The sequence below is a fragment of the Emydura macquarii genome, unplaced genomic scaffold (genome assembly GCF_026122565.2).
Source record: "Emydura macquarii macquarii isolate MOO-44397 ecotype Brisbane River unplaced genomic scaffold, CSIRO-AGI_Emac_v2 contig_295, whole genome shotgun sequence".
Lineage (NCBI taxonomy): Eukaryota > Metazoa > Chordata > Testudines > Chelidae > Emydura > Emydura macquarii.
Genome location: NW_027130432.1, coordinates 2,568,628 through 2,640,716, shown reverse-complemented (window position 1 = coordinate 2,640,716; position 72,089 = coordinate 2,568,628). Strand labels below are relative to the sequence as shown.

General features: G+C 41.5%; 1 protein-coding gene and 1 long non-coding RNA gene across 2 annotated transcripts; one reads left to right on the top strand and one right to left on the bottom strand.

The window, feature by feature from the left end:
* Nucleotides 1-38,331: 38,331 nt before the first annotated feature.
* On the bottom strand, nucleotides 38,332-66,280 carry LOC137153971 (uncharacterized). The gene is made up of 3 exons (XR_010919986.1): nucleotides 66,222-66,280; nucleotides 64,637-64,703; nucleotides 38,332-38,576 (listed from the first exon to the last, which is right to left on the bottom strand). It is a non-coding gene; the product is annotated as an uncharacterized lncRNA (long non-coding RNA).
* A 252-nt stretch (nucleotides 66,281-66,532) lies between these two features.
* CBLN1 (cerebellin 1 precursor) lies at nucleotides 66,533-70,951 on the top strand. Its single transcript, XM_067549739.1, has 3 exons — nucleotides 66,533-67,084; nucleotides 67,672-67,791; nucleotides 69,363-70,951. The coding sequence occupies exons 1-3, from the start codon at nucleotides 66,827-66,829 to the stop codon at nucleotides 69,558-69,560; spliced, it is 576 nt and encodes a 191-aa protein (XP_067405840.1). The 5' UTR covers nucleotides 66,533-66,826; the 3' UTR covers nucleotides 69,561-70,951.
* Nucleotides 70,952-72,089: the final 1,138 nt, after the last annotated feature.

The window sequence follows — 72,089 nt, the reverse complement described above, 5'->3', positions numbered from 1 at the left end:
TATGACTAAACTGCAATTGGGGTGTAGTTTGCAGTTCATGGAGACATGCTAGCTGTAATCTAGCTAGCTCGCTAAAAGCAGTGGGGACACAGCAGCATGGGTTTCAGCATAGGATAGTAACATGAATAGACGCACAGGGCCCAAGCATAATTTTTTTGGGCCCAGTACAAACTTGTAATATGGGCCCCCTCCCACACACATACCCATGGGGGTTGCAACCTGGGCCGGGCCCCCCAAGGGCCTTCGGGCTCTGGTAAAGTGTACCCTTCCCCCCCCCATGTGGGGGCCCTGTACACACATGGGAGCAGGGTGCGGTGGGCTTATACAGCTCACATGCTACATCCTTACTGTTACATTTAGTGAGCTAACTCGATTAAAGTTAGTGTGGGTTGGTCTCTGCAAGCTGAAAATAACACTGTACAGGGACTAGTGCTGTTCAACATATTCATAAATGATCTGGAAAAAGGGATAAACAGTGAGGTGGCAAAATATGCAGATGATACAAAACTACTCAAGTCCAATGCAGACAGCGAAGAGTTACAAAGGGATCTCACAAAACTGGGTGACTGGCAGATGAAATTCAATGTTGATAAATGCAAACTAATGCACATTGGAAAACATAATCCCAACTATACGTATAAAATGATGGGGTCTAAATTAGCTATTGCCAGTCAAGAAAGGGATCTGGGAGTCATTGTAGATAGTTCTCTGAAAACATCTGCTCAATGTGCAGTGACAGTCAAAAAAGCTAACAGAATGTTAGGAACCATTAGGAAAGTGACAGAAAATATATCACCGCTCTATAATTCCATGGTATGCCCACATCTTAAATACGGCATGCAGATCTTGTCGCCCTATCTCAGAAAAGATGTATTGGAATCGGAAAAGGTACAGAAAAGGACAATAAAAATGATTAGGGATATGGAATAGTTTCCATATGATGAGAGATTAATAAGAATGGGACTTTTCAACTTGGAAAAGAGACGACTAAGCCAGAACGTGATAGAGGTCTGTAAAATCATGACCAGTGTGGAGAAAGTAAATAACACAAGAACTTGGGGTCACCAAATGAAATTAATAGGCTGCAGGTATAAAACAAACAAAAGAAAGTATGTCTTCACACAATGCACAGTTAACTTGTGGAACTTGTTGCCAGAGGATATTGTGAAGGCCAAGGCTATAACAGGGTTCAAAAAAGAACTAGATAAGTGCATGGAGGATAGGTCCATCAATGGCTATTAGCCAAGATGAGCAGATATGCAAAACCATGCTCTGAAGTGTCCCTAGTCTCTGTTTGCTAGAAGCTGGGACTAGGCAACAGGGAATGGATCACTTGATGATTATCTGATCAGTTTGTTCCCTCAGAAGTACGTTGCATTAGCCACTGTCGGAAGACAGGATAATGAGCTAGATAGACCATTGGTCTGACCCAGTATGGCCATTCTTATGTTCACACCTGCAGTCTCACTGTAGATGTATCCTTAGGGTGAAAAGGAATAAAAAAAATCTTTTGGGAGAATGAAGATAGTTACTTAAGTTACTGTTAATCTTCAATGCTTTGAAAATGTGGTTGGGATATCATCAGATCAAAGTGTGGGGTATCTCAAACAAGCGGAAGTGGGAACGCTAAGTTACAAGTTGTCTCTAGTGGATAAAATGCAGCATTTATATAGCATTTTACAATATATCGTCAAAGTACCTCTGTGAGGGGTGTAAGTAAATATTATTATCCCCATAACCAAGGTGGGGAAATGGAGGCAGTGAAGTGATTTGCCCACTTGTACTGTGAATCAGTGGTGGGGCCACAGCTAGATCTCAGGACCCTGTATTTCCAAACTCAACCTACTTTACTGGTGCAATTAAAAACATGGGAAGCAAAGCACTATATATATTGTCAGTGCAGCAAGATGACTGCAAATTGAAATTAAATCAGTTTTGGGTCCCTTTTCTATAGTTACAGTGTCCCAGAGACATTGTTCTGGGATCAGCAGCAGGAAAGTTCAGCTAAGGATGTTAATTTGTGAAAACAGTCATTTTAGGAGGCAAATTCTATATAATCCAGAAATAGCAAGAAGTGGTGTAGAAAAAAGCAGGTTCAGTATGAACCTCTGTTTCTAGAAGGAGGTAAACATCTGTATGTTTGGAATAAAGAAACCAAGACATGTGATGTGAAAACATACTTCTTTCTTTCAGACAAAAGACAGTTGGTTTCACTGCGCTGGCTTCTAATGGCAGTGTCTTCACAGGATACTTCAGAAGTGATGGATTGAGGCATATGTATAATGACCTGTTCAAGTCAGAAATTGAGACAGTCTCAAAGGAAGGTGCCGACCAGATCTATAGAGTGTGAGACACGAGCGTGTTCAAGAGCTGTGCCAGTTCAATTATATATATATATCTTCCTGCCAAGCTGGGGGCGGGTGGCGGGGAGAGAAGGGAACGAGGAAGTACAAGATTGCACATTTTTTGAGGATTAATAGTTTAGGGTGTTTTTTGAATGTATTACTTTCAGGAATAATGTTGACTTTGTTTCCTTTTTAGCAGGGCACCTCCACAACCTTTAGGGTGCACAAATAAAATTAAGTCCACTTAGGTTCTGTGTTTGTGCAGTAGCTGGTTTACATGACAACGTATTTTATCTACATATATTTTCTCCTGAGAAATTGTCTCAGTCCATACAAATATTTGTAAATTGGTTCAGTTTCCAGTGCTGGAATTTGCTTTTGCTGTCACAACAAAGAGACAGGGAAGACTTTTATACCTGGTGAGGGTGGAAGAGACAAAAACGTGTTTTCTATTCCAGGTTGAATTGCTTAAAGTTCTAAGGCATTTGCCAGAATGATTGTGTGGAGCTGGTGATCTCACTTAGCAGCTGCCTTGTGCCTGGGGACAGAGGTTTCATTTCAGCAGATGGATTTATCCATGACTGTACAAGCATTCAGGATAGTAGGCAAAATAAGGAGGCAGTGTATTCCAGTGAATAGGGCATGCAACTGGGGACTTGGAAGACCTGGTTCAATTTCTGGTTCTGCCACTGACTTGATGTATGACCTCAGGCAAGTCACCTTGCCTTTCTGTGCCTTAGTTTCCTCCTCTGTAAAATGGGGATAATGACACTACCCTCTGCTGTAAAACACTTCGAGATCTGAGGATGAAAAGTGCTAATAAAACTGAACAGTCAAGTGCCAGTTCTCTGTGAATGTATCAGTGTCTAAAACGTGAGGGCTATGCTTGGCCCTTTGTGTGTATGCAAGTGTGAGAGGGAGATGGCTCCAGGTGTCTATTCCACTCCAGCATTGGACTATGTGAAGTATTCCCCATGCCGCACTAGACTCCCCAGAAGGGATGGGAAGGAGCACAAAGAGCTGGGGAGATAGTTAACAGATCTGCAACACAGGGGAAAAACACACCAAATCCTATTGGAGGACAACTCGTGGCCTCCCCCTTTGGCTCTCCTGGAGCCATTGTGCTTGCTTGAAATTTGGTTGTGTTTGTATAGTGCCTAGTACAATATGGCCCTCTGGGCACTGTTGCAACACAAATATTTAATAATACACAGTTAATAGTCTAATTGGATAGTATTATTTCTTCTGAGTCCACTGTACTGTCTCATTTGTCAATGCAATATCCATAGGTCTCCAATGTATTAAGGTTCGTTTTGCTCTGCATATAATCATAGAATCATACTGTAGAACTGCTTTAGGTAGATAGTATTTATATATCCATGTGGGCAAAACATGCATGAATGGGAGAGTAACCTCTTAGCATATGCCGTGAAGCCATAAAGTGTGGTGGAGAATGTGGGGAAAAAAGACTGTGTAGGCCCAAGCAAGCAAGTTGCTTGGATTTTTGCACGCAAAATTGGACCATTTTTGAAAATGCCCCATGTTACTGCTAATCCTGTGTTAGCGCCACATGTTAGCTGGCACACCAAGAAATGTCATTGTGCTGTGGCAAATTCATTGCAGGACTGCTAGATACACACACAGTGGAGTTGTTTTGTGGTACACTTCCCATGAGAGGTTTATACATTTGGTATGTGGCAGATGTAACACAAGGTCTCACTAAGCTTAGTAGCATTATTAGATGATATTTACATGATACTCACCTTGTTTTGGAAGCATTTTCCTGATATATTAGGTTTGTCTTTGTCATATCTTCACTTGCCCACTCTTACAGAGCTAGGCGCACTGGAGCCCAGACCTGTTAGGCAATGATACTGCTTGCATGTTGCATCTGTTGTTTTCCTGACTATCTCACTTTTCTCTTCCCAAAACAAGATATTTGTGGCCAGTGTAAGGAAAATCCTGCTTGTTTATTTTTGAATTTCCTTGTGTCCATGAGGTTATAACACAGGACCCCAGTTCTGGGTTTTGGATGTCCTTGTAGAGCTCCAAGGCAACACAACAACTAGTATTTTTTGTGCCTTGACATCGATTTCTCTCATCTTGGCCCCTGAAGACTCGGATTGTGCCAATTCTTTCATTACCTGGGGATGTCACAAGCAGGATCTCGTGAGTGCCCTAGCATTAAGAGCTCTAGAAGTGACAGTATCAGCTTGAGCAGAATAGTTTGAGGCAGTTCTGCTATGCTAGTCTGAAATCGAACCAGGTCCTGGGCAGTCAAGGCAGCTGTCCTCCCCTTAGCTAAAGAATGATAGGCAAGCATGAGACATGGTTGCCAGCACCTGTGAAATGCTTCCATGAGCAATTCTTCAAATGAACTGCAAATGGGTGATGTGCCTGGCTTGGTGTCTTGGCTTGGCAAAGTGCTGCATTTGGGGCTGCTTCAGTGAAGCATCCCTCCCCAGAAATATCCTCATCTCTTGTGGCAGAAGACTGCAGGTGTGCTTCTCTTATCTGGTGTGGTTGAGAGAGGCCATCAGGCCCACTCATTTATAGCACCTTCAGGAGGCAAGCTGGCAAGCCAGCTACTCCATTAATGTCTGTGAGGCATATCCCTGTCCTGTAGTTGCTCCCAATCTCCTTTCTCCCCCTATCTTCCCTGAGCTCCTCTCTTACTGCCCCTTTTCCCTCCTCACCCAATGAAGCCTCCCCTGGGGATTTTCTCTTCCTCATCTCCAGTTGTATACTCCTTAGGTGTCTACTCTCTTACCTTTCCCTTACTTCTGTGGATAAGGAACTTGCTAAGGCTGGTGCTGAGAACTCCTCCAATCTCCTGTCAGATGCTGCTGCTGCTTCCCTTTTTTTTGGCCTCTGCTTCAGGTGAGAGAAGGGATTGGCACCAGTAACTCTAATCAGGCAGGAGGAAAAATATCAGTGAAAACCCTGACCAGTCCCAGAACAGAGGGAAGAAAATTGGGACTGTCGTGTTCACAATGAGACTGTTAGCAAGTATGTCAGAGAACAAAAAATAAGAGCAGCAGTCTTTTGTCTATGTCTTTAACCAAATAAAGAAAGGGCCAGTGGATACTGAGAATATATATTGTTATTTTCAGAAGTGAAGGCAAGCATGTGTGCTTGAAATGCTATGTGCAGATGACTCGTCTAACAGATGATTTACACAATTACTGTGATTTCTGTGCTGCTCTAGTAACTGCATGTGCAATTGAGTTGTGCGAGTGTGAAAATCAACAGGCCCATATTCTACACTGAATGAAATATGCCACACGCTATTTGTTAGTTATAAAACTTTACATCTGCTGTATAAATAAAAAGGTCAGACTTGCAGGCTGCTGTTTTAGGACACACACACCATCTGAAGCAAAATGGAAGACTTCCATGTATGCACTGGGGCAGGGGGTTGCTGTATACGTAGCACTGTTCGTAGCTTTGCAGAAGGGTTTGCATTGCAAAAGAATCAGCAATGTTTAGGTGTGTAACCATAGGTGGGTAGGATGCGATGTTTACATGTTTGTATGAACTGCTTGTAGCATAATGTGAATTTGACTAGCAGTCCAACCCCCTGGCAGCAATGAACATCTCTGCTTTATGAAAAGGCAAACTCATTCGGTGGCTAACACCTGCAAAGTTCATGGGGCCTGATTTTTATTTACACTATGGCCCCTTCACACGGTCTGACAATATCAAGGAGCTTGTCATGTGGCTTCCCCCCCACCCCCCCCCGAGGACCTTTTACACCACCAGACTGGTGTGTGTGGCCCTTAGTGTAAATGAGAATTGGGCCACTGTCTTCAGTTTCACTGAGGGTCCCTCTTTAATTCAATGCTGCAGCTGATGCTGTTCGATTCAATGGACAGATCTCACTGTGGTCAGATAAAGCTAGATTACAAATTTCATCTCCTCAGTTGCATCGCGCTCCGGGTCTTACAGGCTTCACTCAGAGAAAGCTCACATTGCCATCCACTGGTGCTTGGCTGGTGCAGGTTCTGCAGAACGGTGCCCGACACATACAGATCATAGCACGAGGAATTAATCCACTGTAGGAAGCCAGTGTTAATTCCAGAATTCAGAACATGGAGCCATTTAATGGGTACAGAGGAATAACTATTTTCCCTATGAAAAAGTTAATACACGTCAGCTCATTGTAAACTGCTGACAAGCTGCAGTTTGTTGAAGGGTGGCTTACAGCTTTTATAAAATATATCACCAAAAATAAATACAGCTAGTTTGACAAGCAAACCACATCAGCCGCCTATGTGCAGGACATGATTTTATGTACATATTTTATGAAGTTAGATTTACATACACAAAATATACAGCTATACAAAAAATTAACAATGCCAGTTGCATATACCAACTCGTGCCAGATGAACCAACCAGCTGACAAAAGACCTACGCACCCTCCCCCGCCCATATTCAAAGATTCCTACCCCGTTGTCCCCAGCATCTCAGTTCCCTCCAAAAAGTTCCACAGCCAGATGGACTTGATAGTACGCTTTGGAGCTCAACACACTCGGGCTATTTCACACCCAGGGGTAAGATGCTTTTCAACAGCTCAGGGAGAAACACCCTGCTAGTATCGCCCCAATTTTTTACACAGAGGAGGCTCAGTTCCTCCACTAATCAGAATTACAGAGAAAGATGGGTCATTCTCGCAAAATGGCAGCTCTCAAGTCGTTTTAGTTCATGTGTGATGGGGTATATACCTCATCTGACCTTTAAAAGGGTTAATATGCATATGAGAGACCAATTAATCCACCGGCTACACCTGGGGGATGGGCCATCCCTAATTAAAGATGAGGCCCAGCCGAAAGAGGAGCTGGGTGGTTGCTCTAAAGGTAGGCAGTCTGGAGAAGAAGGGGGCTGCAGGGACAAATTCTGTAGTCACTCACTGGACTAGAGAAAGCAGACCAGGAGGGTCAGGGAGGAAGCCCTGGGATCCTCTCCCGAGTGTGTTAGGGGATTTCAGGAGGGTGTTCCTGGCCCTGCAAGAAGGGTGAACTTGGCGAGGCTGTTGGAGAGGTCTGCCAACAGGTTTGGTAGGGAGAAGTCCAAAGAGGTGCCAGCAAGGAGCCAGGTGGAGTGTACTTTGTGTCCTACAGACTCTGGACTGGAAGCCAGTGGGAGGGCTGAGTTGCCTACTAGTGACTGGTAAGGTGGTGTGAAGCCCCAAGAAGGAGATATTGACTACTGGAAGCCATGAGGAAATGGTGTAGGACCACTGGGCCCAGACTTGAGAGCAGCAGACTGGACAGTGGGACTGGACATTTTGTTTTTGTTATACTATTATCTTGTCAAGTGTGGGATTGTTTGTAGCTTTGTAGAAGTGTTTGCATTGCAAAAGAATCAGCAGTGTTTAGGTGTGTAACTGGTAACCTGACTGACTGCCCCAGGACTGAATCATGAGAAGAGATGTACCACAGCTGGACTAGATCGACAATCGGCAGGGAGTGCTAGACGGGGAGAGCTGGCCACACCATTCCCAACTATGAGGGGGTCTTCCAACGGTGAGTCCATCCTTCACCATAAATTTACCTCATCTGTTTTTATGATGTCTGTAACTGTGTGTTCACATTAATGACTTATTTTGTAGATAACCAGATCAGTTGCTGCTGCTTCTGAACTTTCTCTTTTGGAAATGCAGAGGGAGAATAACTTTTAGAGCAATTTTTATGCTGGAAAACTCCATGTAAATGTTGTTTCTACTTGAAATCAGTGGACGTACTGCCAGACTGCAGATTGCAGGAAAAACTTGGCATCAGAGGGCCTGGATAAAATCTAAGGTAAAGTTATTGAAAGCCCTGCTGCACAAAGCTACAAGGAAATATTTGCACAAAGCATTTTATTTTCCTCTTGTGGATGCTATGCCATAGTAAGACAGTAGATGGGGATAGTGCTACAAGAACTATTGAGTCTTTTCCCACTGGAACCAGAAATAACTAGTCATTTCCTAGACAGCCAGCTGACTAATTCAAACATTTGGTGCAAAGTCTTCAGTTGTTTTATTGAGCAAATACAGAAATATGTGAATTTTTAAAATACTATAAAGATTGAAAATTATATTGATTAACAAAGAGAGAGAGGCAAAAAAATTGCAAAAACAAAGGCATCTCACTTAAATGCAAAGAATGACAGCACTAGCAAGAGAAAAAGCTCTGTGGTTACTGTAAATTCATTAGCAGTTTGGAAAAGGGACATAAAATGTACAAAACACCAAGATCTATAAATATTATGATCACAAAATGTCACTTCATACAAACACAAGTACACTCCCTAACTGAAAAATATTACTGAGATTCACTTTAAGGTTTAGGATTTAATAGTAATAAAAAGTACTTTAACTCCCCTTGACCAGTTTAATATTCATTTGGATTGAGGAAGGGGTTTCCACAGCATCTAGTAGAGAAATTCCTCTGTTCTTCCTAAATTTGGTTGTCTAACATGCAGGTGATTCTAATAGCTTTATGCAATGTGCTAGAAAACCTGGCATTTATTTCAATGTCCACAAACATGTAACTTTCCTCATTGAGCAGACAAGGCAGGAGACATCTTTTATAATGTTGTTGCTGTGGCTCTGGGAGTGAGGGGAATATATGGGCTTTAAGGGCAACACTTTATTTCTAATAAAGTTCCTTGTTCAGTGTTAGAAGAAAACAACCTTCTGTGATTCCTTGTCAATCTCTTATGACACCTATATACACAATGGGCACAAGTTGCAAGAGGTGCAGATAATGAAGTCTTTCCAGACCATCAAACACACAGGGCCAAATTCTTCCAACAGTTTCAATGGATTTACATAGTGAATGACCTGGGTCCCAAATTCTTACACTTGACCATATCTATTTTGGATAGAAACAGGCTAGATTCAGTTGTTCTCCAGGAACAATCTATATAAGTTCATTGCAGCTCATTATTTATACCAGTATAGTTACTATGTATTTACACCAGTGTCACTGAGAGCAGTCCTATAGCTTTATTCTTTTGGTACCTTTTTGCTTTAAACTTTTGCTTAGGGTTTACCTCTGACCCCCTTATTAAATATGCACATTTTAACAAATTCCGTTGGATGGCTTTGGTCTTTGTGACTGTAAATATGCATGTTAGCATGTGTCATGGTTACTGGGTAAGCCATGCCTGAGACCCCTTTTGTCTCGCGTGCACTCCTCCCTCATCTGAGAGGCCTGGCTTCCTGCCCCACACTCTGGGTGGAACTACAGGGTCCAACCACGCCTAGACTGGATGTATGAGCTGTAACACCCGGTTTATCAACTGTGGTAACCTGACAGGGCCAACTGAGTTTGGCAACTGTAAGCCTTTTCCGCTGGGATCTTGTGACAGTAGCTGATTAGTGGCTCAAACTGCTTTTTCCAAACAAAGTATTATTTATTCTTTCACCCAAAGGTACAAAGCACATAGAGCAAAGGGTTAAAACAACAGAGTCCTATATGCCTAGATCTCTCTCCTAATCTTTCCTTGCAAGCTTTGGTACATTTCATCAAGCCCAGTTACCTCCCTCTCTCACTGAGAGAAGCGTACTATCCTGCTCCCAGCAGGCATCCTCTCTCTCGGTGTCTCCTTGCATGCTTGTCCGCTCTAACTCACCTTCCCTGGGTAGCCCCTTCATTCACCCAACCCATTTTCCCTTTTCTAGGCCCAGGTCCCATGATGGTTTAGCATACTCCTTGAACCTAGGCTCAGCCTTAGGAAAAGTAAACCATTTTTAGCCTGGCTGCAGCCAGGTATAGGGTGTTCCCCAATAAATAGTTTCCTTGTTGTTTTCTCAAAGCCTCTTATCTGTATCATTGTTCTGCCTTTACTGTTTGGTTCCTTTAAAAACCCTTTTGATTTAACTCTCAACCTTCAAGCAGAAAAACTTCACACAGATAATCTGAAGGACATAAGATATTTATAAAATATACTATTCATAACTCCCTCATTCTCCATAGCATGTTACTGAAATGTTTACTCCAGAAATAAAGGAAAATTTCAACTGGCCATTTTTGTAATTTCACTTTCTGGCCTGGGCAAATATTTTTCCAGTAGCCACAAATTATTTCTTTGTATTAAAGGTAGCTAACATATTAGAATGTGTAATGCACATACATATGTGTTTGTATAGCCAGTTTGCAAGATTTTAAAAACCTTTCCCTTTATCAACCTTTCCCGGATCAGTAACTGGTTAAACTATAGGAAACAAAGTGTAGGGATACCTGTTCAGTTTTCACAATGGAGAGAGGAAAATAACATGGTCCCCCCAAGGATCTTTACTGGGACCTGTGCTGTTCAAAATATTAATTAATGAGCTGGAAAAGGGGGTGAACAGTGAGGTAGCAAAATCTGCAAATTTATGCAAGATAGTTACGTCCAAAGCTGATTGAAAAGAGTTACAAAGGGATCTCACTAAACTGGCAACTGGGCAACAAAATGGCAGGTGAAATTCAGTGTTGATCAATGCAAAGTAATGAACATTGGAAAAAATAATCCACACCATATATACAATATAATGGGGTCTAAATTAACTGTTACCACTCAAGAAAGAGATCTTGGAGTCATCGTGGATAGTTCTCTGAAAACATCTGCTTGATGTGCAGCAGCAGTCAAAAAAGCTAACAGAATGCTAGGAACCACTGGGAAAGAGAGAGATAACAAAACAGAAAATATAATGCCACTATATAAATCCATGGAATGCCCATATCTTTAATGCTGTATGCAATTCTGGTCACCCCATCTCAAAAATGATATATTAGAATTGGAAAAGATGCAGAAAAGGACAACAAAAATGATTAGGGGTATGGAACAGCTTCCATATGAGGAGAGATTAAAAAGATTGGGTCTGTTCATTTTAGAAAAGAGATGATTTAGGGGCGATATGATAGAGGTCTATAAAATCGTGAATGGCATGGAGAAAGTGAATAGGGAAGTGTTATTTACCCCTTAACATAACACAAGAACTAGGCAGCAGGTTTAAAGGCACAAGACACAGTCAACCAGTGGAACTCATTGCCAGTGGATGTTATGAAGGTCAAAATTATAACTGGGTTAAAAAGAGAATTAGATAAATTCATGGAGGATAGGTGCATCAATGGCTATTAGCCAAGAAGGCCAAGGACACACCTCCATGCTCAGAGTATCCCTAAACCTCCAAGTGCAAGAACCAGATACTGGATGATGGGATGGATCACTAGAAATTGCCCTATCCTGTCCATTCCCTCTGAAGTTTATAGGACTGGCCCTTGTCAAAAGACAGGATACTGGGCTAAATAGACCATTGGTCTGACCCAGTATGGACATTATTTGCTTAAGCACTTTCCTGAATTGGGGCCTTTATCAGAAACATTTTTCACTCAGACAAATATATTGAAAACCGTGAAAGGGAATATTTATCTTTTATAAGATTTGCTGCCATCTACAGATACGGTGAATATTTACTTTTCAGCCATTGTGATAGCTAAAGTGACCTTTCAGTTGTACTTTCTATGTCTGTGTCTGTGTTTTACTTTTAGTGTTAAGGTTCTTTTCCCGTTCATCTTAGACTAATGAGCAATATTTAAATATATGCAAATTGCCCAATTTTACTGATGTTTAAGGAACATTTTTAAGGTCACTCTTTTTGATCTATCATACAGACCTAACAAATTTATGCGCCATATATTTGATCACTACTTGTTTTTATCAACATCTCTCTTCTCTGATTGTATTTGAATGTGTTTAATTTTCTATTTTAAATAAAAGATTTATGCCTTAGCTGTCAGTTTGCCTTTATTTATTGAAAATTTAATCTTGTTTCTAGAAGTCCAGATTAATATATTAGATTAAACTGTCCCTTGTGTTTCTCAGAGATGGTAGAAGTACTTTCCTTTGTGGATACAATATATAAACACAATACATTCTAAAGTTAAAACAAAGGACTTTATTAGTCTGCACAATACAACACAGGAGATGGAAATAGACACTGGCATTTTTAATCTATGACAGTGAGTAATGGAAATTCTTTGAAAAGTAAACATGGCATATATGACAATTCAGGTAGCAGACTGTACCCTGGAAAAGGTTTCATTAAAAATTTTGTATTCTCATAGTATATCCCTGATATTTAGATTTAGTAAATACAATTCCATACCATAGTGCCAGTAGGCCACATTCTGATATTTGGTACTCCTGGATTTGTATGGATGTAGCAGAAACCAGAATCTGGCCCAATGTGTCCAATAAGTCAGAACTTTATTTATTGATTCTATCTGGTATTTCACATGCTCCATGATGATGTTTCTCCAATATCACCTAACAGTGCTAACATCATAACATCAGGCTTACCCAGTACTCAGACAAATTTCTTCTGATTTAAACAGGGAAGAAAAAAAATGCCCATCCACAGTTCTAGTTGCCATGACAATTATTCACAGTTCACATGAGAATTACAGGTTATATCATTAAATTCTCTAAACACCTCTTGTATCTCAGTAAACAGAGTCTGGGACTCAGAAGTCCTAGCATTTGCTGCCCCTTCTCCAGAATCTCCCACAGCCATCACAGATTCAGACACTCCACTCCACACCTAATTGTTCTTATCTCTTACTAGGTCCCAACTGGTGAGGTAACCACCTTTGGATAGAGTCCTGCATGGAGGAGTGGACTAGGTCAAACCACAATGGAGCCGCCACTTTATTACTGTGTCGCATCTGTACTTTTGCAAAAAGCCTCATCTTAGGAATCATGCCTGAGCATTCAGGCCTCATTTACTAATACTTCAGTTTCAACCAGTCTGATATTCTGCAAATGCTTCCACCATTGTTAGTCGCTTTAACAGATTCTAGCCTCTTCTGAAGAGCCGTAACCTTCATCACACTTTTGGATGTTGACATGAGTGCTTTCCTGAATCAGAGCCTATGTGCAAGTGCTTTCCTGAACAGGGATACTTTTACAAATAGGGGCCACAGTCTCCTCAAGTTGATCTAATTCCCATTAGTGTCACCATGAAAGATTCCCACTGACTTCCACAGGTATGTGGGCAGGCCCCCAGAACGAACAGTATGTTCACCCCACCATCTTGATCTGCTACCCCCATGGGTTTGCATTTTAGGCTCATGAAAACAGCCATACTGATTAAAAGCAATGAACCATCTTGTCCAGTATCCTGCTTCTGATATTTTCCAGGACCATATTCCATAGGAAGGTACCAGAAACCCCATTGGGGAATCTAGATTTTAAAGGTCCTTATTACCTGTGTTCCTGGGCTTCAGCAGTACCCGCGTTCAACAGCTTAGTGGCAGGAAATATGAGACCAAATTCCACATTTTTAAAACACACTTGTGGTGGTGAATGATGATTATTATTTGTACCAGCAGCCACATGGAGCTCTGAAGAAAGCCACCTGAAGGCCAGCTCATGTACATGCACTACCACTCCTGACTCTGTTTTACATTCTTCCATCCTCAAGAAGACTGAGTTCAGCTCCTGCAGTCCTCACTGAAGCTGACTATCACAGTCCTATTGATTTATTTAATTGCTTAAGAGCAACAAAGCCTTAACTCGGAGAAAGCTGCCTTGGTGTCTTATTTGTGTAGCCCAGCACTTTGCAATCATGGGCTAAAGTTACTTCTGTTTCTTCATGCAGTGCAATGGTTAAAAAAATAGGAAGGACAGAATTATTGACAGAACCTTTCTCTGACAGATTGTATATGATTGCTACATTACAATTAAGAGTACAATCTGCAGCAAAAACATGCTTGCGCTGTACAAGAAAACCAAAATTAAATTGAATGAGTCGCTAAAAGTCAAGGTCACACCCATTCATGCTAGTAGGAGCTTCAATTAGTGAAGCACAGGTCTATGATACAGCTATTTTAGCAGATTCACACTATTGTGTTTTGAAACATGTGTATCCTAGTAACAAATACTACTTTGAGATGACCTTCTACTCAGTCAGGCTCATTAGGCAAAACAAAAACAAACGTGAAGCTACTTCCTTATGTCTCTCCAGTATGTTTTAAGGGCTTCTGGAATTATAAATAATTTTATCCACAGATTCAGGGCTAGTACTAAATACTTTCTTACCCCTGCTTAATGCACATGTACTATTGCATCTCTCTAATCTTTCTAATCTAAAGCAGTTAGAGGTGCTGTCCACTTGACGCCACATTTCCAGAAATATTCAGGTCCCATAATTAGGTTCACATTTTCAGAAGAGTTCAGCTCCCATTTAGGCACTTAAATGCTCCATTGAAATATTCAAAGAAGTGTTCAGCACCCAGCCCCCCTGTTTTCAATCAATGTTTCCAGTAGGAACTGCTGGTTGCCACAATGTAGTTGTGTCATTTAGTGACTAAATGGGAGCAGAGCTTTTCTGAAAATCTGGCCACAGTTTCAGATGCTTAAAAAGGTTAGTAAGAACCTAAGATCAGCCATACTGCCCATGTAGCCCAGTATCCTGTCTTCTTACAGTGTCCTATGCTGGATGCTTCAGAGGGAATGAACAGAGCAGGGCAATTTTAAGTGATCCATCCCCTGTCATCTAGTGCCAGCTTCCGGCAGTTGGAGGTTTAGGGATACCTCCAGCATGGGGCAGCCCTGCCCATCCTGGCTAATAGCTATTGATAGACGTATCCTCCATGAACTTATCTAGTTCTTTGCTGAACCCTTTATACTTTTGGCTTTCACAACATCCCCTGGCAATGAGTTACACAGGTTAACTACACATTGTGTGAAGATGTACTTCCTAATGTTTGTTTTAAACCTGCTGCCTATTAATTTCATCGGGTGCCCCCCCTAGTTTTTGTGTTATGTGAAGGGGTAAATAACACTTCCCCATTCACTTTCACCAGACCCTTCATGATTTTATAGACATTTATCAGATCACCCCTTACTCATCCCTTTTCTAAGATGAACAGTACCAATCTTTTTAATCTCTCCTCATATGGAAGCTGTTCCATACCCCTAATAATTTTTAGTAAAACAGCGAGAGTCCTGTGGCACCTTAAAGACTAACAAATTTATCTGGGCATAAGTTTTCGTGAGTAGAAACCCACTTCGTTGGATGCAACAAAAAGAAAGTGGGTTTCTGCCCACAAGAGCTTATGTCCAAATAAATTTGTTAGTCTTTAAGGTGCTACAGGACTCTCGCTGTTTTGCTAAAAACAGACTAACACGGCTACCCCTCTGGAACTAATAATTTTTGTTGACCTTCTCCATACCTTTTCCATTTCTAATATATCTTTCTTCAGATGGGGTGACAAGAACGGAATGTAGTATTCAAGGTGGTATCATTAATTTATATAGTGGCAGTATGATATTTTATGTTTTATCTATCCTTTTCCTAGTGGTTCCTAACATTCTCTAAGCTTTTTTTTTTTTTTTTTTGACTGCTACTGTACATTGAGCAGATGTTTTTAGAGAACTATCCACTATGACTCCAAGAGCTTTCTTGAGTGGTAACAGCTAAATTAGATCCCATCATTTTGTATGTGTAGTTGGGATTATGTTTTCCAATGCGCATTACGTTGCAGTTATCAACAGTGAAGTTTATGGGACTGGCCCTTGTCAGAAGACAGGATACTGGGCTAAATAGACCATTGGTCTGACCCAGTATGGACATTATTTGCTTAAGCACTTTCCTGAATTGGGGCCTTTGTCAGCAACACCTGCCATTTTGTTGTCCAGTCACCCAATTTAGTGAGATCTCTTTGTAACTCTTTTCAGTCAACTTTGGACTTGACTATTTTGAGTAATTTGAGTAATTTTGTATTGTCCGCAGAAGTTGCCACTTTACTGTTCACCCTCTTTTCCAGATATTTAATGAATATGTTGAACAGCACAGGTCCCAATACAGATCCGGGGGGGGGAGGAACCATACTATTTGCTTCTTTCATTGTGAAAATTGGACATTTATTCCTACCCATTTCCTGTCTTTTAACCAATTACTGATCTATGTGAGGACCTTCCCTATTGTCCCATGTCTACTTACTTTGCTTAAGAACCTTTGGTGAAGGACCTTGTCAAAGACTTTCTGAAAGTCCAAGTATAATATATCAACTGGATCATCCTTGTACATATGCTTGCTGATACCCTTAAAGAATTCTAATAGATTGATGAGGCATGATTTCCATTTGAATGGTATTGAAGTTAGATGTACTGGCCTATTATTGCCAGGATCTGTTCTTATCTGTACTTTACCAGCTTCTATCCTTCTATCAGCTTCTATCCTTACTTACTTATTTACTATCTTTACTAGGATATAGAATTTCCCCTTTAATAAATTCATCCTGCGGGGATATCTCTACTCAAACTGTGCCCCTCTGCACAGGTTGGCTTCCCCTAGACCTTGGCATGTCGGCTTCACCCAGCATTTTAGTTTAAAATGCTTTACTGTAAACACATGCTTAATTCCCATTAACTTTAATGGGACTGTTCATGTACTCAACATAAATAAATTATTTTATTTGGCTATCATAGTACCTAGGGACCCCAGTCATGGACCAGGTCCCCATTGTGCTCGGCATTGTATAAACACAGAACAAAAAGATGGTCCCTGCCTCAAGGAATTTATAATCTAAATATAAAGCAATATAAAAATATAGACCAACAGGGGACCATGAAGAAACAATGAGACAATATTAGTCAGTATGCTAGGGTATGATAGCAGCAGCCTAGTAATTGTGAATTTTTTGTTGGCCTTTGCTGAAGCAAAGTTAAAAGGCAAATCTGGGCTGTCTAAGTTTTGAGATAACATGTCTGGATAGGAATTGAAAGAATTTCCATTTGTTCACTAATTGATGGGGAAAACTGTGTATTTTGACAACCATAATCTGAACTGTGAAGGGCCACAAGCTTAGCTGTAGCTGGAAAGACTGCCTTCTGTTGTAGTAATTGGACCTAAAAATTTACCCTAATTATGAGCTCAACTGTGGAAAGTGAGTGAAAGTTTGTACAAATGTCACAATAACCTAAATCAAAAACTGTTTATGGGAAAAGGTTTTAACAGATGATGGACTGAATTAGTTCAAACAGAAACGCCAACTGATCTAACTCAGGATCATCCCTGATAACAAGAGAAGTGTTAATGGGTTTGAAATTAATGAACCAAAATTGGTGTGTAAGAAATTAGGCCTATTTGTTAAACGAAACAATGAGTGAATGAGTTTATTCTACCCATCACTACCTTTTGGGGCTCTTTAAAAAAAAAAAAAAAAAAAAGAGAGAGAGAGAGATGGGGGAGGGGCAATATGGCTGGGCAGAGGCAAAGCCAAGGGAACCCTTGGCTGACTAAAAGATGTAAGAAGGGGAAGAAGCAAACTTCACTATCATGGCTACCACGCGTACCGTCTCTTCGGATCCCTGACCTTTGTTCATCCTAATCCTAGGAGATGTCATGACCAGACCAAGCCAGAGAGAGAAACCCAGATGACACTGCCAGCTTTAACTAAATTCCGAATATTACCTGAGATATTAGACTTTGTCTCCCCTCTGACTCTCCAAAGTTTCCTTTTCTTCCCTGCCTTATTTCCTCTCTTTTCTAAACTTTCTCCTTTTTCCTTCTGTCTAATAAGAGTTTGGCTTAGCTGGCTAAGACTGCATATTTTGCAACACTGCTCTAAGCTTGTGACCAGAATGGCTGCTAAATGCAATGCCCTAAACAGCTCAATGCTGGCACAAATTTGCAAGGTCTCAGAGGGACTGATAAGACTGTATGTTGTGCCTGTGTTTTTTCCAGCAAAGTTGCAAATGAGAATCAACACTGAAGAAAGAAACTCTTTACTGTTCTTTTCTTTCCCCAGTTGTGTGTTTGTGTTGTTTTGTTTTTCTAGGAAATAGGATGAGACTTTAACAACCACAGCAGCCCCAGTCCATCTCAACTATCTTTTTCCTCAAAAGGACAATTACTACCATCTTTAACACCATTTAAAAGAATAGCAGACAAGGATTCCCCCCTCCCCCCTTTTAGAGTCTCTCTGCCAGTAAAGGGAAAAGGAACAAGGCATGTTGTTAAAATGAAAGCCTTACTTAAAGCCTCTGAAATGTAAAGTGTTAATCATTTTTTATTCTTCTGTATCTTTAATAAAAGGTTAAAAGATGGTTTAATGGTGCTTGCCATGATACTAAGCAAGCTGAGATCTCTGTATACTTAATCTTGTTTAATGCTGCTTAATGTAGGACAGTGACAGGGTCATGTTAACACCTCTGACTCTTTTGGCCCTTTTATTCCATCTAAATTAATACAACACCTCAAGGCTGATTATGTGGGTGATATCTAAGGACATCCATGGGTCCCAGTTATCCCCAAATTAGCTCATATTTGTTAATGGCCTTTCTAGAAGTAAAACAGATTTAGTTCAGTTATCATTGTAAAATAAAGGGCCTCTCTTCTGGTGTATCAAAGTAAATTTAAAAGGGGAGAAGGATCAGTTCTCTACAACCGATCAATCGCACTAATCACTGATGCCAGAAGACAAGATGCACTGAACGATAACAAAGTACACATTCCAGCAGCAGAGCTTTACACAGTGATAGCTTCTCACCAACATCGTCTGGCCAGTAATCTTCAGTTAAATAGGGTTCAAGGTAAGACCATGGGCTTTACACAACCAAAAAAGAGAGATTCTTGGGCTAAAAGGATACTAGTCTTTCCAGCACGCTAGGGAGATCTGTCTTATTTAGTGCTTTTGACTAACCTGGTCTGCAGACAACCCAGCTCTCCTTCCTATCAAATAGAGATGATTTTTTTTTGTTGTGTTTTGAAAGAGAATTCACTGGTTCAAATCCTTCCTGACTGAAGGCCAAATCCTGAGAGTGTCTCTAGCAACTGGGAGGTGCAGGTGCTCAGAACCTCTCAGGATGTGGCTCCAAGGCCTCAGTCAGGAGCTCTGACTCATGATAACCCCACCCATTTCCTTCCATTCAGGTGTGGCAAATGGAGAGTGCTACAAAGAATCAACTTCCTATTTGCCAGTGCCACAGTAGGGCTCCTGTTCTGTATCACAAGCATATTTACACAACATGCAACACAAAGTCTTAATGATTAATTCTTCCACGCTCTCCAGTGAGTGAAGTGCTGTTCCACCATACTCCCAGAGACAGTCTCTTTGCTGTTAATACCATGTTAAAGTGCTTTCTCTGTCAGTGCTATGGTAAGAAATGGGCACAAACTGCAAAACTCTGAACCTAGAATTCAAACAGCCCTGGTTCAGAGCTGGAGTATAATTTCAACCTATTATAGAAACACAGGGGCCAACAGTGGAATTCGGATCCAGATGTGGGGTTGGATTCTAAACAGCAACCAGAACAGAAGCTTTTGAAAGCTTAGCCCTAAAAGTGGAATGTCACTTAAGCAAAACAGGATTACCAAAATCCTATTTTAATTTCAGAATATATTACCACAAATGCACCCATCCTGTCATACGGAGGGTCTACAAGAAGGCAAATATACATATGTGCATAAATAAGTGACCTAGAGCACAAAGAGCAATCCAGCCTCTCCAAAGTAAAATGAATTGTATGGTAGGGAACTGAATTCATGGCTGTCAGGAAACACTGCTATTAAAATCTAACTTTTTTCTTTTTAGAAAAGGGGGAGGCAAATTGGCTGTATTAATTGTAGTTGAGAGCTCCTATGGCACAACAATGGAAATAAACTGTAATATAGAACTGATCAATGAGCTTTTTTGTTTTTAAAAACATTGAATTAAAAATAAGGTTCCAACCGATGCATTTGGTGCCCTCACATTTACAAAATAACTGTTTAGTGAGACCTGCCCAATCACATAGGCGTTCTATATTCAAGATCAGTTGTCCCTCTTAAGAATATAATGCTCTGCCTGTCTTTCTGATTTGCCCACCACAATCGTGATTCTACTCACTAGTGATTCTGGCCCACTAGGGATTCTACTCACACAATGCAGAGCAAATGACCAATTGCTCTTAGCATTTTGCAACTAACAATTACTATTGATTCTTTCTCTCTTATTATTTATGTTACCTCATTTTTCTTCTGTTCTTTGCTCCCCTGTTACTTTGTTAGCTACAGATTAGCCTTTCCTTGTCCTTTACAAGAGCAATGAACTTTAACAGAAAATTGTGAGTTTAGTGCTTATAGGGCCTTATAAGTGGGGGGGACAACAGTAGCATTGGCTTGAACCAAGCATACTATCGGCTTGCAGTTTTCAAGCTTCCTGACATCTCTGCCAGTTTCACTTCAGTATGCCTTGGCAAGATTCCTGTTATTCTAGTCAACGAGCCCTTCTTTTATAGCGTGCCAATGGTACCAGAATAAGAATACATAGCATTTAGCATGGGTGACGCACATTTACAGATATAATTATTATACACTAAAGCCTAACTAAAATGTGCAGTGTTTTTGCAAGCATCACCTGTGATCCAAACTATAATTTGAATTCACAGGTAAGGTCAGATATTATGGCAATGGTGGTTATATCCGTATTTTAACTATAGCAATTTCTAATAGCTATTTTCCATGTAAGCAATTGCTGTTGTTGGCCAACAGATGATACTAGACTGCAAATAGGAGAAGAAGTGGTCTTCACAGTCATAGACTATGTCTGCACTGCAGGCTGAGGTGTGACTGCAACTAAAAACAGCATATATTTAAACTAGCATTTTTCACATGCAGATAAAAATAGTAGTCAAAACATAGCAGGGCAGGCTATTCAAGCCCACCCAGAATCCTAGACATGTTTTTGCCTGCCTAGCCCAGCCCATGCTGGAGTGGGAGGGTCTCTGCCACCACAGCTTCACTGCTATTTTCAGCTATGTTAGCTACATCACAGCTAGTATGGGTATGCCTGTGAGCTGTAGTCACGGCTCTGATGGCAGTGTAGACATACCAACAGTTAAGAAGGACAGACACTGTAGCCTATGCAATCATGGATGTGTAGATAGGTGTTCACAAGCCAGTCTGTATTAAGATGTGGGCAATGATACAGAAGATTTGAGCACCCTTGGACTAATGAAATAGTTGAAATTCAAGCACGGTCGTTTCTAAATTCTACATGTAGCTACTAATCATAACCGATCTCAAAATAATTAAAAACATTAAAATTTTAAAATCATGGGTGCAGGTAAATAGAAGTCTCTGCATATTAAAGCTCTGAATAAATATTTATACAATTAATAGAAAACCCTCCTTTTAATAATAAATTTTCCCAGTGGTGGGGTTGTGTTACTATGCAGTGGATCATAGCTCAAACACTGAGTTGGTTTTTTCTTACTCCATGGGCTGGCAGCAGCTGGGTGTGCCGCACTTACAACACAAGACTAGGGCAAGGAACAGTTAATTGGTGTCTCAATCTTTGGCTTGGTTTGCAGAATGAAGCACTATTCAAGACTGATTGTTGTGTCTCTTCTTTTGGATGAAGGAGTGTGCTATGCAATTTGAATCACAGCTGGAGGACTTATATTGTCCTGTCAGGCTTCCCAGTGGGGATAGAGGAAAATATATCTTTTCAAGAAAGCATGATGTTAAATTGTTGGAAGCTCCAGCAAAAGTGTGAGACTAAAACTTGCATGGGTTTCTGGTCCCCTCTCTATAATTCTTCTTCATCCCATCCCCACACCAGTGCTTAGACCTTGGTGCTCCTTACTGTTCTTCTTGACCTTGCTTAGACTTTGTTATCCCTGAGTGGCGTCTCCTTTCACATGGCCACAAAGGAGGTGAGATCTGTTTATTCATGCTTTGAATTCTGTACAGTGATCTCTTTTCCAACTCCATAGGCAATTGTAGAGGTAGCTTTGGCATTATTTCAGGTTCAATTAATTGGCTCAGATCCAGATGGACTTTAAGAGTTTGTGACCGATTCTGGTTTTCCCAGAAAAGTATATTATAATAAGACTTCCTTGGTGCTAATACATCTGGGTTTTCTATAGATTTTCACTGTAGTTGGCTCTGCTTGTTATTAATATAGGGCAGATTTCTTATATATTTCTGTTGAGCTTGGATCAACTCCAAAACAACCAATCCAGTCACTGCACAAGATGTTTATGTGAGTTTGAAGAAAGGAAAATTATAGAGACGATGTTAAAAACATTCTGACACAAGCAAGGAAATGTACAGTTAACGAAGAAACATATCTTCCAACGTCTGGGCATAGCAGGGGGTTAAAAATATGGCTTTTTTTTTACATTCCTCAATTGGACACAGATATTGGTGGGCATATGTTTTTTTTTCCTCTTTCTAATTTCCTTCCTTTTGGGTTGTGCATGTGTGTGTATATGTACGTGAATCCACTTACGCTTTTTCTCTGGTAGTTTTGGTGCATGATTTACTCTAAAGTGGAGTAATTCTGAAAAGCCTTCTTTGTATTTGTTTCTGGGAGGGGTATAATTTGGCTGAATCACTGATTAGTAACAAACCATCTTTTTAGATGTTGTCTGTTTTGAAGGTCACTTCCAGTTTTTTTAAAGACTTGCAACTGTACATGTGCGTTATTCATGAATTTTCAGTATTGTTTCTGGCATTGTACTGCTTCTCTACTAAAAAAAGTCAACTAACAATAAAGAAAAAAATAAAAGTATGCCTGGATTTCTCCAGAAAACTACATTTTGGTCTAATATGTTGGCCTAGATCATGTCAGGTAGTTACTGATGCATCTTTTCGCATAACAAAAAACAAATCAGAATGTGATGTATGAGATGGGGCAATAAATGAACAAAATGTCATTTTGAGCATTGATTCCTTGCCACTTACGATATTTGGGTTGTACATTCACCCTTCTATAACACCTTAAAAATATAGGTTAACAACACATGCACCAGTGGAATTGTAAAAGAGCCCACAACAGTTACAATCAGTTTGTCTAAAAAGATTGAGCATTAGTCTTCCCAGGAAAATGAACATGCAATGTGGTTTCTGTGTGTGCTCTATTTCTCAGGAAGGTGGTTCTCTATGTAGCACATTGGCTGGTGCACATGGAAGATATGAGACCTACTATTGCCATCTAGTAGCATTATTCTTTCAGCTCCAGTGGTAAAAAAACTTGTGCTTTTGGTAATGAAAGTCCCACATTAAAGCCTCATTGATGGATGATCCATGGTTAGGGTTATTATATCTGTACTATCTTGCTTTAATATGGGATTGACTGCTGAAATTGAAGTGAGGGTCCTTGACTCTGTGGTATAAAACTAGACCATCTCCAAGGGATTTGGTCTAAGGCAAAGTTTTTTCTATTACATATTGTTACAAAAGCACATGCTTTGCTGACATAATTTAAAATGCCCTCTATATACAGTATAAGATAGGGACTTAAAATTGCCCTATATTTAAAATTCCTAATGCTTTTGAAAACCAAGCATCAACTTTCAGGATTGTTTGAATACCCATTCATACGTTTTGCCTTCTGTGGACTATTTTAGCTACATTGTCAATTAAATTAACTAGTTTAGGGGACTTGAGTTCATCTGCTCACAAAGGGCACGCTCAGAAAATGATGTACTGTACAGTTGTGATCCTTCCTCTGGTTTAGTCATTAATCTACCGCACATATAGGATCAAACCAAAATACATGCAGAAAATTAGCTACTATACTAGGGACTAGTTTTGTTAACATTCCCTTGATTTGACAGCTGGAGTAGACGAATGTCATTCCTGACCTTTTCAATGTTAAAGCTTCTTCACTCTCCTAATTCAGACTCCTGCAGCTGTGGTATGGAAGTGAACTTTAATAACGTTTTCCAGCCTCTCACACACATTACAAACTGTTAAATTTTGTAATGCTTTAAACAATAAGAAACTTTCATTTCACTGCTGTTTAAACTATCAAATTAATATTAGCAATTAAAAGTGGTGGGCATTTTCTGACTGCTTTGGTAGAAGAAACAGATGTTCGGTCTCCAGATTTCATTGTCACTTTACACCAGCTGAGGATCTGGCTCGCTTCTAAATGATTTAGGGTGTGTTCAGGTGCCTGCACTGTCATTGTTCTACAGAGAGGACTTAGCCCCTGCCCAGAGGGAGGGAAAGTGACAGCTGGAGGAAAAGAGGGGGACAGTTGAGGGACAGAGGCAGGCAGTGAGGAGCCTGAGGGAGACAGAGAAACAGACTATCTGAGAATAAATGGAGAGAAACAGGGTGAGGGGAGGGGGCAGCCAGAGGGAGGGAGGGAAACCAGGACTGAGAGAGACTGAGAGTGAGTGGAGAGGCTGAGATTGGGCAGGACAGACCGGCATCCAGGAGAGGGGCCCATCAGCTTAAAGCTTAAAGTCCGCGTCTGACGGCATGTTCCTGAGCATCCATTCCTCTATGTTTATGAGCATCGGATCTGAGCATCTCCTTTCATTGACACGTGTTGTCCTGGAGACTCAGAACAAGAGAACCAAAGATCTCGTGGGTTTGGTCTAATGTGCAGCCCCGCAAGCAAGCATCACTAGAGTCAAGTCCATCTCTATAGGAAGTGATTGACTTGGGCGTTAGACAGAACCCAGTGAGAGGTTTTGGAAAAGGGGAACCTTGAACTAAAAATAAATAATAATCATGATAATAACAACCTATCAGATAATAACCTGTGCATACAGAGATAGAGAGAGATTATTTTTGTTTAGAGGGTTATATTTTTTTAAATACATTTAGTGGTAACTTATAGTGTGTGTGTGCTCAAATAATTTTTTATTATATATTGTCTTCATATATTTAATGTTACTGTGGGTAGGTGGAATCCAGTTCCATTTGTTCCAGTTTAAATAACATCCCTATTCTGTTGGGTATTTTTTTTTCAGGGGGGACAACCAGTTGTCTTACCTGTTTATCATTTAAACATCCTTTTATCATGGTGTAACACCCCCACCCCTCCATTTTCACCCGCAGAGTCAATTACATCACCACGGTGACAGACCATTGCTAAATCTTGGTCAGTGGTTTTGGGACAGGGTGACCCTCTGATGTATTTCAAATTATAAAACAATAACCCTACTCTGAGAGGTCAGTCTACATAAATGTAATACATCAGCCATTTAAAACTTCATTTAGCATAATATGATCAAAAACACCAGTTCTGATCTGAGTTCAGAAAACAGCTAATTTTATTAGAGGAAAGTATAATTTATCCCCTGTACTATCAAGGCAAAGCATCTGAATATAAAACAATTACTCTTCTTTACTTGTCATGTGTATAGCTTTCGTAGGGAAAATAAAGAGCTGTCTAAGGGGAGGATATTGGAGCCTTTCCAAGAAAGTTGTAGAATGACATAGTCCTTCTTAGCTTTGTGGTCTGGAGATAAAAGTGCAGTGAGGATGGCTCACCCCAGCAAACAGTTTATCGGAAAACCATGTAAGTGACATCCTTAGATTCAGAGTGTACATGGAAAGTGCAAATCCAAAAGGTTTCAATTTACTGTTCAAATGCTGCTTCTCGCTGCATTGCTGGAACCAGTGATACCTGCGACAGATAGGGCTGATTCTGGAAATGCAGATTGCCTTCTAGTACAAGGTTAGAAGAAGGGGAGGGAAAATAATAATTTATTATTATTTGTATTACAAGAGCAGCTAGGGGGTCCCGTCCTGGACCAGGCCCCCGTTTTGCGAGGTGCTGTACAATTGTGGAGCAAAGAGGCAGTCCCTACTGCAAACTGTTTCAGTTCAGCTGGGTTTGTCCTCAGAAGCTATCAATGGGCTACTTTTATGCAACCAGTGTCTAGTTAACAGAATACAGAAGAACCTTAGTGCTAATTTTGATTGATAACTGGAAGATTGGTTGTGAATGCTGAATTTTGGGAACTAGGGAGTAGGTAGAGCTGGCAGGAAATATTCAGAAATTTTCAACGTAGATGAAAATGTTTATTGAAATTTTGACTGAAAAGAGTAGTTTAAAATTTTTAATGATTTTTTTTGCAAATGTTTTGTTCCCTTTTTACCAACTTCAGAGCGCTGAAATATTTAAAAAATTTTCACTGAAATTTTGATGAAAAAGTTGATGACATTTTTGTGAAAATGTTCACAGAAATGATGATCTCTTGTTTAATGATTCGCTCTAAGAGTAGCTGAACAAACATGAATAAGAGACCAATGATGATAATCACAAAATGTACTCTATTTTATTAAACCAGTTGTTGATTAGTTACTTTCTAATGTGCTAGGAAATGTATTGTATATTTTCTAAAAGTAACTCTGCTTACTAAGCCTCTGCTTGTAAATCAGCTGGAATTTTGATGTGAACTGAATATTAGAAAAAAGCAGGTTAGAAAAGGTCTAAAGGTAGATGAGAAGCAACATATTTTAAAAGCAGTGATAAATAATTTAGACCATGTTTGCCCCTGGAATGCTATCCATTAAAAGCATTATCTACAATGAGGAGTTCATGCTGTTTATATAATTTCTATAGTCTGTTTTGTACCAGGTCCATCATCATAGCATAGATGCTGTTCTGATGGGACAACAGTGGAAATGTCAAGTGTTTCTCTCCTACGGTTTTCTTCATGGTATTCATTCATATCAGGTGAAGTTTTTTCTGTGTGGACTTTGTCTATTCTGCTCTTCTTGTAAGTATGGCCATTGTTGTATGTTGTATGTAAGAGAAGAAAATAAGTAGGTCAGGTTGTGGCTTTTAAGTAACAGCACTGAGTAGGCAGGTGTTGTGGAGCCACGCTGCTTTAGGAGGAGGACAAGAGAGAATGTGTGCTTGCAAGATCAGACCCCTTCCACAAGTGAGGGTCAGAAACCAACAAGTAGGTGAAAAGGAGAGAGGAATGACAATGATTGGATTATGTGATTGTTCAGGATGGCATGGGCATGTTAAAAATAGCTTACCTTAATTTTCTCTCACTTGTGGGAGATATGGCAGGAGTTAATGTATGGGGGAATTTTAATGAAGAGAGAGAGGTGGCCAGGTGAACTGATTTGGGGAGGGCATAACACGAGCTGTGGGATACATAGAAGAAAGAAGGTAGGTGGAAGCAGAAGATGGCTGTTAATGGGGATTACGGATAGCATTACTGGTGTAGAGGAGGAGATGGTGGGGAGAACATGAAAAGAGACAGAGATGGAGACTCCAGATGCTAGTATTTTTTGCTCCTGGAATGAATGACTTACAAAACTAACCAACACAGCAGATAGCTAGATTGTGAATTGCAACTATTACTATCAGCATTGTCATTTAAAATTTGCAAATTGCTTTCAATTAACGTTTAAGCATTTGGGTTCAATATTTGATTTTCACAAGACTAGTGCATTTGAATGTTTGTCAGAAAGGTTGAGAACATGATCAAATGGAAATTTGCTTTAGAATTTGAATAGATATTTAAGGAAAATGTTTGCCACTGTTTATTGGCCCTGCATTATCTGATTAGGAAACAGGTGAGTGAGCTAATATTCAGCTAGATGAGATGTAATCACTGCAGCCAATAACTAACTTTGAATTGCTGTGTGGAAAGAACAGTAAGACCAAGCTTGTTAAACACAGAGATCCAAATCATCACTGATGTATCTCCACTGATACCAGGAATAATTTATGTAGCCCACTGGCTATCTCAGACTTGACTGCAGTAATTACAGAAGAGCTCAACAATAACAAAACCCCTGCCCTCCTCTCATTACTCACAACCTGATCCAGATGGGAATTCTGGTAAAGTTCAGTTTAAATTAGCTGCTTTTTAATATATTCTTATAATCATTTGAAAGGTTCATTTCAAAGATATCACATAGCTAACAGGATAGGAGCCCTTCTGAGAGTTCAAACAGCTTAGAGAGATTAACTCATTAAATAACTGCACATCACTCAGCAGCTGACTCTCTTGAAGGATGTTTATGGCATTGGGGAAGAACTCTCCCTTTGAAAATGCTCCTGTTCTTTAAACCATTTGCAGGTGAATATCTTTCTATATATTTTTGATTGTTGAATATCTTTATATTGTTACAATTTCCTCCTTAGAGGATTTTAAGGACCTTTTACAATCACAAAAATGAATTGGAATAATAAGAAAATTTCTTTTCTATCTATGCACAAATGATTCAGATACCTCTGGCCAGAGGTGGCAGGTGGTGATCTTTTTTGACTTATATCACCGCCTATGTGTCACAGGAGGGGATGGTCCTTTAAGGGAATTGGGCTTAACTCCACCTATGACTAATTAGCTGCCTCCTCTGTGATGGATTTTATTTATTTTTTTGATACTCATACAAACATTATATCACAAAGGCAATGACGACATACACAAGGTTTCCCTACAACTGGACCTGAGAAAAAGGAATCCCAGCCCAGTGCTTACAGACCAGCTGCCAAACCCAAAGTTAACAAAACATTCTGAAATATAGACAACCGTAGCCAATAACGTAGGCTCAGCACAGCTACTGCCAATGCTAAACCTGCATCATGATGTCAAGAGCAAAATAGCCCTTTAAGAAAAGTGGGGTTAGCCCTCACCTAAGCCTACTCATTTGCCTCCCAAGGGATGGGTTTGAGGCCACAGACAGCCTGCAGGTCACCTGGTCCTCAGATAAAAGGCCAGCAAGGAACTCAGGTGGGGAGAGACATCTGTAGGGAACAAATAGGGCCTCCTGCATGAACCTGACTCACGAAAAAGCACTTGGGAAGGATCCAGGCAGCATGACTATTTGTATCTGTTTGATTTATGTTGAATTGTTTTGGTTTTGAGCACTAAACCGATCCTTGAAGGAAGGGACTGAAATTCTGCCACTGTTGGGAACTTTATTTAATACACGGGCCAGTGAGTTGGTCCTCTGGCTTATGGTACCTGTAATGAGCCTTCTTTTTTCCTCCAAATACATCCTCCAAAGGCCTTCTTAAAAGAGGTACTTCCTGCAGTTCCTGAGAAGCATGAATAACTGCTGCTGTAATGCCATATGCAGGCACAAGCACTGCCTTATGGAGGCAGTCTGTCTGAAAATGACATCAGGAAGCCCCATTTTCAAACAAAGGTGTCTTAAACCCAGCACTGAGTCACTCAAATCAGCACTTAGGTCAACCCTTCAGTGTGACGCACCTGAACGGTTAAATGCAGGATCTGTACATCCACTTGTGCATCTGTACATCTATTTGCAGAAGGCACAGAATAGTGATTATTAGACACTCTGCTCTAAAATAGCTTCATCTAGGAGTGTGTCCCACTGAAAATGTTTTTTTTTTCTTATAATCTATGTTTTTCCTGTATTCTCATTCAAAGATTTCTTGAAGGTCTTGACATCTTCATGGTTGTTTTTAAAGAGCTCTTTAATGGTTGGCATTCAACTCTCCAAAAGACTTCTCTGACTTAAAGGATGCCCTGGGAAAGAACTCTTCAAACACCACAGGCCTCTCATGCTTCTCATTTTTTGTGCTGAGCAACACTGGTAAAAAAAATTTTCAAATTTCAAAATATTGATTGAAAAAGATCATCAGTTTTTAATTTTGATCGAAAAAAGTGGGGAGAAAATATTGACAAACATTTTCATCCTTCAGAAAAACATCTGAAGCTCTTTCCTCAATTAAAATATGTCGTTTCTAGATTAATATTTTTACCTATTTAAACTATCTGTAAACAAGTAATACACATGATTGGCACAGTCATATGGTTTGTTTAGTCAAATTGTTAGACATACTCCGCCTTCTATGCAACAGGTCACTAATTGCACTCCCAAATTAGGTGCAACAATTACATGTGACCCTGAACATCTGGCTTTTTAAATATTGGGGTCCAATTTGTTCTTTCTTCTATTTTCTTGTTGTTATAGCACATCTCATTGTATCAGAGAATTTTCCTCCATAGTCCTGGAATACAATAATGGCAATGCAATGGCAGAAGTCCTTAGTGGATAATTAACAAAGTATCTTTGAGATCTGGACCCATGCAAAGAAGGTCCAACATTTGGCGAGATGCAGCAGAGTAGTCAATCAAACTAGAAAGGAGAGCAGCCGTAACGGTGTGTTTCAGTGCTGATTGTTCCTGGATGTAGGTTTGCTTTTATGATACCAAAGGGAAATGGAGAATGAGAAGCGTGCCCCAGCTATGTCTAATATCCCCTATGTCAGATCTTATTTTACCCCAAGAGAAAAATAACATGAGGAGAACCTCATGGCTGCCTGCTAGCTGCTTGCTAAGCAAAAGAAATCGGGAGAAGGAGCCAGGAAGAGGAAAGGTCCCATGTATACAGGATGCCTTCCCACTGTTGACACCCACAGGTAACGTCAATGTTGTTTCATGATAGTGCGGAGTGGCTAACAGGTTGGGGTAGCTGGATGGTACTCATTGGTCAGTGATTCAGTCACATGACTAAGTCAGAGAGAACATGCTGCCTTCAGGGCAAGAGAGGGGAGTGTGGGCTGTCTGAGCCCTATGGGGCAGAGGGGCAGGAAGCGGGGGGGGGGGGGGGGGAGGAGGAGGAGTGCATCATAACACCTATACCAAGAGAGAGTTATAAAAAAGTAGTATGATGCTGGCTAGTCAGAGACGAGCGAGAGAAAGATAGTCCTGGCTGGGTCCTGGGGACAGAGTAGAGAACAAGAGTCGTTATGTCCAGATAGAGGGGGTAGGAAGAAAGTCAACCTGTCTGGTGTCTTGGCTACATCTAATGTGGGAAAGGAGAAAGGAAAAATCTTCTTATGGGGATGTCAAAGGTAATAGTGAGGGCCAGGGCTGGGATGGAATGTCGGATATCAGATATTGGCTTTTGCTGAGATCAGTGACAAGATTTATTGATTCAAATTCTCGATTAATATTTACTTTGAGGGACACTGTCTTGATGTCAGCCTAAAACAGAAGTCAATGTGCGGTGTTATCTGCACTCTGTTACAGAAATTAATGATGACAGATTTAATAATGTTCTTTTGATACTGCTAGAAAGCAAAGTATGCTATATAGGCGGTAGTGAATCTTCATCTACCAATTTGGGCACTTTCCTAGTGTGGCATATTGCATGATGGGTGCTCTAGACAATGAAAAGAGTAACATAGCTTAGGTTAATGGCATAAACCAATTGATTAATAGTGCTTTGATGTGAAGAATTGCACCAGTTATTGATCTTTGAGGTCATATTATAGTTGAAGTCTAGGACTGATTAATCAAATTATCATTTTTAGCCAAGCAACTTTTGAATCCTGGGTCTTATAATTGCTTCAGACTCCTATTATTGATCTCCCATGTCAAAATAATTGCACTTTACGGCTGACCACTGATAATTACTGAGAAACCACCTAATTACGATCAGTCAGCCCTGAGCCAATCGTAGCTGAGTATGTGCAACTCCTTGGAATATCCCGCATATAAATCTCCCTCCAAATGAACACAAGGCCTACCATGTGGCAGCCTATTTTGTAGCACACATGCACAGTCCTAAGTATAAAGGACTTTAACCCCAGAGAAATAACTTTATATCATACAATATTGAATTAATTATAGAGAGAGAGATTTTTTTTTCAGATCCTCATATAAAACATGCTCAGTTATCCTCTGAGGCACCAATCCTGCAACTTGCTGCACACAAGCAGACTGCAATGCCTTGACTTCAGTGGGGTTCTGCATAGGGGCAGCAGTAGGCAGGATTGTTTTGTAATATACATTTGTTTGACCAAGGAAGACCAATAAAGTTTCATAACGCTATAACTGCCTAGTGAAACTGACTGGTATATGTCCATTAACAATAAATAACAGCCAACGTTCTTCTCTCCTGATCTTGCTGGAAAGAAAAACGTTGCCCTGTACCATCATCTCCTCCTTTAGTATGTTTATTATCATAAATAAGAGGTTTGTCTTTTTTACACGAATAAAACAATATAGTTTCCATGGGTATGCTCATGCTTGTTCTCTCCATCTGAGTGGGTCCTGAGAGAAGCTACTCTAGTGCCAAAACGCATGGGCAATCTCTTCTTCAAAAAGCCCATGCTCATTAGCCTCACATAAAATCCCAAGCTTTTGTATTGGAGGAGGCTGAAAAATAAACAAGTCAAATTCTTGTCAACAAAGAATGTATTTCTGCTACTTCTCTTTGTTTTCTGGCAAACAAACATAAACAAGTGTTTGTTTTACAGAATGAGCTCAACAAGTCAAGCATCTTCACATTCTTTCCCCATTGTTGATAGAAAATAAGATCTCTATATATAGATGGCAGGTACTTATGTGATAAATATCCTTATTATAGGTAATGAAAACTTCATAATGCCTAATTGAATAGCTTTTGCTGTCAAATTCATATATCAAACCCACTTGAAAAAATGCATTGGTTTTACTGGATCTTGTTTGCCACACAGTTACTCTGCTGCTACTAGTGTTTTTTATTCACTGCTGCCTTTTTTCTAATACACTCTTTTAGTAATTTTTCTTTCCTTAAGGAGTAGGGAGAGTTTGAAAGAGCTGTGAAATTTGCACTTGATTTTTACAGCTACATTAATATCCAGGCAATGTAGGGATTTTAAATACATTACGCCTTTTGCAGGTTTTTCACTCTTCTTTTTGAATGTCCCCCAAACACGTTTCTGTATGACTCTTTATAAGAGAACTTCAGAAAAAGAATAGCTTCCTTTGGGACTTGGACATCAGCAAAGCTTTTCCTAAATTTAAGGTGGAAGTGGCAGAGGAAACTCACTATAATTGCTAATGCTCAGCTGTTTTTATGATCAAACCATATTTCCTAGAAGTCATATCAGACAGAACAGCACCTCCTTCCACGACTTTGTCTGCTTTTCCTTATCACCATCACCTTATCTCTTTCAAACTCGTGGTTGTCAGCCATGGCTTTTTTTAATACCTATCTCTTTTGCTCTGTTTCATTATAACTACAGGGGTTATAATGTAGCTAAAGTAATATTTACTAATTGAAAATATTATACATTTTTTAAAAATCCAAGCAGTTTTTAGAAATACTAACCTCTTCTAAAATATCCATAACACTACTTGTGCATCACAATGAGGGCTGCCATTTTTCTGATATTTCCTAGGAGAAGGTATGATCAATGAATTTACCCAGTGTCTTTAAACAGGGGCTGCAGTGAACAATGTCTTTTCCCCAAAGTTATATTGAGCTTGATCATCAAACGAAGGAAAAAAGAAGGGCTGTCTTTTTGTCCTGTCTCCATTTTTGTCACTCAGGGAGCTTCTCTAGCCTTCCTCTTGCTCCATTTTCCAGAGATCTGGCCAGTACCAGAGCCACCACCAATAGCTCTCTGTTTTTTCTACCCATTTTTAGAGGGAAGAGGCCAGCATGCCACTCCATACATGGACAGGCAGTGTATGATACCCTGTTGTTCCATGGAGGAGAGGGGTCCTCAGGTGACTGCTGGCTTTGCTTCCTGCCTCTGCTTCTCAGTGTGGTGGTTTATAGCACCAAATCAGCTGAAAGATAGCTCTTAGCAGGCTCACAGGAATCTGCTGAGCAGAAACCTATTCAAGCACATCCTTTTATTCCAGGCTTCCCCGTGGGTTTGCAGGCTGCCCAGTGACACACTCTCGCAAATCCTTAGTCAGCAGCATTCTGTGTGGCAACGGGCTGGTGACATGAATATCTCCTGCCTTGAGAATTCCTGCAGCAGGCGCAGATACTTATCCTTTGTGAGAATATTTTCAGCTTTCCAATGACTTACCTGGGTTCTAACCCCACTCTGCTGTGGAGTGCTGCTTTGCAGCATTGTCACAACCATGAAATCCAAGGTGGCGATGGATTTTGCATGATATGGTTTCCGGCCTATTTTGTAAAATTATCTGTACATTGCCATTTAATTCTATATGTTTTATGATAGTACAAATTGTTCACAGTGATCTTACTTATAAAAAGAATGTGGGAAAAGTGACAATTGTATTTACATATCATGTTTAATCTGAGGATCTCAAAGCACCTTTTCAAACACTAAATTTCACAACAGACGTCTGAAGTGTCTAAATATTATTATAATCATTCTACTAATGGGTAGATTGAAGCACAAAGAGGCTATGGATCTGATCTAAAGCCCATTGAACTCAGTGACCTACATTTTCAAATTTACCCTCAGATTTAGGGTGTCCAACCTGAGACACCTTACAGATGATTTCCTGAAAGTGCTGAGAACCGAGCTCATGAAAATCAGGTTTTTTAAAGGTAACTCACGTTGGTCATAAAAAAAATGGAAGCACCCAAATCAGTAGTGAAAATTTAGGCTATTCACTGCAGTGGACTTTGGATCACGCCGTAAGTGTCTGGCCAAAGGTCATGCACTGACCTCACCAAGCAACAGTCCCTTGATAGTAACATTTTAGGACTTGAGTTTTCAAAAGACCAGTAAAAACTCCATGAAAAGTCCATGGGAACAGTGGGTGTTCATCATTTCTTAAAACACGGCCATTACATATTAAAATTATACCATTTAATTTAGAATTTGGCCAACTCCTTGCTGCCTGCCCCCCCAAGAAACTAGATGATGGTATATCCACTTTGATTATCTAATTGATAGCTATTGGGGTGGAGATAATGCATATCTAACACAGGATTCATTTTGTGCAGCTTGAAATGGCTGAGACATTGTAACTTGAAAATCCATATGAATATGCAAAATATTGGATGCTGATGTTACTTAATAAAATACTTGTAAAAATAGCTGGTAGACATGTTCAGTATCTTTTTTTTATATGAAGATTCTGTGGCTGCTCCAAAACTTGTTTTTTTCCAAGATACTAAACGGCACCAGATTCTTTCTCTCTTTCACAGCTTCTCACAATTTTATTACTTTAATTAATATTTATGTTTAGTTGTGTTTTTCAGAATGCAGATGAAATTGCTAAAATTTTGTTGTTATTTTGATGTTCCCTTGATTATAAACAGTTTAAATAATTTGTTCTCCTTTTTTTCCATACAGATATAGACATCTGAACCACTATTTTGTTTGCCTTCTTTGAGTCTGTTGAAATGTAAAAGAGATGAGTTAGCGGCCTCTGGCAACTGAGGGCTATAATGGAGATGCTGACAGACTTATTTATAGTATGGTGATGCTACCAGGCACTGCAAATAATACATTTCACTCAAAATTACATTGACTTCTTTAAGTAATAGCTGTAGCTAAAAAGCTTTTAAAAGAATATCTTAACACAGTTCGTGTCTAGATGGGTTTATTTTAGTCCAGCCAGGATAACATGCCAGTGATTGTCCAGATATTATTCTGCTTTACTTCAAAGACACAGAATTGTTTTATCTAATCTTCTGCCTTAATCACTTTAAACATACTGACAAGCACAATTGACCAATTAATAGAGCTTATGCTCTTGTTATATCATTTGTTATCCATGATGCTCTTCCTTCTTGTAATTGCCTTTCAATTTTTCATGACTCAAAAATGGAGGATATACATAATGAATGCAAATAGCAAACTGATTAAATGTAATATAAATTGTAATGCTAGCTAGATTTGTGCTTGTTATTAATTATAGAGATCTGGCAAATTCTCATGAAAACACTTGATGTACAACAATCTGGATCTAATAGGTATAACACTATAGCTGACCTTCCTTTTCATATGTGTTGTGCAACAGAAAACTGGAAGGCTGATATTTTCAGAAGTGGCTGTGGAATTGCGGTTTCTTGGTTTTTGGGGTGCTAATCTGAGCACCAGCAGCCTGATCTTCAGAACGTAATGAACACCCACTAGTGAACTCAATCCTCAGCAGCTCTGAAAATCAGGCTCAACACTGAAAATTTTCCTGTAATTTGTCATATACAGACATAATTTTAGGCCCTCTGTGTTATCACCAGTAATGTATTTACCTGCTGAGTTGGATAGGCCAAGGCCCAGATAAACAATAAACAAGAGACAACCTCCTGCAGTTAAAACAGAAAGAAAATTTCCAGTGACTTCTGATTATACATAGATTTTTCCATAAAATAATCCCATTTATGTTAAAATTTTGATTTGTAAACACAATGTGTATTAAGTTTCTTAGAACTGTATTTTTATGCATGTTTTCATATGTTCATCATACAAACACTGTCTTACCCTTCATTCATTATGCACTTTAAAAAGAATTGGTAAGAGGCATTTTTTCTTACTCCTTGCCATTAGATGGATCAATCTGGTGAAGCAACATATTTAACCTCAACCCAGAACAATCGATAGGGTCAGTCTGACACTTGTCATCACTGCAAGAAGTTGATTTAGATTGTAACTGGTTTTTCCTCTTGGAATCAGGTCTTCCAATTACTGAGTATCAATGTGACATGGTATGTAAAATCCATAAGGATCACCATTACTGCGCTAGACATCTGACCTCCAGTAAACAGTTATTTCAAGTCTAAACAATGATTGCACTGAGGGCTTGTGTTTTGTTTTTTTTAAACGGATAACTTACAGTATCATCAAACCAAGAAAAAAAAAGGGAATACAATAAAACAGATTACACTAGGGATAGGCAGGTTCAGAAATTTTAGGAACTCTTATCCCTGCCTCTCCCACCTCATGTTCCCCAAGCCTTCCCCATTTATAACAGCCAGACATTCAGTTAAGAGCCCCCCCATCTTCCCAGAGGGAGATGAATTGATCTAATCTAATCATTCCTCAACCTTCCACCTACTTTTATTTGCTATGACAGGTTTTCTTGGTGAAAGGAAGGCGCAGAAGCTTCGTTCCCTCCTTTTGAGGCCTTCACAGGAAGCTGGGAGGTCTCTTCTGCCATCCTGGATTTTCAGCTGGATCCTCCCCTCTTGCTTTCTGATGATCAGTAGGTTTGCTCTCTCCCCAAATCCCTTGAGGTATCTTCTGGAGAAAGTCTAACCCCACATAAAAAAGGGAGATTACATTTGTAGATTCAGCAGGGATTGCAGGCCATCTGATTGCCTTTGGAATATTTTGGAGGGGGGATTCCCAGATAACCCTGAAGATACCATGAGGGTAGCAAGTGCTGTGTCCTTCCCATCACAAGAGATACCATATGGTACTGGAAGAGCTTGTGCTTGTATGGAGTAAAAGGGGGGAGTAGCTTGGATTGAGTGTGTATGGGGAACTTCCACAGTTTTGATTATTTAGCTAAGATACAATCCTTTGAACCTTTGGAGGTTCATTGTTACTGGCAAAAAACAGGGCAAAGGAGGAAAATACAATACAGCAAAAAAGTGCTGCCTCCATTAGCATGTATTTACTTCCTGTGAACAAATGTGAGATACAAAAGTGAAGCAAGCTGAGCAGTACACATTGCACCTCAGAGCACCTTAGCTGCTCAGTCTACTGCCTACTATTTACATTCAATCCTACAGATGAGGATCTATACATAGGCAAGGTGCTATGTACTCTGTGGAACAAAGGGACCAAAATTTGATGCTAAGATCACTAAGTAATTGAAATTCCACCAATGTCTGGTACAGATTCATTATAAACTGGTCATTGACTAAGTTCTGTAACTACATTAACTGTACTCTAATTGCACTCTCTATTAAACATCTCTCAAATGATTTTGGGCCAGATTCTGAAACCCTTACTCACAGCAAGCAGCACCTTAGTTCACAAGTTATTTCATTGACTACTGTGGGATGACTCATTGACATAAAACAGAGTATCAGAATCTGACTCTTTGAATTTCTTTTAAAGATGACCTGAAGGAAAATATGGATTTGTATCTATCTTTTTTCTTTTGTTTGCTGAGTTAACAAGAAAGTCTGAAAGATGGGTTTTTAAATTTATTGTTTTAAAGGTTTTCTTTTTTCTGTTTTATTTTTAACTTTAGGAATATAAATCTGGTTTTCCCTGATTTTGCTGCATGTTTTCTTGACGATAAAGAGAGCTGGAATTGGCTTTTTCTCAGCTTATCATTGTAAGAGTGAAGTGATTTATTTTAACAAAAATATTTTTCTCCTAACAGTTTTAGGCTTTTAAGTTAATACGGGTTAACAAAAACAATAGGAAACCCAAGCATTTTAAAACAGTCTAACAAACCATCTTCACTTCTCAACTGCTCAGATTGTGACTTTCCTTGGTACAGTAGTTGTGAGGTCATAATCCTATTAGTTCTGCTGTTGGTAAGAGTTTTCCATGGGAAAATAGAGTAAACAAGATCTGGACTGCTAATGTAAGAAATGAACACACACACACACAAACATGTTCAGGTCTCCTTTATACATCACAATGAAGCAAAAAGGACAAAACCAGATTTTTTTTTCTTTTGCCTCTTACATTTAGTATATACTTATGATCAGAATAATTCAATTCTATTGCGGTATGTTAAGGCATTATCACCTATCTATCCAACCATTCATCCACGTACTTCTGGGGGCCCCCTTCACGATATTATCTGAGCATCTCCCACAAAATAATCTCTCACACTCTTTTATTCCTTCCGAGCCTGTAAGAAAAATAGCTTAATTAGTTATAGGGCTTTGTTTTTGTTTTTGCTTTGTTTGTTGTGTTGTTGTGTTGGGAGGGGGGTATTGCTACAGTGTTGGGGGGGGGGGGGGGATATGTTCAGTTTTCGAGAAAGTGGGAGATTTCTTTGCAGCAACCATGTCATACCAAAATGAAAACTATTTTTAATACACACCAGTGCAGAGTCTCTTTAATGCTTTGGAATTCATGGCCTTTTTAATGGCCTGGAATTAATGACAGCTGTATGAAAAAGCCATGCACCTATACAATCATAAAAACACATTTAGACATCCCAAACAAAATGGATGCTACACATTATTTTAGTTTCTTATTCCTAGTGGAGTACAAATTGGTCTTCCTACTTTGATATTTATTTATACCAAAGAACTACAAGAACTTAAATGCTACTCTTGGGACAATTCGAATGCTGGGGATCAGATAGAAAACACATTGCATCTGCTGCAATAAAATGAAGGAGTGTTTAGGTATAATGGGAGATGACTGCCTAGGAAGGAGTACTGAGGAAAGGGATCTGGGGGTCATAGAATCATAGAATCACAGAATATTAGAGTTGGAAGGGACCTCAGGAGGTCATCTAGTCCAACCCCCCGCTCAAAGCAGGACCAGCCTCAGCTATATCATCCCAACCAGGGCTTTGTCAAGCCTCAGCTTAAAAACCTCTAAGGATGGAGATTCCACCACCTCCCTAGGTAACCCATTCCAATGCTTCACCACCCTCCTAGTAAAAAACTTTTTCCTAATGTCCAACCTAGACCTCCCGCCCTGCAACTTGAGACCGTTGCTCCTTGTTCTGTCATCTGCCACCACCAAGAACAGCCTAGCCCCATCCTCCCTGGAACCCCCTTTCAGGTAGTTAAAAGCCGCTATCAAATCCCCCCTCACTCTTCTCTTTTGCAGACTAAACAAGCCCAGTTCCCTCAGCCTCTCCTCATAAGTCCTGTGCTCCAGCCCCCTAATCATTTTGGTTGCCCTCCGCTGCACTCTCTCCAAATTGTCCACATCTTTTTTGTAGTGGGGGGCCCAAAACTGGACACAGTATTCTAAATGCGGCCTCACCAATGCCGAATAGAGGGGAATAATCACTTCCCGTGACCTGCTGGCAATGCCCCTCCTAATGCAGCCCAATATGCCATTAGCCTTCTTGACCACCAGGGCACACTGCTGACTCATATCCAGCTTTTTATCCACCGTTACCCCCAGGTCCTTTTCTGCAGAGCTGCTGCCCAGCTCGTCGGTCCCCAGTCTATAGCTGTGCATGGGATTCTTCCTTCCTAAGTGGAGGACTCTGCACTTGTCCTTGTTGAACCTCATTAGATTTCTTTTGGCCCAATCCTCCAGTTTGTTTAGGTCACTCTGTATCCTATCCCTACCCTCCAGGGTATCTACCACTCCCCCCAGCTTAGTGTCGTCCGCAAACTTGCTGAGGGTGCAATCTACCCCATCCTCCAGATCATTAATAAAGATGTTGAACAAAACCGGCCCCAGGACCGACCCCTGGGGAACTCCACTTGTGACCGGTTGCCAGCTAGACATGGAGCCATTGATCACTACACGTTGAGCCCTATGCTCTAGCCAGTTCTCTATCCATTTTATAGTCCATTCATCCAACCCATACTTCTTTAACTTGCTGATAAGAATATTGTGCGAGACAGTATCAAAAGCTTTGCTAAAGTCAAGGTATATCACATCCACCGCCTTCCCTACATCCACAGAGCCAGTCACCTCATCATAGAAAGCAATCAGGTTGGTCAGGCATGACTTTCCCTTGGTGAATCCGTGTTGACTGTTCCTGATCACCTTCCTCTCCTCCAAGTGCCTTAAAATGGATTCCTTAAGGACCTGCTCCATGATTTTTCCAGGGATTGAGGTGAGGCTGACCGGTCTGTAGTTCCCTGGATCCTCTTTCCTCCCTTTTTTGAAGATGGGCACTATATTTGCTTTTTTCCAGTCCTCAGGGACCCCCCCTGTTGCCACGAGCTTTCAAAGATAATAGCCAACGGCTCTGAAATCACCTCAGCCAACTCCCTCAGCACCCTCGGGTGCATTGCATCCGGCCCCATGGACTTGTGTATGTCCAATCCTTCTAAATAGTCTTGGACCCGTTCCTTCAGCACTGTGGGATGTTCGCCTCCTTCCCATTCTGTGCCACCCAGTACAGCAGTCTGGGAGCTGATCTTGTCTGTGAAGACAGAGGCAAAAAAGGCATTGAGTACCTCAGCTTTCTCCACATCCTCCGTCACTAGGTCGCCCCCTCATTCTCTAAGGGGCCCACACTTTCCCGAATCTTCCTCTTGTTGGCAACATGCCTGTAGAAACCCTTCTTGTTCCCCTTCACGTCCCTCGCTAGCTGCAACTCCAATTGCGCTTTGGCCTTCCTGATTTCATTCCTGCACGTTCGAGCAGTGTTTATATAATCCTCCCTAGTCATCTGACCAAGCTTCCACTTCTTGTAAGCTTCTTTTTTGCGTTTAAGTTCGCCAAGGACATCTTTGTTAAGCCAAGCTGGACGCCTACCATATTTGCTATTCTTTCCGCACATCGGGATGGTTTGCTCTTGTGCCCTCAATAAGGTCTCTTTAAAAAACAGCCAGCTCTCTTGGGTTCCTTTCCCCTTCATATTAGCCTCCCAGGGAATCCTGCCCATCAGTTCCCTGAGGGAGTCAAAGTCCGCTTTTCTGAAGTCCATGGTCCGTATCCTGCTGCTCTCCTTCCTTCCTTTCGTCAGGATCCTAAACTCGACCATCTCATGGTCACTGCTGCCTAGGTTGCCACCCACTTCTACTTCCCCTACCAAATCTTCCCTGTTTGTGAGCAGCAGGTCAAGAAAAGCACGGCCCCTAGTTGGTTGCTCCAGCACTTGCACCAGGAAATTGTCTGCAACACTCTCCAAAAACTTCCTGGATTGTTTGTGCTCTGCTGTATTACTCTCCCAGCAGATGTCAGGGTGATTGAAGTCTCCCATGAGAATCAGGCCCTGTGAACTGGAAACTTTCCCTAGTTGAGCAAAGAAAGCCTCATCCACCTCATCCTCCTGGTCTGGTGGTCTGTAACAGACACCCACCAGGACATCACGCTTACTGTTCTTGCTTCTAAGCTTAACCCAGAGACACTCAACTGACTTATCTCCAGTTTCATACTGGAGCTCAGAGCAGTCATAGTGCTCTCTTACATACAGTGCAACTCCTCCCCCCTTTCGCCCCCGCCTGTCCTTCCTGAACAGTTTATACCCATCCATGACAGTGCTCCAATCGTGAGAGTTATTCCACCAAGTCTCAGTTATTCCAATCATGTCGTAGTTTCTTGACTGTGCCAGGACTTCCAGTTCTTCCTGCTTGTTTCCCAGGCTTCTTGCATTTGTGTACAGGCACTTGAGATAAGTAGCCGAGTGGCCTACTTTCACAGTATGAATCGGGAGGCCTCCCCTGCTGCACCCTCCTCCTTCTGCTTCCTTGTGGTGTCCCTCTTCCCCACTAGCCTTCGGGCTTAGGTCCCCGTCCCCCGTCAAAACTAGTTTAAAGCCCTCCTCACTAGGTTAGCCAGCCTGTCTGCGAAGATACTCTTCCCTGTCTTCGTTAGATGAATCCCGTCCCTTCCTAGTAATCCTATTTCCTGGAACAGCATTCCATGATCGAAGAATCCAAAGCCCTCCCTTCGACACCACCTGCGTAACCACGCATTTACTTCCCCAATGCGACTGTCCCTACCTTCATAGTGGACCACAATCTAAATATGAGTCAACAGTGTAATGCTGTTGCAAAAAAAGCTAACGTGATTCTGGGACGGGATTAGCAGGAGTGTTGTAAGTAAGACACGAGTAGTAATTCTTCCGCTCTACTCCGCACTAATTAGGCCTCAATTGGAGTATTGTGTCCAGTACTGGGCACCACATTTCAGGATAGATGTGGACAAACTGGAGAAGGTCCAGAGAAGAGCAACAAAAATGATTAAAGGTCTAGAAAACATGACCTATGAGACAAGACTCAAAGAATTGGGTTTGTTTAGCCTGGAGAAGAGAAGACTGAGAGGGGACATGATAACAGCTTTCAAGTACATAAAAGGTTGTTACAAGGAGGAGGGAGAAAAATTGTTCTTCTTAACCTCTGAGAACAGGACAGGAAAAATGGGCTTAAACTGCAGCAAGGGAGGTTTAGGTTGGACATTAGGAAAAACTTCCTGACTGTCAGGGTGGTTAATCACTGGAATGAATTGCCTAAGGAGGTTGTGAAATCTCCATCATCGGAGATTTTTAAGAGCAGGTTAGACAAACACCTGTCAGGGATGGTCTAGATAATACTTAGTCCTGCCATGAGTGCAGGGGACTGGACTAGATGACCTCTCGAGGTCCTTTCCAACCCTATGATTCTATGAGAAGCCTCCTAATAAAGGACATAGTTGAAGGTCAAATGTAGTCTTCAGAGTGAATATGTCAGGGCAAAGCTAAAAGAGTTGTAGTTTTACATAAAAAGGTTTTCTTGAAATATCAAATAACGAAGAAGGGAGAAAATAAAACCCAGTCCCTTGGTACTGTTCCTTTCTCTTCAGGGCCACTTACAGGTGTAGCCAAAAAGATTCTGTGGCGTTCAAGGCTTTGGTGCTCACATGCAGAATTAATTATTGTTTTGTTTCTAGACAGAAAGCCGCCTTATTTTGTACTTGATTAACAAAGAAAACTTGGTGTGGACACAAGATAGATGGCAGTGGATGGTACTCTCCAAGACCAGCACACAGCTTCTCACCAGAACATTTATTGACATGGGAAAATACCCGTTTTTAATCTAAAGACTATTAAATAGATAGAATTTGTGCAGGGCAGGACATACTGAATAACAGGGAACAGAATCTTGACAAAGGAAAATGTCAGCCAAAATAAACAGCCTAGCAGCAGGCTGAGCCTGCACCAGGTCCACAGGCTGCTGCTAGTCTGCCACAGAGCCAAGTGTAATGTTACTTTTTTGCTAGTTATTGTCTGGAAGTCGATGATCACGTTAAGGGCTAGAGGGTGACTTCAGACTGCCTGTATAGAGCAGAAGAAAGTTGAGGACATTTATGGAGGATACTACACCTGTGCTCTGAGATCTGCACTGGCTGCCAGTTTATTTCTGATTGCAAATTTAAGTTGTTGGTTTTCATCTACAAAGCCCTCACTTGGGAGCTGGCTACCTAAGGGATCACCTTTGTCTTCTTGTGGTACTATGGAGAGTTAAGATCAGGTGCTTAACTTGACAGCACTCTGGTTTAATCACATGGGGCTTTAGACAAATGTTTTCAATATAAGACCCTGGAATTTGAAATGGTCTCCTCCTGCCTGGATCTGAAAGCACCCAAATCTAGGTCTTCCTGGAATACTATATGGCCTGTCTGCTATTCCAGGCTTTCAAGAGGTGAGTGGGCCAGAGTGGGTATAAATTAATAAACACATTCAAATAAGGTTGGATGGTATTTCCTAATCCTGACACAGTGAAGAGAGAGGCTAGTCTGTTACTGACTTATTTCTATGATTTCCCATGCATATTAAACAAGAGCATTTCAGTGGCTCTTATGAAAATCCTTAAATGTAGTACTGAAACACAACAAAGTGAGTCAGGTAACAAGCCTGTGGCAGTCTGGTTCAGTTCTAAATACAATGCTTTATTTAATTAACAACATGAAACAGTGCAAGTCAGACTCAGAGACAAATTGGACTGGAAATGATTCTTTTGAACATTTACTGGAGGGGAATAGGAATGATCCCCAAATATTGTGCCACTGTCAACCGTAACTACTATCTATCATGAGGTTTTAAAAATTGATACATTGCAAAGTAAAAAACACACAACTGTATGGATGATGTATAGTTTGGTCTCAAAAGCAATTGACTGGGCCATATATGTACTTTGCATTACTCCCATGGATGGCAGAGGAGAGAATGAGCAGTGTTAACTGGGTTCCCTTGCTTTTGTAAGAAGTTAAATGTAGTGAACGTTGACCCCTGCAGCAGAGGGCTGGAATAGGCTTCACACTATTTGATTTGGGATAATATTTTGGCTTACAAGTTCTCTTCTAAGGAAGGCCCTGAATATAGTTGTTTATACTAGGTTTCAAAAGGCCTGAAGCCACATGCAGATCCACTATTAATAACTCTTTTGAGAATTTCTGAATCTCTTTATATTTTGGGGTTTGATTTGACTTCAGTTTGTTTGCTCAAGCACTTCTTTTTACAGTTCTTTTGAAGCTCTCCTATCTGAAGCTCTGGCACTGAAATACCTTGACTGTTGCAAGTTTATCGGAACCAGGGATGGTGAGTGATTGAACTGGCTAACTGCCATTCATGCAGCAATTACTTTTTTCCTTGTGGATTCTTAGCTCATATGCCTCCAGGAAGAGAGAGAGAGAGAGAGTGTGTGTGTAATACTGTTGTTAAGAATGTTTTGATATTGCAGTAATGATTTTTTCATATTTGATAATAAAACTTTGATATGATAGCAGTGGAAGCCTTGAAGTAGCTTTAATAATCTATTGATTTTGTGTGGGTCTGCGGGGCGGGTTCTTGACTCTGCAACATTAGATTTGTATTTTGTGGGGGTTTCTCCCAATGCTTTTGACCATTGTTGTGTGCTGAACGAGCGTCTGCCTCTTAAAAACAGAAGACAAGGAAAAATGTTTAAATGGTCCTGTCCAGTTAGCACAAAGTGACTCCAAACAGCACCTCCTGGGTCTAATCTGAACCATCAAAGTCAGTATGAGGCTTGCCATTGATTTCAACGGGCATAGGATCAGGCCATACTAGGGGATAGCAAGGGTGTTTTTGGTGCATGAAAACTATATTATATAGCAAAATTTTAAATGAACAGTTAGGTTCAGAAATTAGTATAATTTGTCGTCCAGATTGTAATCTCATCAGGGCAGGGTCTGTGTTTTCTCTTTTGCAAAGTGTCTTGAACTTTTGGGCACTAATAAAAAGAATATAAAAGTACAATCTCAGTCAATTCGTGGAGGACCAGCTGATACAGGGTTTTCAAAGGAGAAGGTGGAATCCATTCCACTATCTTCATCATAGCATATTCCATAAAATATTAACTAATTCCAGATTGGAAGATTTCACATGACAAGAAGGTTAGAGAACTAGACTGCAGTCAGATCTTTGGAGGACAGAACAGAGGGACAAGATTATGGAAACTAAATAAGGAAACAATCTGCAGTATTAAGTGATCACTAATAAAATGTTAACATTTACCCAGAGCTACCACATGGTAACATCTGTAATTCTGCAATTAGGACCTGATCCAAAGCCCGTAAGAGTCTTTCCATTGATTTAACAGACTTTGCATTGTGTCCTTATTTCCTATATGCAGGTTTGGCAAATGTTCCATTTTTAAATGGTATCCTGGTGAGTTAATACATTTCCTTGGAGGAGAGTATTGTTCCTGAAGTATACTTCTTCTGCCTTGTTTGGCTTGCCTTTGCTCACACCTTTTTATTTGGGAGACTAGATTCTAACAGAAGGATAATCATCAGGTTTTGTGGTTAAGGTACAGGACTAATATCAAGAGACCTAGACTATATTCCTGACTCTGACAATCAAGAAAATGTGCTAATGACAATTACTATTTCTCGGCTTTCTATTCTGAAGCCCCAGGACAAGGCACTCTGTAGGAACAATACATTCTTAAAGGACTAGGGCCCCAATTCAGCAAAACACTTATTTAACTACGTGCCTGAGTTCCATTGAAGTCTTAAGGATGTGCTTAAATGCCTTTCTGAATCAGGGGATGTGCTAGCCCCTTCCACACATCTGTGAAAATCAAAGAGCATGATTTGGTAACATGCTGTGATTTGGAGAAGTGTTCAATTTATGCATTTTAAAAAAATCTTTGAAAGGGCAGCAGTGTCTGGCCCTTAAAACACATTCTTTTTTTAGCTTCTTTCAGTATTTAACTCTATAGATTCAAATACAAACATTTCTAAGGAAGAAGCCTGTTCAGTTGCCCAGCCTATTTTAGAATCAGGGCACCTCAGGCACTGCCCACACTTCATTGTGACAGAGGTAGACTGGCTTTCAACAAAAAGATTCTCTCCTTTGCAAGTCAGGTTAAGAAAAAGCAACCATAATCCATCTGAGAAAACCGTATTGGGGGAAGCTACTCCTTCTAAAGGGAATTAGAAAAAAAGCAGCTCATTGTGAGTCAAGTCTGAAGTCCTTTTTCTGTATCTAGAACACCAGATCCTGGGACACAGGCAAACCAGGGGGTGGGGGAGGAGGTGTGTGCACATGCACAAAGGTGGCTTCAAGCTCATTGTTGCAGTCCCCTGATCCTGTTGCTGCTCTTTGCTCTGAGCAGTTAGAACAGATTGAAGGCTGGGCTGTTTTAATGTATTCTTCCAGACTGCAAATGGTAGAGAGAGACGAAAATGCAACAAAAAAGCAGATTAGCACAGGGGCATTCTGGCCTTGCCACTTTCTTCCAGCCACAACCCCTTTACCCACGTATGTTATGCTGGCCACAGGGAGAGCAAGCAGGATGATTTTCACTTTTACATAGCAGAATGGAATTAACAATTGTAGTGACAGCTTATAGAAATACAGTACATTCTGCTGGGTCACTCCTCACCTACCAAATGTAGCCACTTGTGGACAATTTGTAGCCATTTGTCTGGTTGTTCTATATCTGCATGACTTGACTAAAAGCTTAATGAAGCCCTTCAGTCAATTCACTGGTGACCTTGAAAAGTTCTACCACATGTGCCAGTGATTATGCATCACCATAGCCGGCACTAAACACTTGACATATTGGATAAGTCATTTATCCTGTTAAAACTCACAGGGAGAAACACAAACATTTCACATGCAAAAGCAAGGAAGAATATTTTCAACCTATTGATTCTACATTATGGGCTGCTGAAAATCTAAGTAGACTTCCCTACTGGATAGACTTAGCAAAATGCACATTACAATGAGAAACTTTGCGGATTTATTGATTGAGCACATGAACATGGAACAAGCTACATCAATGAAAAGACTGATTATTCTTTTTTACTGTAGTTTGCTATTTGTATAAAAAGGTTTTGCTTCCATAGGGGAAGCCAAACCATTTTAGCACATAGGTGTACCTTTCCCTGGACTACTCTCTTCATTTGCTATCAAATTGTAATCTTTCAGACATCTGACTTTGTGGCCACCTGCCATGGAAATATTACAATGGATTATGGAGTACATATAGCACAGTATATGAACTCTGGGGATGGAATTCTAGTTTCCTAGAGACTACGGAATATTTTTTATTTGAGAAATCACTGATACATTTATCTTTTTTAACTTAGCTGTCTAATAGCAAATTGCTTGTCCCCTAACTTAACAGCTTGGTTGGTGAATGTTTGAAATGGCTAATTGATTTTTTTGTTTTTCTTGTAAAGGTTTAGATTTTCTCCTTCCTGAAGTACCAATATTGCAAACCCAAGCATTCAAATATCATGAGTCTGGCCCCTAAAAATCATGAATAGGATTAAAATTATTAGGTTTCTTTAAAATTTTGGAGGTTGGGTTCTTTTTCTTTACCTTCTGAGTTTTGAACCTTTAGAGTGACATTTTCAAGATTTTCCTCTGTAATTGAGAGCTAGAAACTTATTGCTTTTTAAAATGAAAGGTGATACCTCATATTCCATGACTCCAAGAGGATGAGGCTTAAAGAAAAACACCAGCTATCACAACAAAACACGCAAGAGGAAGCATCTCTTTGGTTAGGTGCAAATCAGAATGAGCCAGATTTTGCTCTCCTTACTCAGGCAAAATGCCCTCTGATTCATGGGCTATTTTTAAAGGGATTTAGGCATTGCACTCTTGAGAATAGCCAGTGAGCCCACCACCTACTAGAATTTTCAGCCCTGAGTTAGGCAGCTCTTTGTTGCATAAACTCCCCGTAGAGAGCACAGGGATAGTTAAGAACCTAAGAAAGGGATTTTCAGAAGCTGGCCAGCTGAGCAGGGAGCTAGCTGGCAAAGCTAGCCAGGAGTGAAATGCCAGGATGAGAGGTAGGGATAGTAGTGGAGCTTAGGTGACTAACCTGCTGATGGAACCAAGAGAAGTGCCTACCTCTGCTCGGGATCCTCAGCTGCAGACCCTCTCCTGGAGTTAGCCACTTAAGCCAGGTCAGTCACTTTAGGTAGCTCATACTCTAGCAGACGAAACTATTGATCTCCTGCTCATGCTTGATACTCTTCTCATGCTTGTCCTATGTTTCCCTCTGCCCCCGTCTGTCTTTTGTGTGGGTGCTGTGCTGCTCCGATTGGTGGTTTTTGGTGTGCTGTTCCGATTGATGGCCTGCTTCTAGCCTACCTGCTGCAGAGTCTGACAGGTATCAGAGAGGCTGAGATCTCGCGATAGGATTGGGCCTAACTCAGGAGTTAGCTGTTCCCTTGCCTAATTTAAAAATCCCCCTTCAGGGCTTCTCCTTTTGCTAAGACTCTGAGCAGCTCATTAGCAGTTGGGTGGCAGTAGCGCTTAGGCTGCTTTAAAAATGCCGACCAGAGGATGTAGGCACCTGGGGTGGGTTAGGCAATGCCTGAGCTGTGGCTTAAACAATGTCCATGGTGCCTTAATGGTGGATACAGGTGCTTATCTGCCTGTTGAGGTGCCCAAATCCTTCTTGCACACCTTTGATTCAGCAAGGTGTTTGAAGCATGAATAGTTCCATTAAGTACCTTACAGAATTGGGGCCTGAAAGAGATTGGTCCCTTAAATAGTAATTTTGCCTGAGTAGGAAGTGCAAGATTGGGTCCATTTTTCATCTGATAAATTACAAACTGTCCATGTAGTGGGAGAGTCTTTACATGTTGAGGATGCAGAGCACTGCACTGATTTACATGCTTGATGACCTTGTAATTAAATGTTACAGACTTGGTGAGCATTAGATTCCAAAGCTCAAGGAAAATTTAAACATAACCACCAAAATATCTTATTTTTGTTTGTAAAAATATTGTACCAGCAGGATTCCATGTCACTGCAGTTGGCTTATTTCTACAATGCTTGGGTGACTCTCTCCACTAAAAGCTGCTTGTAATTACAGTTATGGGTATACAAAGCCATAAATAGAGTCCAATCATGATTTTGTAACAATGAGTGTGGTTTATGACTAAGATGGCTTTCCTGTTGTGACTAAGAATACTGGGATCACAAACAGGCAACCCTGAACCTGCCAGAAAATAAAGAATACCTTTTTTCAGAAATAGTGCACTTTGATTCAATTACAATAATATGCGGATAATTAAAGAGTATGTCATTTTCCAGGAGTCCTCCATAATTCAAAACAGTAAGGCGGGGAAGGAATGGGAGTAGGTAAGATCTAAATGTGAACACAGTGGTACGTGGCATGTGATTGTGTGTTATTTACTAGTACACTTAAATGCTTTATATATTAGGAATTGTGCTCTGTGATGTGGGGCCATGATTCATGCAACTGTTTATGCAACGTGCAAGCGTAATGCAAGAGGAGTCTCCAAGGACTCTTGGATTTGTTTAGAACATGTCATGATCAGGTTTCCTGATCTAGAGGAAGGTTATCCCATCAGTAAAATTTCAATATATTAATGAACATCAAAGGTAGTTAAGTTTATTGGTTCATGATTGGCTTTACTATCTTAATAAAGTCTTACTTGACTGACTCACTCCAAAGCAAAGCTTGCTTGCTTGGGATCATTTATTAAAGTAAAATAATAACAATAGTAAATAATACTTAGGAATTCATCTGTAGAACTCAAAATTATTTATATAGGTTAGTAAGCGAAATGTATCCCCATTTTGAAATTGGAAACACAGGCACAGAGCAGCTCAATCACTTGCCCAAGTTCACCTAGCATGTCAATGGAAGAATTAGAGAGGGGACTCCCAGTCCAGTGTTTTCTCCACAGGACCACATTGCCTCCTAAGCTAGACATCTACATATTCAGCACAATGATTAGATTATATCTTGAATATATGGAAAGCATATACAGGAATCAAGATCACCAGTTGGCTTGCATCTCAAGATTTCCGTTCTTTAAGAAAGGTACATTTTGAGCCCTAAACAGATTGATAATGTCCATTTAATTGCACAACAAAAGACTGCAGCACTTAGCTCTCAATTTGTAAATAAAAACTAGTATAATGTATTCTGTAATGGGGAGGGGTTCACGGCAGGGATGGAGATTTCCATGGAAGAAAAGGGCACTTGTTAACTACTAGGACAATAAAGACTAACAAATTTAATTTCAGCAGGCATAAGCTTTCGTGAGCCTCAGCTCACTTCCTCAGATGCAGTAGGTAGAAATGATACAGCAAAGGGGTAACATATAGGAGGCATCATATACATACACAAGCGCATAGAGAACAATGGGGTAGGTGGATAAAAGCCGGGTACTTGAGGTCTAATGACAACCATTGAGTAGGAGGTGAGAATGGGTGATCAAAGCAATTTACCTCTTGTAATGAGAGAGCCATTCCAAATCTCTGTTTAAACCCAGTTTAAATGTGTCAAGTTTGCAGATAATTTCTAACTCAGCAGTTTCTCTTTGAAGTCTGTTTTTGGAGTTTTTTTGGAGAAATACAGCAACCTTCAGGTCAGCAACAGAATACCCTGGGAGACTGAAGTGTTCTCCGACTGGTTTATGGATGTTGTTATTTTTTATGTCTGATTTGTGTCTATTTATCCTTTTGCGTAGTGATAGTCCAGTCTGGCCAATGTACATGGCAGAGGGGCATTGCTGGCACCTGATGGCATATATAACATTAGTGGATGTGCAGGTGAATGAGCCCCTTATGGTGTGATTGATGTGGTTAGGACCAGTGATACTGTCACTAGGGTCGATGTGTGGGCAGAGCTGGCAACGGGGTTTGTTGCAGGGATAAGTTCCTGGGTTGGACTTTTTGTAGGGTGTATGGTTGCTGGTGAGTATTTGCTTAAGATTGGGGGGCTGTCTGTAAGCCAGGATGGGTCTGCTGCCCACTGCCTGAGCGAGAGACGGATCATCTGCTAGAATAGGTTGTAGATCTTTAATGATGTGTTGGAGAGATTTTAGCTGGGGACTGTAGGTGATGACCAGTGGTGTTCTGTTGTTTTCTTTGTTGGGTCTGTCCTGTAGTAGGTGACTTCTGGGTACCCGTCTGGCTCTGTCAATTTTTGTTTCTTCACTTCTCCAGGCGGGTATTGTCGTTTTAGGAATGTTTCATAGAGATCATGTAGGTGTTTGTCTCCGTCTGAGGGATCGGAGCAAATCCCGTTGTATCTTAAGGCTTGGCTGTAGACAATGGATCGTGTAATGTGTCCAGGGTGAAAGCTGGAGGCATGAAGATACGTATTGCGGTCAGTTGATTTTTGGTATAGGGTGGTATTAATGTGACCATCCTTTATTTTTATTGTAGTGTCCAGGAAGTGGATTTCTTGTGTGGACCGGTCTAGGCTGAGGTTGATAGTGGGATGGAAATTATTAAAATCCCGGTGAAAATCTTCAAGGGACTCTTTCCTGTGGGTCCAGATGATGAAAATGTCATCAATGTAGTGTTGGTAAAGAAGAGGTGTTAGGGGATGAGTTTTGAGGAAGCATCGTTCTAGGTCATCCATAAAAATGTTGGCATACTTAAACTGGGTTTAAACAGAGATTTGGAATGGCTCTCTTATTACAAGAGGTAAATTGCTCTGATCACCTCCTACTCAATTGTCATTAGACCTCAAGTACCCGGCTTTTATCCACCTACCCCATTGTTCTCTATGCGCTTGTATATGTATATGATGTCTCCTATATGTTACCCATTTGCTGTATCATTTCTACCTACTGCATCTCAGGAAGTGAGCTGACACTCACGAAAGCTTATGCCTGCTGAAATTAAATTTGTTCGTCTTTAAAGTGCCACAGAACTCTCATTGTTTTTGCTGTAAACAGACTAACACGGCTACCCCTCTTGAACTCTTCTACTAGGACAATAATTTTCATGGTCTAGCATTTAAGATTTGCAAAGGTCTTCTAGTAGCAAGAAAGAATATTGTATAATGGGAACAGGAAGTATAATTCTCTAGTTCTACAGAACACTACTACAATTCTCTACTGGCAAATATTTCCTGCAATCTGAACAACAAAGAAATCCCCGATCACTTGAATAGCAAAGGAACTATCTCTCATTCAAATGCAAGTGCAAAACCAAAAACTTATTCTTCTTTAAAACTCCAGAACACAAATAAAAGTTTGCTAGCAGCATTCAGCACATGTTTAGGGAATACAAAGTGTGGGTCATTCTAAACATAGGTGTGATTGCTGAGTGACTCACAAACAGGGCAATATTTTCCTACACACCCTCCTTTTGACCCTCAAATGATTGTTATAAATACTCAGCCCAAATCTCCCCACAAGTGATGTATAATCCACTGGTATAATTTTTAAAATAATCTGTTAGCAGTGCAAAGACTTAGCCCATCCCCACCCCACAAAACCAGCATCTATTTTATGTAATTTCTTGATGTGCTGCCATATTACTTAGCATCCCCATTACTTCCAACCACATTGAACACTGGTATAATTGGATCATGGGATGTCATGTCAACAGGACATGAGACTGAGAAGTATAATGTGCAGTGTATAGATAATTATAACTATATAGAAATCAATACACAATTTACAGATTTTGTTGTTTTGGGTCAGGTGCTATATTTAGTAATGTTTTGTATAAATAATAATATGCAGAAGGTAAGGCCTTTCTCAATGGCCCTTGGGTAGAAGCAGAACCAAACATACTTCTAATTCCTTATTATGAGTTTGTGGACTATGGAATTAGAGGAAACTAATGAGAGAAAGCAGTGTTACCTAGTGGTTACAATGGCCCGGGAGTCAGGAAACGTGTAATCTGTTTCCAGTGCTGCAATAAACTCACTGGGTAAGTCATTGAACTAATCAGTCTCAGCCCCCATCTGTAAAATAGGAGCGACAATACCCATCTTTCTTTGATCTTAGAGATCCTCAGATGAACAGTATTATAGAAGTATTACAGTCTTTCAGTAAATATTTGAAACAGCATTCTGTCACAAATTGCTGGAGGCAATAACTGAACAATCCAATTGTGGGCTTATTTATAGGAACATTTAAGCAACTGTGATATTTGTGAAGGACCCATCTTGCCATTTTTCCCTTTAGAGCATAGGATTTGCACAGTCATAGGTACTGTACATGTAGGGTTCAATTCCCATATACACAAAGGCCCCTTTACACTGCTCTGGTGTGAGTGTAACTTCTACCCACTTCAAGACCCTTTAACACTGAGTAGTTCAAAGAGACCTTCACGTGAGAACCAGGCCATATAATCTTAAGAAAATACAGTACTGTCTCAAGTTCACATCAGCCACAATTTTGAAAACAATTAGCCCTAGTCCTTGGGGCAGTTGCAGACTGCCAGCTTCTCTCAACTACCCTGTAACATAGATTTTTTTCTCATATTTTTCTTTTCAATTTTGGGGTATTAACTGCAACATCTGGAAGGTTTATAACATTCAGTTATAAAGAGTCCCTCCTCCACACCCCAAGATGAGGGCTAGTGTTGGTCTTATTACTACATATAAGTGTTTTCCTATACATAGTGAGCCTTAAAAAATGCAAAGCTACAAGTTCAGGCTCCAAATGAGGCAACACCAGTACTTTAAAAAAAACAAAACAAAACAAAAAAAACCTTTTTAACCTCAAAATGAGCCTGCAGTACTTTGAGAAATGACACAAAGGACCCCATTCAATGGACTACTAGCTAAATTCAAAGTCTACTGAAGTTGTTAGAAAAAAATGCCAATGATCAGACACTCTTTGCAACCAAAACTCAAAGTGTTTGAATGGGAGTTTTGCCTCTGTGTGGACTACAGAATCTGGCTCAATGTAAGATTTGAATTTTGTGCAGAGGAAAAAGAAATGTGTTTCGTGACCCTGAGATGGATGCAATAATCACATATTAATGCAATTAAGTTTCATGTTTTAAGACAAGTGATTATTTAAACAATGTTACTCTGTGAATATTTGAATTTAAAATATTTTGGTCTCTAACTGGCACATCAACAAAATGAGGATGTTTTACTTGCCTTTAATCTTTCTACTGAGGCATGCTGCACTTGAAAGTGAGGATGAACAACAAATGGAAGATTTCCTTCAAAAACTCTCTTTTAATTTTAATGTTAAAGTAGGACACAACGATAGTATTTGTTTGCTTCTCAGAGGTAGTGTCTGTGTTCACATTTCTTACAAGTTTATTATAATGTTGAGTACTCATACAATTCCATTAGAAAGGGCTCTTCAGTTTGTAGCAAGAATCTTTACTATCACTACAGTGAGCAGGCTTGCAGCTTTAAGCCACTGCCTGCATGAGGGGTCAGTGCAGAGTCGTGTCATCCTGGTGGCATCTCTTAGAGGCCTCGTGCATGAAGCACTCTGCATAATGCCTACAGGAGTGCTGGAGGAGCATCAATGCGAGCAACCTCTTCTACCCCCATGGGAATCAATGAGTGTTTTGCCTGGGTAAGGACTGAAGGACTGGGTTCTATTTTAGGCTGCAGATAATTTTGTAAAATACTAAGTGTGCTTAAACTTTAGAAGTTTTTCATGTTAAAATCAAATCCAAATATCATTAGCATGAGCCTTTGCTTCAAATTGAAGAAATACCATCCCTTATGATGGTAAAAGAAAAGAAAAATAATCCAAGTTGTCATGTTAGTAACAGCTAGTGTGATGCTGATCAAACCACATGGTTTGAGTTCTTCAAACCTAAGTTTTTGTCCTCATTAATGAGTGTTATTTTAAAGTACTATGACAAGTGCAAGATATCACTATGTAAGTATGAAGCACAAGTACATAGAGTGGAACAGATGTGAATAGAAGTTTAGTTTATACAGTGTCTTAGTGTGCAATTTATCTCAAGATGGCTTACAAATAGAATGACTTAGTGGGAGTCTAGTGTACTAGTCCTAAAAGCCGGATGGGTTAAAGCTGCTAGGGAAACTACTAGACTATCTCAGGGTATGTCTACACTTTGACTTTGGGGGTGTGATTCCCAGCTCAAGGAGACATATGTTAGCTCTCATCAAGTGAGTGTGCTAAAAATAGTGTGCAGATACAGCAGCATGTGGGGCAGCTGCCCCAAACATGTGACGATGCCAGGCACGTACTCGGGAAAGCCTGCACCTCCTGCCGCCACAGCTACGCTCTATTTTTAGTGCACTAACTTGATCAGAGTTAGTATGAACATGCCCTCTTGAGCGGGGACTCACACATAGCCCAAAGTGTACATGTACCCTTAGGACTAGTTCCTCTACCACTAAATGTAATGGGAGTTTTGCCATTGTCTTCAGTGGGAACAGGATCAGGCCATTAATTTAATCTCTACTGCTGCTACTGGGGAGGGTGACATTTCCTGATGCTTCTGTTCACTAGCTAGCACTGGGATTGTAATGTGACTTGACAGTTTGCATGGCCCCAGCATGGTGAGGTATAGTAGCATACTGAGCAACATTAACACTTTATCTGAGTGGATTAATTAACCCAAATCAAATATATATGATGAATAATGCTACTGTATCACAGGGTTTTTTTGGCAGCTGCCTCCTTTTATTTAGAGCTGTCTGTTTTTTTCCTTCTTGACAATTCTCAGATCAATTACACCTGCCCCTTCAAACATGCTCTGCATCACACTCCAAGTGTCCACTCCCTGCACAGATGCTGATCCCATGGAAGACTTCCACCAAGCTAGCAGGCAAGAGAAGCCTCCTCTTCCCAATCCTAGATCTGCTGCTCTTTGCTCCTCTCTATTTGCAGGAGCAGAGGGGAGTATTTTGACTGCTCTATGGAATGAGTTCCTCTATCATTTTTTTAGAGAGCACAACCTGCTTGATATGTTAGACAAATATGCTGACTTGGAATCTGAGGTGAGGTTCCATCTTTTATACTAATGAGCTCACTGGTGGGGAATCTGTAGAATGTTTCCTTAAAAAAGCTGCTGCAGTCAGTGTTTGCTGGAATTTATAACTTGTTTTTGGTTTTTTGCTGAAAATATATAAAATTACCAATAATTTTCTGATTCAAATATTAAAAGATGTACATATGTTGAGACCTATCCTAAACAGGAACCCAAAGGACTATCAGAAAAGGGGAATGTCTAAAGAAATTGTTCTTTAGCTACAGTTTCATTTAAATTCTGCTCAAAAAATTGGGGATACTTTTACCTTGAGTAACCAATGGGATGCTTATTGGAATGAATTTGTAATGAAGGTTTACTAGTAATATTTTAATTGCTGAGAAGTTGCTCTATAGCTAAAAAATAAAAATTGAACTTTCAGAAATTGTAGGGATCAATACATCCGCTGAAGTTTAAATTAGAATGGCATTTTTTTATTTTAGCCTTTATTACTGCCTGATTCTCCTCTCACATCCATCTAATATAGAAATAATTCCATTAAGTTCAGATTCTCAGGTCTGTTCTGGCTTCTTTGTACAGCTGCACTGGCACAAAGCATCCATAAAACCAGCAGATCCAACTCCTCATGATTTCCCCATTGTGGCTCCTATGCCAGCCAGGCCCTGGTGCAAGAAGTATCTCAGTAGAAATGTGAATGTGGATCTAATATCCCTATGAGCATGCAGGAATGAAAACAGGAAGGCCAAAGCACAGTTGGAGTTGCAGCTAGCAAGGGATGTGAAGGGTAATAAGAAAGATTTCTACAGGTATGTTAGCAACAAGAAGGTGGTCAGAGAAAGTGTGGGCCCTTTACTGAATGGGGGAGGCAACCTAGTGATTGATGATGCGCAAAAAGCTGAAGTACTGCTTTTTTTGCTTCCATCTTCACAGACAAGGTCAGCTCCCAAACTATTGCACTGGGCAACTCAGTATGGGAAGGAGGAGAACCAGCCCTCAGTGGTGAAAGAACAGGTTCAGGACTAATTAGAAAAGCTGGATGTGCACAAGTCCATGTGGCCGATGCAATGCATCCGAGGGTGCCGATGGAGTTGGCTGATGTGATTGCAGACCCACTGGTCATTATCTTTGAAATCTAATAGTGATAGGGAGAGGTCCAAGACGATTGGAAAAAGGCCCATCTTTAAGAAAGGGAAGGAGGAGGATCTGGGGAACTACAGAGCAGTCAGCCTCACCTCAGTCCCTGGAAAAATCATGGAGCAGGTCCTCAAGGAATTCATTTTGAAGCACTTGGAAGAGAGGAGTGATCAGGAACAGTCAGCATGGATTCACCAAAGGCAAGTCATGCCTGACCACCTAATTGCCTTCTATGATGAGATGACTGGCTCTATGGATGTGGGGAAAGCGATGGAATGATATACCTGTATCAAAAGCTTTGCTAAAGTCAAGTCTCCCACAGTATTCTGCCAACAAGTTTAAGGAAGTATGGGTTGGATGAATGGACTATAAGGTGGACAGAAAGCTGGATGGATCATCGGGGTCAATGGGTAGTGATCAACGGCTTGATGTCTAGTTAGCAGCTGGTATCAAGTGGAGTGACCCAGGGACTGGTCCTGGGGCCGGTTTTGTTCAACATCTTCATTAATGATCTGGATGATGGGGTGGATTGCACCCTCAGCAAGTTCACGGATGACATGAAGCTGTGGGGAGTGGTAGATATGCTGAAGGTTAGGGATAGGATACAGAGTGACCTAGACAAATTGCAGGATTGGGCCAAAAGAAATATGATGAGGTTCAACAATGACAAGTGCAGAATCCTGCACTTAGGACTGAAGAATCCCATGCACTGCTACAGACTAGGGACCAACTGGCTAAGCTGCAGTTCTCCATAAAAGGACCTGGGGCTTACAGTGGACAAGAAACTGGATATGAGTCAGTGTGTCCTTGTTGCCAAGAAGGCTAACGGCATATTGGGCTGCATTAGTAGGAGCATTGCCAGCAGATCAAGGGAAGTGATTATTCCCCTCTATTTGGCACTGGTGAGGCATCATTTGGAGTACTGTGTCCAGTTTTGGGCCCCCCACTACAGAAAAGATGTGGACAAATTGGAGAGAGTCCAGCAGAGGGCAACAAAAATGATTAGGGGGCTGGAGCACATGACTTATGAGGAGAGGCTGAGGAAACTATGCTTGTTTAGTCTGTAGAAGAGAAGAATGAGGAAGGATTTGATAGCAGCCTTTAACTACCTGAAAAGGGGTTCCAGGGAGGATGCACCTAGGCTGTTATCGGTGGTGGCAGATGACAGAACAAGGAGCAATGGTCTCAAGTTGCAGTGGGGGAGGTCTAGGTTGGATATTTTGAAAAACTTTTTCACTAAGAGGGTGGTGAAGCACTGGATGGAATGGGTTACCTGGGGAGGTGGTGGAATCTCCATACTTAGAGGTTTTTAAGGTGTGACTTGACAAAGCCCTGGCTGGGATGATTTAGTTGGGGTAGGTCCTGCTTTGAGTACAGCGCTGGACTAGATGACCTCCTAAGATCCCTTTCAAACCTAATCTTCAGTGATTCTATGATACATGCTGCTGATCTCTGTCTGCTAACACAGATCACTAGTGATGAGTATGTTAGGAAAGACTACTGGTGGCTCTAAATTATCAGTACCCAGCTGCCCCCAGGATCAGAGTAGTAAAACGGTTGATTCAAGCAACCTTTATGCCCTACCCTTTCCAGTCTTCTGCTGAGTACAGCTCAGCTGAACCATAGAATCTGGCCCAACAGAGTAATGCTGGTGTAAAACTGGTGTGTGTAAAATTGGTGTATGTGAAAGAAGGGGCAGAGGGAGAGTCACTTTGGGCCAAGAGCCACCAAGAAGGAGAAAAAGGATCAGCAATCATCAAGAAAGTGGAAGAGCATCCATGGTGATGGGGGGGGGGGAAGCCACCAGGTGAGCAGGTACTAAGAGTGGCACATGCATACAGTTCCACCATTCCCCCCTCCCACTGTCTCTCTCCCCCATTCATCTCCTGGCTGTGAAATGCTCAGATTCCCTGGAGCCATAATTTCAAAATCCCAGAAAGGCTGACTTTGGTAGATAAATTGAGTTCCATACAGTTTCCTATGTGCAGGCCCTCACTGCTCAATATGGACAAGAGAAGAGCTCTCATCAGACTAGAATCTCCCTCCTTTCACAGATGGAGTGTTCTGTGTGCAGGTTGTGCAGCTCCCTCCTGCTTTCCACCCTCAGATGGCTGCATTCCTGTGGTGCTGTATATCACCTTGGGAGGCAGTGTTGTGTTAACAGTCATGGGCTCAATAAGGGAACAGACACATGGAAATTGGGATCTGGGACTGGCCTTGCTGAGGGGAGATGTGGGAGTGAGAGCAATGAAGGGAAGGAAGAGATTTGCAAGGGACAGCTGGGTTCTTCAAACCCAGATGTTTGTGAGGTTGCTGGGTCCAGCTGGGCAGTGGCAATATGGGACTGGAAGAGAGAGCAAAAGGTATCAGACTGGAGATTGAAGTATAGCTCAGGTCAGAGGAGCCAGCCCTGCATCTGAGTAATCACAGTTACTATCACACTTATTCCAGGAAGAAGCAACAATAAGATGCTTTTTGTATTGGTTTGGTTTGTTTCTGCACTATGCGCTTGTAGGTGCATCTATCTAGGTACGTATATGGCCCACACCAAATTAGTATTTCAGTGTCAGTGCAAAATGCATAGTAGTTCCAGGCCCACTGACAACAATTCCAGGCCCCAGGACAGAACAATCAATGGCCCCTAGGAAGGGATGGCTGAGGTCCAAATGGGCTTCTGCTGGAAGTTTTTACTTATTTATTATGTGTCATCCAGGTTCCCATGTGGCTGAGAAGGTGGTGTCTGCTACTCAGCTTCCTGGTTCCTTTGGTCTCCCCAGGGAGATTTCTGATGAACCAGGGAAGCTGAGTAGTGGATACCTCCTCCTCAGTTGCCAGGGAACCTGTATGGTGCATAATAAATAAGCTTGGCTCAGGAAAGGGTCAGAGAGCATAAGCAGGGTGGGTTTCGGGGGAAGAGAGGTGTGTGGAGGGGAGAAGGATACATATCCATCCTCCCATCCACACAAGCCCTTTTAAATTGCCCCTCTTGCCCCCCCTGTCGGCAGGCCTGAGTACCTCGTATGTGTCCTTCCCACCTAGCCCCACTCAGTCCTGCTCCCACCCCTCTGTACTGAGTGAGGCCGAAGAATAGTAAAGTGGCAACATTCCCCGGAGAGAACAGCAGCCTCTGGGGGAGGGAAGATGTACAGAGAAACCTCACTCACCACCTTTGGCACAGCGTGACAGGCTTCCTCAGCATGGAGAGTGACTGTAGGGTTTTTAACCCATCTTTTGTAAACCAATTTGGGATCTTTCAAGACAAAACACTAAGTAGGTTACTGTATTATTATTATTGCATTCACTGTGTGTGAGACATGTTTCTTGAAACACAGCCAAAAATAAGGGGAGAGAAACTAATCTCTCTGTTACACGAAAAAAATCAGCTTATATGTGATAGTAAAACTGTTCAAATAAAGCCATTAGTTTAGCAAGTAAACACAATCCCTAAATGTTGTGAGTGGGGAAAAACCCAATCAACAGCAGCTAACACCTTCTTTCCTGTCATTAGACATTTCAATGTCATTTGTGCAGTATTTTTAAAAGTTTATTTTTCAGTGACACCAGATCCAGGGTAGCAATAGCCAGCCCAAAAGTATAGAAAACATTTGACAATATTGCAAAACATGCTGTTCTTAGCTCACAGGCAACTTGATTTCTTTACGTCAATTAACATTTAATTACAAGTTTGATTTATTAATAATTTTCTGTTTGAGTTAATTTTTATAACAATGCACTTACATTTTGACAGAGGCCTATGACAATGGAAACGTGTTTAAACAACTGGGTTCAATGTCATCATTCACCTATGAAGTTGTTTGTTTGTGTTTAAAGGGTGACATGCTAACATTGGAGCTAAGTCATGCATTAAGTCTCAAGTCATCAGTAACTCCAGGAGCAGAGACCCAGCCAGGAGACAGACCAGCTGATAAGGTAAGCTTTCTTCCCAATATTGGAAAAATATTTTAAAAGCTAGACACCTACATGTTACAAATTGCAAATTCAGTCCAGATAACAAGCTATGCTTGTCGGTTTATTCATTAAAGGAAGGGTTTTCAAAGTGTTCAGAGTTGACCTACTTTGTTCCCATTGAAGTAAATGAAAGTGCATTTAAAATTCACCCTGAAATGTGTTAAGTAAGGGATTAGAAGTGAAACATGGTATCTTTTACACAGCCAATAAAAAGCAGCAGCAGCAGCCATTATTTCCAATTATTTTTGAATAGTGTTACTTTTAAAAATAAACAAAAAAGCAACAGTCAAAATTGAGCTCAATGTCACTTAGATTTGGATAGTTTTATACTGAAATATCTCTATAGTATTATAATAATAGCCACCACTTTAGTCATGGCTGATAAAAAAAAGTTTCCCTTCTAATCTCCTGTTTCCAATTACTCATAACTCTCGGCAACTTTCACCTCTAAGAATGAAATTTTCCATGCTGGAATTTTGCATAAAGGTGAATTCTGATTCCAACGTCTTACCAAAACATTGTTTAGATGTTTCTGAAGAAGAGAATGAATTTTTTTTAAAGTGTTAATTTGAAGTGGTTTTTCAACCACTGAGGTTTGAAAATGAGTGTGGAACTCTCTCTCAACACCTCAACATGAAGCAGTGCAGGAGTGTATTCTGGAGGAAATTGGTTTTGATTTGACCAACTCACATGTTGAAAGTCAGGTTCTGAACATACACAGATGATAACTTTGGCCATGCTCCTTAGGTGCTTACTTAAGAAAGGATGCACTATGCATGAGCTATACATATTATTGGCCAGATTCCAAGTCCATTTATTGCACCTTTGTGCCAAATTATCAGTCTGGCCTAAGGCAACTCCCTTTTGGCATCTGTGCCAGTCTATCTTTGCTATGCGCCAGCCTGGATAGGTTGACCTGCTGCAGTGAGCATCTGTGGCGTTACGTATTCTACAGGGCATGGAATGTTTAAGATAATTTCTGCTTGATAGGACCCTCACAGTTCATCTGTTCCTGCTGTGTACTCTCCAGCTGAAGTCAATTTGTTCTTTGAGCTATCATAATGGCTTACTGTGGAAGTGAACATGACATCATAAATGATTATAACTTCATGCAAAGGTCTCTGATAATAGATGAAGGAAGCTATAGCTAGCTTGCAGTGTGGATCTGCAAGAACATTTTGCTTTAAATTTAATTCTCATATCCCTAAAATGTTGTACAAAAACCCCAACAGATGCTCAGGGTGAAAAATGTTTATATCGGCAGTTACAGATTCCCAAATCATAGACTGAGATTTATCAAAGCTTACGGAAGATTGCTTTTTGTTCTTTATCTTTTATAATGCAGCAAACAAACAAACTGAATTTCATACAAATTATCCAGCTATGGGCAACATCTTGCAGTCCTAACTTAACAGGGACCAAATTGGGATGTAAATATTCTTTGAAAAGATGGCTTCCTTCATAGCTAAACTGTTGATAAATTACTTAGTTTGAAGGAAAAAATAAGGGTTCCTAGCGGATATCTGTGCTGGGGGGAGGGGGCGGAACCTCCCACAAATTTAGCCCCTCATGGGTTGTTTCTGTAGTGAAGCTAAAGTGGAATATCTGTGGAGACAGAACTACCTTCTCAACTACTGAAGTTGATCCTTCTAGGTCAGGATTAAGACTCCTTCGCAGAGTGATGCAGGGAAGCTTGTTTTGATTAACCTGCTTTGCAGCTAGACCCAGTGTTTGTTGCTAGAGATATCAGTCTAGTACCTTTGACAAGCATTAAACTCACTACTAAAGAGTTAAACATGGTATTTTGGGGGTTTTTTATATTCTTATTGGATAAAATAAACAAGCCACTCATGATGTGAGTGGCACAGTAATCGCTCCTGTAGTGGTTCTTCAGAAATTCAAGAGGATCATTCAGTTTCAAAATATTTTTCCAAATGATTTTCAAAGTGTTTTAAAATTGTGTGTGTGGGGTGAGGGGTGGGGAGGGGGTATTGTAGATGTTCTATAGGTTAGCAACCAGCAGCTCCTCCTCCAAAACCTGCTTCTGGGTAGATACCATACAATACAACACACTTTTACCTTGCTCTCAAAAGCATGATTTTTAAAAGACATGATTTCTCTGGAGGATACCTCAGCTCCAATCAGTAATGGTTTGCCAATACCTTGACACCATTTCCCTAGGTACAGCTTTTGGTGCTGTTTGATCTATAAATAACATGATCAAAGAAGGTAATGGTCATTAGTGTTTTGCAGTCAGATGAACTAATCTATTTCCTGAACCTCTGCAAACTTCTACATGTGCAGTATTCCCAGTTTGGGAATCTTACTCAACACTAATTAATTAATACATGTCTTTATATATAATTGCTTTATATATAAATGATTCCTGATGATCCTTCTTCTTTTGTACTCAATAAGAGCCAGAGTCCTCCATCCACACACAGATTTTCAATATAGCTACCAAGTTTTGGACAACTCCATGTGACATTTAATGCAAATTATGTAATGGATTAATTTGCAAATTTGATATGCATATAACCAAAACTTCATTGTAAGAAATTGTGCTGCTATAGTGCTGGTGAAATGTACCAGACCAATAGACCTGTGAATGATGCCGCAGCAGGGCAAATTTCCCACACACCATTGCCTCAACCTCGATATAGAAGGAAGGGCTTTAGCTGAGAGTAACAGGGGTCATTTAATTTTGATGCCCTGTGCAGTTCTTAGCCCTCTGAGTGTGCTAATTAGTGCAAAGCTTGACGGTGAATTTGTGATGTGAGATTGGGAATGGAGACCCACCAAACTCATCTCATAAGGGCCACCAGACATCTTTTAGATAGAAACAACTTGTAATCCCTTCTTATCTGGGCTGGATTCAAACTGGTGATCTACAAATGAATGGTTCTGTAGCTCATTGGTAATGACCAGAGGCATCCAGTCCCCCACTAAGTGCTAATTTAAGAAGGAGACCTATACATAGGTGTTACATTAAAAAAAAAGAAAAGTTGAGAAACATTACAAAGTCAACCACTTACAAATTAGGAAGTTAAGGTCACCCATGAAGTCTTAATTTGCACCTTTCCTTGACATTTCACCTGGTATCTGGGAAGATGTGAGAAGACATGAATATCACATGAAATGCATGGCACTTGGCTCTGTTTCATTTGATGCCAATAGGTGAGTCACATCTCCACTTATTTAAGCATGCTGGTACCCTAAATGGGTGGTTGGTTGTTTTTTAAATGATCTTAGCTTGTTTCATTGGGCAGAATTCATAGCACTCTCTTTTAATTCTCCTCATCCCCTAGAGACAGCTTGAAAGTAGGTGAAGGATCCTGGGCCCTGTTAAAACTTTTGGCACCTGCACAGTTAACCTTTAGGATAGCATTAAAATGTCAACTCCTTACAGCCTAGTTTGGAAAAATTTTATTTTAAACAAAACTAGGCTCTCACTTCTTATAACCTATGGGACGTATATGGGCCTCCCCTCCAATATCTACCACCCCAACGCCATGGGACAAATCCTGCTTTCCTTACTCACCAGTAGTAACATAGAAGTCCATGAACCTAGCGGTGTCTCAATAAAGCACATAGTCTTTAACCCCATATAGATACCACTGCAGAAGCCACTCAGCTAGGGGCCATTTGCACTGGGGTATACATGGAATCTCAACTGGGACACTTGCACGGGGGAAGTAGCTGTAACTTTCTGGCCCAGGGGAAAGAAGCTTAGAAGCACAATGTGCAGTAGCAAAGGAGGAAGAGAGGGAAGAGCCAAACCAACCAACCCCCTCCCCCCCACAACAGACTCCAGAAACACTCCCCACCCCACCCCCTTTTCACAAGAAATGAAGGAAAGGGTTCTGTAAATACCTGCACCGCCAGCCTCCAGCGGGACTGCACCGCATAGGGCACAGTTCACCCTCGGGGCAATCCAGTGAAAACCAAGGAGTTCCACCAAGGACGGGGAGGGCCATACAGCCTGCAGCTGAGCTGTACACACCCCCTCCCCCGCACTGATTCTGCTCAGGTACAGCGGTGTCAATCCGGAATTACGCCACCGATTTTAGTGAGTTAATCCGGATTGACACTGCTGAAACTGAGAGCAGCATCAGGTCCCACTTGCTTCCCCCTTGCATACACGGACTCCAGCTGACCTGCACCTCCCTTCGCCTCCCCTGCGCACACAGCCTCCCCCTACACACAGGCACTCAAACCCCCTTCTCTAACCCCAGCCCTCCGGGCTCACAAGCCGCCGCCGAGCTACCCTCTTCCTTTGCAAGCAGCCTCCGGCAGAGCCGCCCCCGCCCTCTCCATCCCCTGCAGCGGCCTCTCCAAGCCCCCCGGGCAGGCGCACGTGCCGCTAGGCACAAGGGGGCATCTGGAGGCGGAGGGGATCTAGCAGCTTGGCGCCCAGCCTGGCTGCAGGGCCGCTTGCTTGGCCCGGACGCCGCCCCCACCTGCCGCTCCACGAGGGCTGGCAGGGCAGCAGGCGCGTGGGCAGGCGGTGCCAACTCACAGCGGCACAAAACTCTGCCCCCGGCCGGCACCCCAGGCCCCTGCGCCGGGCGCTCTGCCCCCCTCCAGCTCGGCCGGTGGTTCCTCAGGCGCCCCCCCTACCTGTGCCGGGGGCCGGCCGAGGCAGGTCCGAGCTCCCCTTGCAGAGTTTGGCGAGTCCCGGCTACGGGCGGCTCTGTCTCCGCCTGCATCTCACACCTAATAACAAAAGCGCGGGCGTCAGGTGGCAAGAGACGGACTGGCCGGGCATTGGCTGGCCGGGCGAGCGCCTGCCGCTGGTTGGCCAGGGGGCGGGCAGGGGCGCGCTGACGCCGGGCCTGGGCTGGCGGGGGGAGCGGCGCGCGGCGCCTTTGTGTTCTCCGGCGGCTCCGGGGATATTGGCCACATCCATCATTGCGAGCGGCGGGCGGCGGGGCTGGCAGGAAGTGCCGCGCTATGTCTCCAAGAGCTGCAGCGCCTTGTCAGGGGCCGCCGCCTGCGCTCCGCGGGGCTTTCCACCCCGCTCGAAAATAGAGCCCGGCCGGGGGACGAGGCAGCCGGGAGCAGCCCGGGGCAAGGGCTGGCACCAGCGCAGCGGGGCAGAGAGCCGAGCGGGAAGGAGCCGGGTTTGCAAACCACCCAGGACGCTGGATTTGGTGCCGGCCCGCTAGAAGCGGGAGAGGTGCCTGGGCTTGAAGCGAGCCTCCGTGGCTTTAGCGCGCGGCGCGATGCTGCGGCTGGAGCTCCTCCTCGGCGTGGCGTGGCTGGCCGGGCTGGCGTGCGGGCAGAACGAGACCGAGCCCATCGTGCTGGAGGGCAAGTGCCTGGTGGTGTGTGACTCCAACCCCACCTCGGACCCGACGGGCACGGCGCTGGGCATCTCGGTGCGCTCGGGCAGCGCCAAGGTGGCGTTCTCCGCCATCCGCAGCACCAACCACGAGCCCTCGGAGATGAGCAACCGGACCATGATCATTTACTTCGACCAGGTAGCGCGGGGAGCGGGGGCGCCCGACAGAAGGACGCCCCGGGATCAGCGAGGCGGGCGGGGAGGTGGCTGGAGGGGGGGCCTTGGGGCAGTTACTGGCTTGCCGGTAGTTGAGAGAGAGGATAGAGGGCGGAGTGGTGGCTCGGGAAGAAAGGCAAGAACCTGCCGTGGCAGCTTCCCCCCACCCCGATGCCGGAGACCAGCGGCCAGGTTAATCCAGGGCCGTGAATCGCGGCCTCCAGCTGTTCCCCGAGGGGGACGCCGCTCAGCAGAAATGCCCAGGAACAGCCGGCCGCGGAAACTTTACAGCTCAGCGGGGAGAGGCTAGAGGGGAGGCCCGGCGGCGTGAGAGCGCAAAGGGGGGGAGGGGGCAGGCGGCAGAGATGGGGGCTGCGATCCGGCGAGGCGCGGGCAGGGAGCTGGCGAGCCCCGAGGTAGCCTGGGCACAGCTGCGAGGGGTGGGGAGGCCGGGCGGGCAGTACAGCTCCGGATGCTGACCCGGGGAAGCCCAGCCCGGTGCCCTAGCACACGCCCCTTCGGGTCCCTCCGCTCCCTCCGTGATGCTGATGGCCCCCGTTTCCATTGCAGGTGCTAGTGAATATCGGAAGCAACTTCGACTCGGAAAGAAGCACTTTTATATCGCCCAGAAAAGGGATTTACAGTTTTAATTTTCATGTGGTGAAAGTGTACAACAGGCAAACCATCCAGGTCAGACTCCGCGCTTTTCTGCCTTTGCTCGCGGGGCGGTTTGTTTCGGGTTAGGCGCACTGGTGCCCGCTTCCAAAGGGCACCAAACTTTTATGGGGAAGCGACCAGCCGATTGAGATAAAGCTGGTGAATTTATCTTGAGGGACTTGGCCGCCTCAGGTATGGAGCGTTTCATGTCAGGAAACAAAGACCATGCAAAGTGGAGGGGAAGATCAAGAGGCTAAATAGTGGTTCTTTAACCAGGGAGGGCTCTTTAGGAGCTTTCCTGCTGTGTGGTAACATACTGCTTGGTGCTTTGTGTTATGAGCTTGTGAGGAGGCGTTTTAAATAGGAAGTGCTGAACTTGCCCTAGCAATATTTCCAAATAGGATAGCATCTTGAAAACTGCTCTAAAACCCACTGAGGCCTTGCCGGGCCCCCCTCTGCCGCATTGCTTGTCCTAGGAGGGCTGAGTACATACCGGTGACAAATGAACCTCCCAGAATGAGCGGTTACTACGTGCAAGCAATTAATGCTTTCCCCATTCCCGCTGCCGAGGTAACGCAAGACCCACGAGCCAACGCAGATCCCAGCATACTAGCACTAATCTCCAGGAAAACCTAAACATTGTTCCACTAAATGCAACTTATCTTTAACCCAAAAATGGTACCATAATTATTAGGTTAAAATCAGTCTCTCTCTCTCTCTCTCTGGTTTGACTAGATGTATAGAACAGAGGGTTTTGGGGTTTGTTTTTTTTTAACGTTTGGTAGTTGTACAAGGTTTAACCGGCGATGTAGACGACTCAGGACTAAAGCATCTAATCTTGATACAGCAGATCTATTGCTGTGTGTGTGTATTGTGCGTGGGGAAATATTTATACATTTATACTATTATACATTACCTGCCTAACAGCAGGTTATATTATCTAAATAGCAAATTACAGTGTATATATATACACAGAGCAAATTATAGTGTGTGTGAATGTATACACTGTGTGTGTGTGTACATACACAATGTAAATTGCTATGCACGACCGGATTAGGCGTGTAGTACATTATTAATGTTGGGCATGCAGTGCTGGTATTATTAATGTGAGGTTTGCAGTGCTTACTGGCTCTGTAGTCGTTCACTGTTTTTGCTGCCTAACAAAGGGACACTGCCTCCTGAATACACTTCAAAGACATCGACTGCAGCTGCAGTGGCACTTCTCTTCATCTTTTCTGAGGTTTCACATAAAGCCATCTTTCAATAAGTAGGAACAGACCTCTTCAGACCCTTAAAGCAGAGACATCGTATTGAAATTGTTCAAGACAGAATGTCCTATTTTATATGTATCCTGTCTTTTGATGCAGGCTGTCAATCCAAAGCAGCAATAAAAGATCCCCTTTCTTTAGAATATGTACCTTAGCTGATATTAGATTTGTATTTCATTTTTAGAAATAACTAGAGTTTCATGTGACAGAAATAAGAGAGTGACCATTCTGCATGCTCACCATTGCCAGGTGAGCCTGGAAGCAGTTATGAAGCCCTGGCTGTTGTCCCTCTCTGACTTTAATTTAAAGAGGGCTTTGTTTTATCTTGCTCTTTAGGTGAGTTTGATGCTAAATGGGTGGCCAGTGATTTCCGCCTTTGCAGGGGACCAAGATGTGACCCGAGAAGCTGCCAGCAATGGAGTCCTGATTCAAATGGAGAAAGGAGACAGAGCTTATCTAAAACTGGAGAGAGGAAACTTGATGGGAGGCTGGAAGTATTCGACATTCTCTGGATTTCTAGTGTTCCCTCTTTAAATAACTTATCATCTGAACAGAGAGAAAGCAGCAAGTCAGAGAATTTCTTACAAATTCCCAAAGTGTAGCTGGGTATAAAAAGCCTTGGACAGCAAACTTTTTACATTCAAATATTAAAGAAGCTAAATACTGATTAGGTTTGTGTACATCTACGCTGAAGAATTATTTTTCTTGTTGCAGCCAACAAATAGGAGACATTATAATTGATCATATCTCCATTCATATTCCCATTCTTTCACCCTAAATTAGTTAAAATCTGTCTATCACTGGTGTAATTTGCCATCATTTCCCCCAATGGTTTCCCACACTATTATACCTTCAGTATTTACATTGCTCTTCATATTATGTAGTTTTGTTTTTAAAACATGTAATTCTTGACTCTTTATCTGAGTTTAACTTTAAAAAAAGCAAAGTATTTTTGAGTACATAGATGTCATGATGAAAGATAAAATGCAAATCTTGCTGTATACTGGCTGACAAAAGTTAAAAAAGAAAAAAGAAAGAAAAATTTATACAGGAAGAACTATTCACAGCCAAGGCTGACTAGAGTATTTCAATATTTCTATGTAATTCTGAGTGATTGTGGAATTTAAGGCTGCTAAATGTTTTGATGCTTGTTTAGCTCTTGTAAAATGTGGCCCAACTAAACGCCAGGAAGTATATTGAACTTTTACTATTATTCTGTAATATATGTGTGAATATCGAAAATTAATTTTTGCTTTAATTCAATGAAGTTTAAATTGGACTTTTATTATCCTTAACCAGAATAAGTTTTCTCAATGGAATTATTTGCCTCTTATCAGGCGTAGAAAAAGTTTAGGAAACTGCAGGCATAAACAGTTGTAATGGTGATGATCTGGACAATAAGTGAAGCAAAATTTAATTTTGAAGCTAGCTTGGCTTGTTAAATTATTCCCTTTTGCAACGGTTAGTCCCGCCTTTTTTCTGCCTTTAGCGCTGTATCCTCGATGTGTTAGGCGCTATTTTAAATTGGGTTAAAAGAGTTAATTTCAGCTGATCATTATCAACGAAAGGCGATTTAAAACTCTGTGGTTCCCATCAGCCTAGTGATTGAGTACCCCAAAGATGAGAAAAATTAAAATCAAACTGAGCTATCGTTGAGAAGGCACCCACAGAATCTTATTATTATACTATATTATTTATACCATGGTCTGTATTCTATTCTATAAATCAAAGCTCATTTTATACAGCCGTCTAAAAAGTCTAACAATGTATACTTCAATGCTAGTATTATTTATTTGCTAGTATTATTTTGTTTACAGTCTTTAAAAGATGTAAATGCTATAATTTTGCAGTACTCAAAGAGAATACTACTTTTATTACAAAGGTACGTAAAAGATTTTGATTGTATCTAAACCTAATGTGAAATAAACCAGTGTAATAAACAAATGGATTTTTTTTGACTGGAGGATTATCCAAGTCAGTTTGATTCTATGATGAGAGGGTGCTGATCTTGGATATAATAATAATATTAAAGCAGGCCAGGCACTGAATATAAAACAAGGTTTCTCAAGGCCGAGCTAATATGGGCTTGGTTACTACACAGTTAAAATCTTAGGCTTTGAGTTTTGTTTTTTTTCCCCCCAGCCCTGGGTTCCAGGAAGGAATTTAATTAGCTCCTAGGGGGAAAATTAATACTAGCATAATAAGCAACGCTTCTTTATTTATTCACAGTTTTTGTCTTGGTAATAGTTTCATAGAGCGGGTGGGGACTCTGTAAAATCTTCCTAAAGTCCAGACGACTTGCTTATTTTCAATTTGATTGTTTTTATGAAGGTCTTTAATACAACTGACAAATGTACCTTCTCCTTGTAACGAGAATAGGTTCGTTTATACTAGAAATCCTGCCAAGTAAAACTGAAGGGGTGGATAGATAGATTAGACAGATAGTCAATTTGCTTTCTGAATTAGAGTGAGATATCTGTAAGGCTTTTATTTTCAAATAAAACAAATCAACTACTTGACAGCACCAGGATTTATGTTCTCTAGGGATGCAAAGAGCTAAAAACGTCTTTCTTACCCCCTGAAGCCTGGGTTCTAGTGCCGGTGTTTATGAATTGTACACAGGCTATCGCTTCTGTACAGGTATTATATAACAAAAACGAAGGCTCGAGACATAATGGTCTAGACTGATCGATTGGACGTTAGAAATTGCATAGATAAGATTTGTTTGGAATAGGTGAAGAAATCTGTTCAGTTGTCCGGGGTGTTGCGACGTTCTGCTGAAAATTTCCACTTTACAGACTTCTTCTGAGTGAGTGAGTGAGTGACCACTGACAACACCCCGGCCTGTCTTCGCCTCCCTTCCCCCCTCCCCACCACGTGTTATAGAAATGATGAACATCCCTAGCCTGAGAGAGACAAAGAAACTGGCTGGTTTTCATCCTGTGGTATAGGGAAAAGCTGCCACAAGCACTTCATTATGAATCCATCCAGATTCCTGGCATCAGCAGCCGCTGGCTAGGAGCCACACAACGAAACAATTGAGATTTATGAAGAAGGGTGCAT

What these genes read in the sequence shown, in the direction of transcription:
- CBLN1 (XM_067549739.1), top strand. Translation starts at nt 66,827, where the DNA reads ATGCTGCGGCTGGAGCTCCTCCTCGGCGTGGCGTGGCTGGCCGGGCTG. An exon ending in TGATCATTTACTTCGACCAG is followed by an intron (nt 67,085 to 67,671) that starts GTAGCGCGGGGA and finishes TTTCCATTGCAG; the next exon opens with GTGCTAGTGAATATCGGAAG. An exon ending in ACAACAGGCAAACCATCCAG is followed by an intron (nt 67,792 to 69,362) that starts GTCAGACTCCGC and finishes CTTGCTCTTTAG; the next exon opens with GTGAGTTTGATGCTAAATGG.